This window comes from Eptatretus burgeri, chromosome 15 (assembly GCF_056783735.1).
Source record: "Eptatretus burgeri isolate ZD-2024b chromosome 15, Ebu_testis_v1, whole genome shotgun sequence".
In the NCBI taxonomy this organism is placed as follows: domain Eukaryota; kingdom Metazoa; phylum Chordata; class Myxini; order Myxiniformes; family Myxinidae; genus Eptatretus; species Eptatretus burgeri.
The window spans coordinates 48,511,240-48,583,328 of NC_140975.1; positions in this window are offsets into that span (position 1 = coordinate 48,511,240).

The window sequence follows — 72,089 nt, forward strand, 5'->3', positions numbered from 1 at the left end:
TATAGGCTATTTCCATTAGCGGCGATATTATGATGTCACCTTTTTTCTGGGAAGAATTTCCAAAATCGGAGATGGTTACTGCCTGCGCGTGGGCTTTCTGCATATACATGCCAAGTTTCACGAAGATCCGATGAAAACTCTGGGTTGTGAAACAAAAAATGTCAAAAATAGGAATGACGTCATAAAAATTAATATGACATCATAATGATGTATCATATGTGTGGTAATTCATCTCTGCTAATGCCCTGTTCGATTCCCACAAACAGAATTCAAAAAGCTTGCCTAGTTTCGGAGATAATTTTTTAGGCGATTTCCATTAGCGGAGATATTTTGACGTCATAACTTTTTTTTCTCGGAGGAATTTTCAAAATCGGAGATGGTTACTGTCTGCGCAGAGTATTTTTACATATACATGCCAAGTTTCAGGAAGTTTCGATGAAAACTGGAGGCTGTAAAACAAAAAAGTTCACAACAACAACGTGAGTAAGACTTAGAGATCCTCCACGAGGATCTAAAAAAAATTCTCCTTGAAACCATACCACATTTTACTAAATTGTAGCTCAAACGAATTGCAGCACATTGTAATCACAGATGCGCGTGGCACATTGGATAAAGTTAATTGCAGCATTAATGGATGAAATAATAATATTTGCAAATGAGCATTTTGTTGTCAATTAGCCCATAAATGTTCCTTCAAGAAAAAAAGTCCTTCACAGACTCATACCTGAAAGCACCAGCCGAAGACATTCCATCACACTTTCCATCTCGAGATAAACCATCTGTGCCGCAGGGTGTCCAATTTACTTCAACGGAACCCTGTTGGCAAACTTACAAACCAGAGCATTTGTATTTCCTTATGTAATATTGTGGAGTATATTGCTTTGTGACAATGCTATGTTCGGCATTGTGGAAGTTTAGTGTTCACTAATAGTTCACAGTGAGGCGAACTTGAAGTTGCTCAACAGCCGCTTTGTGTCCGCAACCTCTCAAAATGAGCTTTGTAGTAACCTTAAGGAATCAAGTTCCTCCGTCAGCAATCTCCTGGTTCTGCATAATTTGAACCTAATATTTTCATCAATAGTCTTCTTTACTTAGACTTAGTTCATCCCATGCTGAGGAGCATATTGAGCAGTCCATTGTCACTAAAATTGTCGATCGCTTTCCAGACATCATATGTCTTCCCACGCCACTCCCATTAGATCCAGATCTTGTTCGACCGTATGTTTTCATGAGTGACGTGGTTTCCATCGACATCTTATCACAGTTTGTCGCTGAATTCTTGAATCATCCATTCTGAACAGATGTCCAATCTAGTGAAGATGGTGCTCACATATTGTAACAATGATTGATTTTGTATTTGTTCTTTTGTACACTTCAGTATTTGTTCTTCTATCCAGAGAGGTCATATGTAATATTTTGTGCAGGCAACGTTGATGAAAGGCATTCAGTGTTCTTGTCATGATTTTTGTCAGTTGCCAGGTTTTGTTCCCACATAAAAGTATAGACAGTACAATAGATTCATACAATGGAATTTTAATATTGTGAGATATTAATTTAATCGAGAAATGTGATTTAAATGCAGTCGATAGAAGACAAGTATATAATCTAACAAATACTTAAACTGTGAGCAGGATATCTCAAAAAGTTATGGACGGGTTCGGACGAAACTTGGTGGACGGGTTGGATGTGTGACAAGGACAAATCTATTCGTTCCTGGTGAAGATCCTGATCAGGATACGAGAATTTTTTTTTTAATTTCTGAAGTTATTCTTCATCATTGAGAGACGGGTCCAAAAAAACAATATATAGCAAGAAATTTCAAACCGTTGTGGATGGGTTATGACAAAACTAGGTGGGTGTATGAGTGGGATAGGTGACCAGAACAACCCAATTAGATTTTGATTAATGTCCAGATGCATATCCGGCCTATCAGTGGGATACAAAACGTAAACTGTTCAGCGTGGTGGAGGTATACGCTATACTGAGTGCCATTCTAGTTTTTTCCATATTTTGTTGGGATTTCCAAAGGTGCTTCAACATTTCTAAATTCATACATTGATTGATTTTTTTTCAATTCTTCCACAACTAGTGATTAGGCTATCTAATTGTGGTGAATGAATCAATTTTTTCAATACGATTTTACTCCAGATCAATCGTTTGTGGTGTTGCAATTTTATTTTATCACCATTCATGATCAGGCCACATTGTTTCATCCACGGTATGAGACAAAATTGTGGAGCACTTCACGTGTCTGTGCACAATCATGTCCAACAATACGATGCTGGCCAAATAAATAAAAAGCAGAATTCACAAGGCTTGTATTTCATTTGGGTACCTCTGCAAACATCTTTGGAATGACAATGGCATCAAGGTATCTGCTGATGATGGAGTCCACTGCATTATCCTTCATGTTTCTGAAACCTGGATCCTCTACTGCAGGGAGATTAACATTCTGAGTGCAGTTCAGATGCAACATATATTTTCAGTCTTGGGAATTCCTGGAAGGATAGATTCACCAGTGAGGAAGTGCTTCAGCATGCGGGAATGCCAGGTATCAAATCAATCGTCATCAAATTTCAACTTCGCTGGTCAGGGCATCTCGTGAGGGTGAATTATAACAAACCAACTAAATCGATTATTTAGAGTCAGCTGTCAACTGGCTCAAAAAGACAAGATGAACAGACTCGGATTTAAAGGCACTGACAAAAAAAAACCTTGCATGAATCAACCTAAAAGTGTAACCTTTTGTTTGTGACAGATATCCATTAAGAACTTGTGTTGAAAGTGGAATTCTCAAACGGATCGGATGGAGAATGTATAATTGAAATACGAATGGCACAAGCTCAAACAGCAACAGAGTCTGTCGTCATCAGGAGTGATGGAGGAGTGACAGGCTCCTATATAGTGAACGAAAGCATTTTGCAAAATTAACTGACTTATTTATGACGATTTATTTTTTCAACACCGATAAAGCACTTTAATAATTTTTACTTTTTGTATGGCCAGATTTTTTTTTGATATTCTGCGAAAGGTAGCCAATCCAATTTTCCTTCACATAAAACATGGGTACAGCAGTGACCAACGACTAAGGGCACCGCGAGCCAATAATTTTGGTGGGATGTGGATTCAAACCTGATTTAGGTAGTGATATTAAGAACTTGCATTCTAATCTTTTTGAAACTGATATGAGGAAACTTTTTGAAATTGAAACTCTGGAGAATTATAATGTTTCTTTCAAACTGTTAAAAATGCAGTGGGCTCAGCAATAACTTTCAAGGAGGGTGCTCTGTCTGCCCGACCTGGTCTGTTGAACACACATATATTCACAATGAGGCTTGGAACCCTCACAGTCCATCATCCTGTCAGTCAGAGAGGCTTCTGGTGCGGAAGTTCAGGATATTGACCATAAATTTAGGAATGAGGAGGTTTATGGGGAAGTGAGGGTGCATCTTGCCCCACCTTACTCTACCTGTCAGGTCAGGCCAGATTCGATCTGTGACTTGCTACGGGTACCATGTAAACCTGTACTAACCTGTTTTATGGTCAGGTTGTCTGCCCCATGGTCAGATTAAACCGTCTCCCCCACCAGGTTTCCTGGTGTGGAGGGTGTATAATATAGACACCCAGCAGGATAAAAAACAAAACCTGTCAAAGGGTGGAGGGAGGAGCTCCTTGTGAGTCAACGGCCATCCATATCTAGTGCCCAACTGTGTCTGCGGACATCCTCCTGCAGTTGGGGTTTTTTTTTTAGGAGGTCGGTGGCAGGATTTACACTCCGGCCATCGTAAAACCCTTCACTCCGCAAAACACAAAAACGCAAAGAAAATTGAAAACCCACTCCGTGGGATTACCTCACGTGCAGCTGCCCTCTGCAAAGCAGCTCACCGGATGACGGGATTGGAGCAAACACTTTGGGACCCCCAATCTTTGATAGGAGGAAAACCACGGGGTAACCTTCCTCTAGGTCAGATTGTGGTGGTGTGTGTCAGGGTGGTGCCGAGGTGTCATCCACCAGACGGCGGTCTCCTTGGGTTAACCTGAGGCGGTCCCTTCGGGTGGGTGCCTGGAATGTCCTATCCCTAAGAGAGGATGATCACCTGTCTCTGTTATCATCTGAGCTCAAGCGTTTGGACATCGGGATTGCAGCTCTCTCTGAGGTTCGGAGACCGGATTGCGGCGAGATAATGGTGGGTGGTTACACCTACTATTAGTCTGGTTGCTCTGATGGTTACCGTGCCCAAGGAGATGCTGAAGCTGTGCCCAATAAGGTGACTCCAGTGATAATTGAGGTAACACCGGTCAACGAGCGTATTATGAGACAAAGGATACGTCACTCCTTGGGGTGTCATTTCCCTGGACTTTGTCTATGCTCCGACTGAGGCGAGTCATCTCACTCTGAAGGATGCATTCTACGCCACACTCGATTCTGTGGTTGATCAGTGCCCCAGGCGAGATACACTTCTCATCTTGAGGGATTTCAATGCATCGACTGGAACTGATGGGGATGGTTATGAGGTGTGTGTTGGTCCCCATGGGTCAGGAACTATGAACCAGAATAGCACCAAATTCCTTGACTTTGCAAGAAGTAATGGACTTAGGATGGCCGGTTCATGGTTTTAGTTCCCACAAGCTCATCGCTGGACTTGGTATTCTAACGCTGTTGGGGTGGCAAAGGATATTCACCATGTGCTCGTTTATGGTCACTGGAGGATGATCCAGAATTGCAGGGTCTACCAGAGTACTCAGTTCCTCAATACCGACCACAGGGTTGTTATAGCAACACTGAAGTTGCAGCTTAAATCCAGGAGAATGGTACCATCCCAGCCGAGGCTGGGTGTTGGCAAGCTCAAGGATGAGTGGGTAGCTGAGGAGTTTGTGAACAGGCTGAGTGGGGATTTGGGGCATCTGGGTGCTTTGGGGGATCCTGAAGAGTTGTGGAGTGCCTTCAAGACCACAATCCTTGATGTTGCCGGTGCATGTCTTGGAATTCACCGAAGGGCATAGAAGAATTTTGTCTCTCAAGGGACACTGGATACCATTGACCAGAGTTGTGGAGCCAGGCTTAACGGCAGAGCTGAGCTGTTCAGGGCATTGAGGTGTAAAACTGTTCGTTCAATTAGGGTGGACAAGGAGGCCTATGTCCGAGGAACTTGTGAAGGTTAGAGCATCACCTGTGGTCAAGTGATTCTTGTCCTGCATTGCGGGAAATCAGGCATTGCGTTCCTCCAAGCCCGTCCCTCGGTGTGCTGCATTGAGAGCGGAGGGTGGTGAGCTCTTGACATAGGAGTCTAGAATGAAGGCCCACTGGGCTGGTTACTTTGAGCGGCTATACCAGCTGTTGAGTTGGGTGTCAGGGGTGTGACTATCCCAATTGCTGACCCTCCAATCAATTGTGATCCACTTTCGTTTGTGGAAGCACAGGCTGCGGTGAACCAGTTGAAATGGGGTAAAGCTCTTGGGATATTTGGCATTCATGCTGAACTTCTCAAGGCTGGTGGAAATGCTGTACTCATGTCATTGCATGCAATTTGGTGCTCTGCCTCGAACACAGGCATCATCCCAACTGACTTGAAGATGGGCCTTGTCCCTTTCTGGAAAGGTAAGGGTGATCATCAGGACTGCAACAACTGCTGAGGGGTGATGCTGCTCTCAGTGCCGGGAAGGTGTTTGTCCGGATAATTCTTGATAAGGTTCGCCACCATCTGCTTGAGCACCAGCACCCAGACCAGTCAGGCTTTACACCAACGAGGTCAACAATCAACCGTATCCTTGCCCTTCGGGTCCTCACAACAATGTTAAAAGTAAATAAAGATGGAACGTTATATTCACAATCACTTCCCTGGAATTCATAAGGCTTACTCTCCTCACTACAATTCAGGAACTGGTGTTTGTGTGTTTGTTTGTTTGTCACGCTACTCCTACAGTTGTGGGCCGATTCCATCCATACTTGCTGCATCGGATCAGCACGACCCCAGTTAATGTACAGGGGTGTTTTTATCTTTGCCGTTGGTTTTGGGATGAGGGGGACGCAAATTCTCGATATCAATGTGTATCGTGTAGCGCCACGTACAGGTGGGCGAGGGTATTACAAGAGAATCCACCATTTACAGTCCAGTATTCCTGTCTCTACATTTTCCAGTGCAGTGAGGTGTTTTGAATTATAAATAGTACGTATGTTTTCACTTCATGCACGTGACTTCATGGGTTATTTTTGTTGTTGTTGTTGTTGCGTATACAGAGCTGTCAGTTGCCTACACACCACCCAAATCAAAGTATGCGTCAGAAGAACGTGTTGCATCCTTGGAACAAGATTGCCCATCAGGTGGGTGCTCGGATAGTTCAGAGAATTACCTTATTTAATCGAGTAGGAGATGATACCATAATTCAGTTACATGTAAATGCCACTCAGGCTCTCATACCCTTGTCAAATTGACATCCTAATACAACCACCTAAGGTTGGTAGTCGTGCCAATTGTGCCCATCATTTCAAACTCGTAATTTGAGCGGAATACCAGCACACAATGGCCTGTCTTTTTCAAAACGTACACAGATATTGTACACAGTGAGAGTTAATTTATCTACTCGTGCCTGTGCAGTTGCTCCACATTATTTATTTGATGTATCAATTTACTCTCTTAACTACTAGATAATTGAATACTGCTGCCTTCAACGTTTTTGATTCCTGTTTTAATTGCTGGAGGAACTACAGCAGTAGAACAGCTGCACCTCAGTCCTAATGCAATATCTGCAGATGTAGTTTTCATTGAATCATGCTCAAAAAAGTATTTGTTAGATTATATACTTGTCTTCTATCGACTGCATTTAAATCACATTTCTTGATTAAATTAATATCTCACAACATTAATTATATATTTAACTTCATATCCCATTCATATCAGCAAGCGGAGAATTTGGTCAGAATACCGGGAATTTTTATCGGTCGTTGACGTTAAGGAAGTCGGATTCCTTCATATTTTGGGGATTGATGAGATATATATGTAGTGAGTAATTTCTCCTCGGAGGGGTTTGTTGAATGCTTTCCCAAAATGTTTGTGAAGAAGGTCACATTGCTTTTGTCAGGAGTTAGGTACAATATCCAGACCTGGATTCTTAAAAATTGCCACTTTTGTTAATCTGCTGTCTCTGTAACTGCCTTCCAGAGGTCGTTCTTTCCCACTCTTCCCTCTAGGCTAGGGCTTCAAGCAGGCAATGCACCGCCACCTCATGACCAGTGTGACCACTCCTCATTTTCATAAATGCCAAGGTGAGCCAATGAAAAAAGCCAAGAATTCACAAGGTTTCGGAAAAGCGATGATAATAGAAAACCTATACGCCAAGAAAACCTATAGAAAACCAAGACGCCAAGGTGAACAACGAATAGCCAAGATCTTGTGAAAAAAGCCAAGGAGTGGTCACACTGCTCATGTCATCCCCCATCCCTGGCCCATGATCGTTATTACCCCATTAACCCTTTAACTTGCTGGTTTCAGAGGTTCCTCCACTTCTCTTTATCTCTCATTGTATATTGTTATGGTTTTGGGGGTAGATGGAATGATTTAATAAGGAAGTCGAGCATTATGTAGAGTTGCTTGGTCCATGGACGAGTAGAAGCATCTCAATGGAATCAAGTTAGGGAACCTGTGAGCTCAAGTGTTCCGTGTTATCACACGAGGGGTGGTGCGGTGTTAATTCGCTTATGGAGTAAAAATATGTCCCCCAGTACATGATTGCCCTCTGTGATTTTCCCTATGTTTTTTATATTTCAAGCCAGGCCGGAAAGCTGTGAAACACATCCCTGAAACGACAATAAACAGGAAAAGCCCTGCCTTCCCGAGTTTGGGGGATGAGCAGGCCACATCCCAGAGGCGGGGGATATAGGGAGCATTATAAAGGGGGTAGGAGGTTCCTACTGCATGTGATGGAGAGAGGGGAGTGATCGAAGGTGCAGGAGAGGCTGGCACATTGCACAGGGGGATTGCGAAATGCTCCTGTCTGGTTCGGCAGAAAACACACACACACACACACACACACACACACACACACACACACACACACACACACACACACACACACACACACACACACACACACACACACACACACACACACACACACACACACACACACACACACACACACACACACACACACACACACACACACACGAGGTCGGTGTGAGGACTGCACGAGGCAGTTGGCACCTCTGAAAAGAAGGTTGGGGAAGTTGGAGCCTTTGTGTGGAAAGCTGCTGGAGAAGCATGATTTGTGTGCGTGTGCACGTGTTGGTGGAACTCCTCCATTCCGGGTTCGACGGGGATCAGCTCTGGCCCAAGCTGAGTACCAGTGTACTTCAAAAGGTGGTGGGGGGTGGCGGTGGTTCTTTTCATGTTGTCACCCTTTGTCTGTATTTGGTTCCGTGCTCGAGGCCTCGACCGTCGGAGTTATTTATTTATTATTGGTATTATTTCCTTTCACGTTATTGTCTTTGTAAATATTCGTGTATGTTCCTTAAATGTATTCCTTTTGAAGAAACTATTTGTGTAATTGTCGTGGGTTCGCGGATTAAACCCCCTTGTGTTGTCCTGGTGCAGTGCCCCTGTATATCCGTTCCATTCTCCACAATCCTCCTTCCGTCCGCCATTCTGAGTACTCCTTCGCCATCCGCTATTGCCCTCTGCCATGCCCTTCCAGCTCGTGATGAAATCTCTGTTGATCAACGTGTCCGCCTCCTAGTAATAAGGAACCGCTCGGCCATTCAGGGAGGTTGGCAGTGTTAACCGCCTGGCAGCCACACATTTGGGGGGGGGGGGTTAACTTTGGCCAGCCACCCCCACGACAATATATTCCCTTGCTGGTTGTGGCCAATTGTTGCTTCACCATCCCACTGTAAATTTAACCTTGCTCTTTCATGAGCCTCACTTTTGTTTCGGAAGCTCCACCCCCAAGTTCTCGTTGGAATATTTATAGTTTTGTTTTCGCTTTCATTTGCTTCTTATCCTTCAAAAATGGACCTAACAGAGGCCAGATGGAATATTTCCTTGTGAGGCAGAGGGATAGATGTAGCAATCTGGATTGTAAAGTGATTCCCAGGGAGGCAGTAGTGAGGAAGCAATGGTTATCAGTGTTATATGGGAAGCTGATCAAGAGTAGGAGACGTCATTGAAGAGTGAAGTAAACATCAGGGTGTGGAAGCTACAGGGTGTAAATCTGGTCAAATTCAAGGAGGCGATTGCTAACACGAGGATAGGTTAAGCAAAAGATGAGGGAATGGAGGGGAAGTGGAGGAACATGATGGAGGCCATGTTGGTCGCAGCAACTGTGGTGTGTGTTAAATTAAAGGAGGGAGGACCAAAAAGGAGAAGCAATGATGGTGGAACCTTGAGGTTCAGGAGGAAATCTTTAATTTTTACACATAGACAAGAGAAATTTTTGAAAGGGAACGGTAAGTTGGATTCTGGGGTTTGGATGTGCAGAAAGCATAAGCATATGAGTGTTACAAGGTGGGTAGTGCATTGGTGTCTGTATTGGTGTCTGAAAGAATGGTATGGATGATTGAGGTGATGTATGAGGGGAGTGTGTGTGTGGTGGGGGTCAAAGTCATCAGTCAAATCGAGGAATGGTTACTCTCCTAGTTGTTTCGATAAAGGTTGCTTTGCGTCATCTGGTTGTGTTGGTGATGGACATGTTGAGTGTGGTAGTGATGGAGTAGTAAGAAGAGGGTCATCTTTGGAAATGTTTGTAGATTTTCCAGTGGGAATGTTACACTCTGAGTCGGGGCTTCAGGATGCATGTTTGCATTTTTATGTTTGCATGACATAAAAATCTGAAAAGTGGGGGACTAGGGATAGATACTGTAAATGTGGACAATTTGGAGGTAATGTTGAGAAATGGGAGAAATTATGTGGTTATTTGGGGGCAGGCAATGAGTTAAAATGGGTGGAAACATTCAAGTGCCTCGGTTTGACTTTGGAGGAAGGTGACATTTTTAGCGGGGAGAGAGATGAAGATGGAGATGGAGATAGAGTAGGTGCAGAAGGGTTTCAGTGGTGACACATGATTGAAAGATTCTGGTTAGCAGCGGTCGACAACCTATGGCTCTGGAGCTGCATGCGGCTCTAAAAGGATTTATGTGCAGCTCCTAACCCTAATCGATTGACCCTCAATTTTTTTTCTCAATCAATTTTCAGAAAAAAATTTGTGAGTGTTGTGAAAAGATAAAATAATACTTGAGAACTTCGGCAATGATAAATAGGAGAAACAGGAAAATACATGCGATTACCGACGAATTCTGTGAGCACAACTTACACATTGTTCCCCTCGCATCGTTCGCTAGGGTGATTTCGGACATCTTGTTGGCAGAAGCACAGCTTCAACCTGTTGTGCCGGCTCAACCTCCAGCCTCAGTTTAGATTTCAAACCCCCCTTCCAAAATGCCAGCGATGCCCTGATCTTCGCTGGGCAGGTAAGCGAGAATCCCAATAATGAACAACTTATACCTAAACTAGAAGGGCACTCAGTAGAGCGCATACCTCTTCCACGCAATGCCTGATCCACAAGAACATATCGGGCCCAATACATTTTTGAAATATCATCAGGGCCGGATTTAGACATGTGTTGGCCCCTGGGCAGCCTTCAGTAGTGGAGGCCCACCCTACCTTAGAATACTAAAAAGGTGACGACATATTTACAGTCATCCAGAAAGTATATTTTTCAAGAACAAAGAATCTGAATAAAAATGTACATCTATAAACATCATGATTAATCTATATACATGTAAGAATCTAGTTCCTATGTTTCAAGTATAAAGAATCTGAATCAGCTAGCACATGATCAATCTATAGGATTATAAGAATCTGCGAAGTTCCTATGTTTCAAGCATAAATAATTTGAATAAGCAAGCAGGCACATCTTTAAACATCATGATCAAACTATAAGAATCTACGAAGTTGGAAGTTCCCATGTTTCAAGTATAAATAATCTGAATCGTGTAGTGAATAAGCAAGCCGGTCAATCATGATCAATCATAGAATCTACAATCTAGTACAGTACCTAACACCTATATTTACAGACCACTGATGAGACCACCAGGCACTTTACGAGACTTGACCCTTGTTAAGTCTTGGATCAATTTGTCGAAGTCAATCTCTCTGAGAATGTCACATTCAATGCTCATCAAGGCCAGGTGACTGAGCCCATCATGACACATTGTAGTATGTAGTCTGTTCTTGATGAACTTCAATTTACTGAATGAACGTTCTCCAAAACAGTTTGTGACCATGAGCACCAAGTACATCCGTAGCATTATCTCGACATTTGGAAATGTATCCGCAACTTCCTTGTCCATCAACAGTTTGTAAAGCAAATGTTCTCTCCCTATCTTATCATCTTCCTATTCCAGGAAATGAGTGAGGAAGGCTGCAAACTGCACAAGTTCAACACCAAGTGTTTGATCCACATCATCCTTGTACTCAGCAACCAATTTTTCTGCAGCTGCTTCGATTTCATCGCAGTCCAATGATTCCAGTTTACGCAAGAAACCGAAAAGAGAACAGGTGTTCCCATAGGCTTCCAATCGTTGCTCCAATGAACTCAGAAACTGATCATTTACTGGAAGAAAATTCTGAACTCGAAATTTTTCAGACAGTGAGAGTGTAGCCTCTTCTGATCGTCCATAATCCAATGGATTGAGGTGCACATTTCGTTGACGATTGCGTGTCTGCACATAATTATCAGTTCCAGACATCTCCTTTCCCTTCTCCTCATAAACATGAAAGCATTCTCGTTTTTCACATACAAAACATTTCAAGGACTTCAACATTGCTACTGCTGTGTTCAGATCAAGTTTTGGATCTTGCAACATGTGACTTGTGGCATTAACTCTGTCAAGAATGTCATGCCAAAAAACAGCATCGATGCCAGTCTCCAGGTTGCACATCCTGTCGTGGAGACCGTTTGTCTCAGAACATGCTTTGGACATCTCATTTTCATCTCTTGCTATTTTGGCAAGTGCTTCACAGATTGGGTGATATCCTTGGACGAGTGCTTTTACTGCATCGGATCAACAGGACCATCGTGTTGTCGAAACCCTCCTTTGGCACAGATACAGGACCAGATTCTCCAGTCTTCAGTGAGTCTGTAAGAATTTCATAACGCTGTGTGGAAGCTGTGAAGAACACATAAATTGCCTCGAGGAAGTCAAAAAATGCCACAGCTGCTTGACAACATTCACCTGCTGCTTGTCCAACTAGGTTAAGTGAATGTTCAGCACAGGGTATCCAATCTGCATGATGGTTTTCAGCTGCCACTTTAGCTTGAAGACCATTGTATCTTCTACTCATTGCTGAGGCGTTATCATATGATTACCCATGACAATTCTGAATGTCAATGTCATGGTCTGCAAGGAATTTCATCAATCCTTCAAACATTTCTTGAGCCTTGTGTCCTTGATTTGGCAAGAACTTCACAAATCTCTCAAATGGTGTATCAGGCTCCATGTATCTGAAGATCAGAGTTAGTTGATCAATATGACCTTCATCAGCTGTGGAATCAAGAGAAACTGAATAGTATTTTGACAGTTTTATGCGTGAAATGATTTAATTCAGAACTTTATTGCCCATTAGTCTGACAAGTTCTTCGCAGATGGTGGAAGACAAATAGTTTGTATGACCACTGCCACGATTTGCATGATTCTGGATGTGTTGCTTGAGGAAATCATCATATTCAGCCAAAAGCTCAAGTATTCCGAAGTAGTTTCCATTATGAGGAGATCCAAATGATTCATTATCTCCATGAAGAGCGAGGCCTCGTTCACATGCAAATTTAAGTACACTGACCAGTCGCTTTAGAACACTGCGCCAATATTGCTCAATTCGATATGCTTCTTGTGCAAGTTCAGAGTCTACACGTCCAGCTTTCTTTGCACGACTTGCTGCTGACAAAACTGCTTGAATGTGGTCTTTTGATTGCTCATGGACACCAAGTCGATCACTAGTGTGTTTCCAGTTGCAGAATCCATCATGTGTGAATTGGGATCTTGCAACACCCATTAGCTTGCAAAAGAAGCGGTAGACTCGACCATTTGCTGGTGAAAAACAAAGCCAAGAACGTATTACAACTTCCCAATTTCGATTTCGTCGCTCAAACATAGCTGGTGTACATTTCCGAACGACATTGTTTGCACCTTTTTGTATTGCTGATTTAGCCTCCAAAGACTTGACATCAATGTGGTGGAGATCCTCAGCACCTTTCACAGCCCAATAGTCAATAAATGATTTTGTCATATGCTCTGGCCATAAGCTGATGTCATCAACCTGTTTATTCGTATGAGATTCTGGAAGCACTTGCTTTGAAGCAGTGTCCGTCTTCTCGACATTCTGGTCATTTTCTACCGTAGACAGGCCGGATGAAGATGAGGCTGGTGTCTCTGCAGCAGGTGCCTGCTCTGGTTGTATTGAATTTGAAGGTGAAGCACTGTCTGCTTCTGAAGCTGATGGACGAGTGAACTCTGAAGAATTCAGTCATTCGACGTGTTTTTGCAAGTTCTTGAGCTTCTCTTTCAGTACGTTCCTTGGATACTTTCCTCTTTGCAGCACCACTTGCAAAATGTCGCAGACCTTTGTGCCTGCCCATTCCACTCATTCCTGCAAGAAAATTTGTTTATTTTATTTGCAAAAATTTAAATATTTGTGTTTAATAGTCATAAATAGTGTAACAAAGTCCAACACAATAAACTAAAATTTAAAAATTGTAGATAATACTTTTAAATTCAAAAAGAAAAAATTGTTTTAATCATTAACTATTCTTATAATCTTATAAAATAAACTAGGCTGTAAAAGCTTCCTTACCAGTTGCAAAAGTTTCAAATTCAAATATAAATTAACTTAAACAGTCTTAAACTTTTCCAATTTGTTTTTCCAACCAGACACGCCAACAAACTCGCAAGGTTTACCGTTTACCTGAGAAATCTTTCAAATAAAAGTTTCAATTAATTCGTCGCCATTTGGAATACGAATGGTTTAGTTACCAGACTCCCACGTCTCCTTGCATCCCCGCCCTATACCCCCGGGACAAAATTAATAAAACAATTCCCCACCGGCCACCCCCAGGATTTGATTTTCTGCATTGTCCCTGGGGTTGCCCGGGGGGGGGGGGGGTTACACGAAGAATTGATTCATGCATTAAAAATGGCGATCTGATCATCTAAACATCTATAACAGTTTGCTTACAATATTTAAGAATATTTATATCGTATTGAAACGAGTTGTTTACGTCAAAATTGATGATGCTACAAAGACAAATTTGAATGTTCCCAATGTAAATGTTATTAATCTCAGTCTCACGTAAGATATCTGTTCCATAAGATATAAGTGAGCACGCGTGAAGCGCATGCGTGTCCACTATTTCTGTCCACTATTTCTCGCCATGATGTGAGTTGAATATTCCTCAACAGTTTTGCAGGGCAAAGTGCAAACGGCTAAGGCCGGGTTAAACAAATGTAAGCTAACTATTGCTTGCTCTGGTTGTATTGAATTAAATATTGAATAACCTTAAAAATGCAAGGACCATAAATGTTACCTGAAAAATTCGAGGGTAATAATCGTAAAGAGACGTGCAAAGTCCCATACTCCCATAGAAGTCAACTGACTTCGATATACAATTGAGAATAAGATAAGATGAATATCTTATATCTGTTCCACTAACTATCAACTATCATTCAGGCACTCACAAATACATTTTTCCTTACAATTTGTTTTTTTTTCATGAAATATGTGGAGGCCCCCTGGTTGCAGAGGCCCCTGGGCAACTGCCCAGCTTGCCCATGCCTAAATCTGGCCCTGACACAAGGGATGCACACAGCTGAACTACAATGTCGATCTCACCCACAGAGGTCTTATAATAAACCTAGCGGACCAATGAGGCTCGGAAAGTGAAGCCAATGGAAGTGCTCCCACGGCCATATTGGCATGCCGATCATTCTGTAAACAAACTACAGGAAGAGTTGAAACTTGGCTTGAAGGACTTGATGTACCCACCTTTGTTTCGGTGAAGGATCTTGAATCATGGACAAAGTTGTGAAGTTGTGTTGTTCTCAGAGTTTTGTTCCGAGGGCTCTTTTCAGGAACATCATCGAGCCCCAGACAGCCTCCAACTGTAGTTCGTTTGTGGTAATTTTTCCAGAGATGGTTTGTAGGATCTTTGTGAGGTTCTTCTTTATCATTCCCGTTGCTCCAATTATCACTGGTACAATTTTGGTGCACTTCACCTCCAGGATATTTTCACTTCAGTATTATTTAGACCAAAATCACTGGGTACTGAAACCTCAATAAGCAATGCCATCTTTTCCTTTTTGGATATGAGTACTATGTCTGGTCGCAGTGCTTTCTTTTGTATGTTCACGTTGGATGGATCATCAGATTGTACGAGAGCATTATGTCCTTGTTTTCAATGATTGCTTTTGGTTCATGTCTCCATGAGTTTTGTGAAACTGGGATATTGAAATTTCTGAAGATGTGTCAGTGGATTGCTCGACATATCTTGTTGTGCCTTTGTGAGTACAGCTGTTCTGTCACGAGTATTTTTTACATTCCGATAGGAGATAACTCGTGCATGGTTTCTACTTTGCAAAACCAACATTTGTCCGATTGACTAAGTCTTGCCATCTTTTTTAAAGCCGTTGGTGAAGTGTCCTTGGTCTTGGGAATTTATTATGATTTGTTCTACGCCCCAATTGAACGAACTTCTTATTAGCCATTCCAATGATCCTGATTTATCTACCCCCAATCTGTCCAACTCTTTTTATACCCCGTCCCTCCGCCAAGATCGGAGAAGGGGAACATTAAAACGAGCTCCGTCCGACTGACTGACCGACGGTTAACGGTTAAGGTGGCTTGTTTAAAATCTCAGGCTCCTGATTTCAAGACCCTGTCGTGCTGTTAACATAACACCAGGAAGGTTGACTCAGCCTGTCATCCTTCTGAGGTCAGCAAAATGAGTACCAGTTGTCTGGGAAGAATGAGCCATTCGAGTACAGTATTCTTCATCAGAGTGGTGACCTCTTCAGGATTGTGTCTCGGCAGCTCTACGTGTCTGAAGACATGAAAGGAGTGATTTTTCTTCTTCTATTATGAGGAGGCTTTTGAGGACACCAATGAATAAATTTTACCTTCCTTTTAAGCCATTTTTTTCGTCATTTAGTTCGAGTACAAAGCTGATGCAGACGGCCTTTGAATTTTGAGTTGCTTTCCAGTTTTTTTTAACAAGGAAATTATTGCACAGGAGGAGGCTATTCGGCCCATGATGCCTGTGCCACACCAACACCAGATTTAATAAACCCATCAATACCCCTTCGCTTCATGTGCAGCCTTTTATCTGCTACACTGGTACTCATTTCACCAACCTTAGAAGGATGACAGGCTGAGTCAACCTCCTGGTGTTAATTTAGCAGCCAACAGGGCTTGAACTCAGGACCCTATGATCCCAAGCCACCACCCTAACCACAAAGCCAACACCAGGTTAGTTTCTGTTTTTTTGCTTGTTTTTGTATTACTATGTTTTTAATTATATTCATGTCTTTTTTTTCTTATTTTTGGTTTATAGCTCCTTTCTTGTATTGTTCTGCTTGTCCCGTTCCCATTATTTATAGTTCTCCTTTTAAGGTTCTGTTTTCATGGTCGTTTTATTTCTGTAAGGAAGGTCTTTTTCACTAACTCTTTACGAGTGCACTATTATGCAGTTTTTTTTTGGTTTAGTGCGATGTTAATGCCTGTAAATCCACAATATAAATGTAACAAAGTGTTTTTTATGTTTGTGACTGTGTAATGTTTGTTGAGATGACATGTTTATCCTAAAAGTTGAGTGGAGTAAAAAGGTGATATTGCAGTTTGACTTGAAGCGAGTGTATGGTAAGATCGTGAGATTTTGTGGAATTCCCTGATCTGGAACCATATAGTAATTACAAGTAGTTTGTAGAGAGCAGCCTTTGTTGTGAATGTTCTTGCTTTGAGTATATATCATTGGTAATGTGGAATGCGAAGCGGAGGGGAGGGAATAAAAGCCAACTTTGTATGCAGCATCACGCTGGTGTTTTTCATGTATTGCTTGTGCTTCATCCTTTAAATACAGTTGAGATTTAACTACGTTCACCTGTGAATTGGACGTTGATTGATTGAAGGATTTTGGGTTTTGTGATGGTCATACCTTTTGCTTACAGTGGCCTTTTAATGTTACCCTGTCTTTCTTGTACTGTGCTTTGGCAAAACTTACAATATTGATAATAATTAAGCGGACAATTTACAACAAGATAATTTACAACAATATTCTCGTACATGCATTTACTGATCTTGTTCAAACTTGGCACACAGATAACGAATGATGGCTTACATAAGTGCATCTTTTTTTTCGACATTAGATCCAAGATGGCTGACTGGCGACTATTTTAGTTGTAAAAAAAAAACGTGATTTTGAACACGTCTTCAACCATTTCTCGGACATGCATTTACCGATCTTGTACAAATGTGGCACACAGATAATGAATAATGGCTTACATATGCTTGTCATTTTTTTCGAGATCAGATCCAATATGGCTGACTGGTGGCCATTTTGTTACATAAATGTGTCCCCAACTACTTCTCAGACATGCATGGTCTGATTTTGTTCAAACTTGGCACAAGCACAGTACATGATGGCATACACGTGCCCCTCACTTTATTTTGCGATCAGATCAAAGATTGCTGACTGGTAGACTGGCAGCCATTATAGTTGTACATATATATGGGCTGGCCCTTTAACTCCATACAGCAAAAATACTAAAACAATGGGGGCTATGACATTTTATATATTTTTACTTGCTTATTTTAGTTTTTGGACAGTTCTTTTTCTAGTCTAGTATTCCTCATCCACATCTTCCCAATTTTCCCTTCCATTTCTCTGATTGAGAGTTTGTGGCAGTATCAATCCTGTTCAGGAACCTGTGTCTTCCTCTCTTTGCTTTCATTCTTCCCGATTTTGTCCTTCATTCCTCCAAGTCTCCCTCCTTTTTGTCCCACTACCCTGATGTTAGTGTGTCCCCCCCCTCTTTCTACTATATATATGTATATATATATATATATATATATATATATATATATATATATATATATATATATATATATATATATATTGCAAAAATTTGCTTCTCTTTCCATGAGGATGAGCCCTCAAAAGACCTCCACCGAACTACAGAACCTATCAAGGGACAAATGGCGTGAGCAGCCCTGGAAGAGGAGCCGATGTGTTCTTTTCAGAAAGCAGCTCGTGTTGTTTTCCAATGAGGATATGTTTCCTGAGAGGCTTATAAAATCATCTCTTCTTCAGTGGCAATGTATACCATGTGGCTCTGTAGTTATATGGAGATATATTGAGGCTCTTGTGTGGAAAGATTATGCAGTGCAACTTTCCTTCCAAGTGTCAATGAAAACAATCAATAGTGGATATGGTGGCAATTTGTATTCTGTTGGTGACCATTTGCTTCTAATCGCTTCATCGACTTGCTCCTCCATTATTTTTGTTCCTGTTACATAAATGTTTCTTTCATTATCTTGCCAAAGCTTCGTTTTTGCAAGATCTGTTACTTGGTAAGTTTTTTTTATCTTGCCAAAACTTCGTTTTTGCAAGATCTGTTACTTGGTAAGTTTTTTTTTGTTTGTTTGTCTGTAATCATTGGATTTTTCACCTTTATATCACTCTGTAGAGCACAATTCTCATCGGAAACTCTTGTGGGTACACATATCGTAGTATTATTACAATACCCTTCAGCACACATAAAAGTCAAGGACAAGGTCAAAGGTCAAGGTCACTTTGCAGTAAATCATCATTACAAATCATGGAGGTCGACGAAACCCTTATTTTTTGAGTAATTTTAATCGAATCATCTCCAAACTTTATGGGAATGTAGTATATGGTCTGGCGCTCAGCTGATTAGTTTTTGGTGGCGATTGGCCTTGACCTTCGTGGTTAGCGCCTGAGGTCAAACATATTTGACCCCAAGGTCAAATTTTCAAGTTTTAGGAACCACATCGTGTGGTACCTCAAATTGAACACCTCGATGCGTGCTTTCTAGATATGTCAAGCTTGAGACATTATGACGTCATTTGGTGACGTTATGAGGCAAACGCATATTTTTCATGGTTACTCTGCAGAACGATTCTCATCGGAATCTCTCGTAGGTAGATATTACTCAAGGAGTCGCTCCTGGTGGATAGCAGCTCTGTTCACCTCAGTGTGACCTTAAATAAGTCACACGTGGTCACCTTTTGGCAAGATACGGGTCACCCTGCGGGTGACATTGGTTTATATAATTTTAGGTTTTTGTTCTGATCTGATGTTTATATGAGCAATATTTCTTGAAATAGCTGCTCCAATGGGTTTGTACTGTCATTTCTGCTTTATATGTACCTTTGTGGCAAGCCAAGGGTCACAGTCCCAGAGGAAAATGAAAAATGTGCATTTTGTGCCATAAGCAATTGTTTTGTATTTTTGTTTGTTTTTGTTCACTTTTGTGATCCCAGGCAATCATTGATTTTTAAAATTCAAATTATCTCACATATACACCGACAAACAAAGTCAAGACGATAAACTGACTTGCTCTTTCAGAGTTCCAGGAAGTGATCAACATTGGCCAGATAAATAATTATCTGACCCAATTAATATGGCATTCTTGTTGCTGAGGTCATTCTGACCCAATAATTATCTGATCATTCAGGCTTTACACCAAAAAGGTCAACGATTGACCGTATCCTTGCTCTTCGGGTCCTCATCAAATGGAGACGAGAGTTTCGGCAGGGGCTGCTTACAGCTTATGTTGATCTCTGTCAAGCGTTTGATTCAGTGAATTGGGATGCCCTCTGGAGGATTCTTGGTCTTCGTGGGGTGCCACCAAAACTGATCTATCTGATTTCGGAACTCTACTCTGGTACTGAGAGTGCTGTGAGATGTGGTGGTACCATCTCTGACTTATTTCCAGTTGTTACTGGAGTTCGGCAAGGGTGTGTACTTGCCCCCACACTTTTCAGCACTTGTATGGACTGGATTTTAGGGAGGATGTCGGAGAGATCAAGCTGCGGTGCATCGTTTGGGAATGTCAAGATCTCTGACCTTGATTTCGCAGATGATGCAGTCATCTTTGCGGAGACTATAGATATCCTTTTGGGGGCCCTTTGGGTGCTGAATGAGGAGTCGGAGCCACTGGGATTACGAGTTTCCTGGTCAAAACTAAGATCCAGGCTTTCAATGACATCTTGGATGCTGCTGTCCTGTCTGTGCCTGTTTGTGGTGAGGATGTTGAGATCGTGGTGAGATTCACTTACCTTGGCAGTGATATTCATGTCTCTGCTGGCTGTGAGTCAGAGGTCAATAGACGTCTGGGTCGGCCTGAGGAGTCATGGATTCACTGGATAATGGGGTGTGGCTGTGCCGGTAACTGTGCGGGAGGACAAAAGTCTGAGTCTTCAGGTCCTTGTTGCTTCCAGTCTTGCTCTATGGATACGAGACTTGGACTCTGACCAAGGATCTGAGACGGAGACTTAATTCCTTTGGTACCAGGTCTCTTCGGAGAATCCTTGGCTTTCGCTGGTCGGACTTTGTGTCCAACGAGCGGTTGCTGAGAGAGACTCAAATGAGATTTGTTACCTGCATAGTCCATTAGCGTCAGGTGCGGCTGTATGGACATGTGGCTCGTTTTCCTGATGCTGATCCTGCTCACCAGATTCTCAGTGAGGGAGTCTCGTGAGTGGAGGAGGCTAATGGGCCAACCACGTGCCTTGTGGGTTCAGCAGATTGATCGGCATCTCAAGGAGATGGGGATGGGCCAGGCGTCTGCCTGGGGGATGGCCAGACGGAGGCCCCTGGAGTACCGGCGGAAAGCGAACGCAGCGACGCGCTGCTCTGGAGCATGCTCCCATACCTGACCCTGACCTTGTTGCTGACAAATCAGTTTGACATGGTTCGGGATATCTTTTACCATTTGTGAATGTTGTGGATATTATCATAAATGTTGGGATTGATTTTTGCTTTGTATTAATTATAAATGAGAATATAGCGAGTTAGAGGGGGTTCAATTAACAGTAATTAGAATGGTTCAAGGGTTGGCAAGTCTTAAGGAGAGGTAAGAAAAGACTGGGTTGCTTTCATTCGGATGTGATAGAAGTGGTTAATATCTTGACAAGAATAATTTATTGTATCCAGTGACATAAATCCGTTTCAAAAAGTGTGAGGAATGATATTGAAATTTTGTGGGTGGAATGATATTGTAAATCTTCCACGTCCCCACCCATTCCTGGGTATTACGTTACAGTTACGGAATTTTTACTTACCTAATTTATTTTTACTTGCATACTTTTTACTTATGTAATTAACAACCTGTTGTTCGAAAAATTGCTTAAGTTACGTAATTTTTGATTGGCACCCAACCAGTAAACTGATCTTCAATATCACTATTACTGTGACTTGTGCCAAAAAGGCCCATTGGCCACTGCAAGAAAAAAGCCCTCAAACATCTGGAAAATAGACAGACCGTCCATGGTATGCGTTTTCGGTATGCAGCACACAGTTGCACGTATTCTCTTTGTAAATTCAGATATGCAATTTTCTAATGACAGCTGTTATGGTGCTTCGAGAAGTTTTAATATTGTTTTTTTTTAAGGAATTATTTGTAATTTGTCCATTTCTTTTTCACTGCATGGAAAATTCTTGGGAGGGAGGTGGGGAGGGATGGTCCTATGGGGAAAAAGTGGAGGTGGGGGATTTACGCATGTATTCTCACCCCTCACCCCCCTCCCGCCAGGATTTATTCGTGATTGTATCCATTTGTGGAGAATGAGCGAGGAAGCACAGCTTGAAGATGAAGATAAGCTAATGTACAAATGATAAAGGGTCCGTTTTATACTCAGACGGTAGTAGTTACATGGAATATTTCATGGAATATTACACGAAGGTTAGTTGCGGAAGGTAAAGGCAGTTGATCATTAAAAATGAATAAATACATTGAGTAGGTGAGAATACAAGGAAAGAGATGGTGAGGCTCACCAGGCAGGTGCATGTGCTGGGCTATTTTTTCTGTACCTCTCCTTAGCCCAATTATTGTGCTGTCACTTCAGGCAGATATCTAAAGGAAAACAGCCATGGAATCCACCCACACAGGCAGATTTAAAGAGATCTCTCCAAAGACAATGACCCCCCAATGAGAAGGATGCAAGCTCAACATTTTATGAGTAAGTCTTGGACATGTCTTTCTGCTTTCATGTGGTATTAGTAAGAAAGAAAATTCAGCATTTTAATGCAGACCTTCCAGGTAACATAATACTGTTTGACAACACACAAAGAGAGTGAGGTATATGCCATAATTGCGTAACTTAATACATTCAAAATGATGTCATCATTTACATCAAATTTGATCGACCGATCGACGATTGGAAAGATGGAAAAAAAACAAAAAACATTAAACAAACTGAATTCAGCAATGTCCTAAGAAAGATCTCTCAGAGCACAACTCTAAAATAAATGTCGACAAACAAACTCAGCAGCACCAGTTTTAGACTCATTTCTGCTTTCAGACTTCATCAGCATGATAAAATCAGCTTAGAATGGAAAGCTTTATAAGTACCCTGTATATTGCTTGACACCACAACATTGAAGAAGCAAACTGAAGTGGGTTGCTTCTTTAGCATTACCTGTTGATTGGATTTTTTTTTTTTGCTAATCAGTGCAAATTTTGTCTGACAGGGCACAATAGCTTTTTGTGTTGGTGGAATGGCCAATGACATTATCGCTCAGCCGAAGGGATCTACACCAAGCGAGATGCCAAAACAATGCCACCAATATGCCACTGAAAATTCCGAGATGCCACTGAGTACCGAACAATAATTAAATCATGTACAGTGGAGGCCACCACGACTGCATGCAGAAGATGCAAACAAGCAAGAGATTCACAAATGTGAGCTTTCGACACAGAAAGCATCAGAAAAACAAAATTGAGGTATAATTCAAAATTTTTTTTAGCAACAAACTAAGCATAATCCAGGTGGTTGTTTGTACATTTTTGCCGAGTTGTATTTGTTAGTACATACATGAATAGTTGTTACAATATTATGAAGACTAATTAATGCTTGTCATTAATGCTCTTGTCTGCAGGTAAATGATTGAAAGGTGTTATACATAGTTAATATTTATCTGTCAAGGAGCAAGGTCATACGATGTACTGTAGTATTGTGGAGTTAGAGCCATACTATACCATAGAGTTATGCCTCCACTATACCATAGAGTTATAGCTCCACTGCACCACAAAATACGAACTTACTTTAAAAACACAGTAAATATGCAGTTACTGTGTTGTTAAAGTAAGTTATGCTAGACGAGGAATTTGGGGACTTGTGGCATAACTAAGGGGCCTTTTGGGAATTGGTTTGGGGTGGGGGGGGGGGTAATTTTGCCCCAGTTTCACAAATATTCGGGACTGTATTTAATGTTTGATAACTTGTTATGTTTGTTCATTCAAATTAAGATATTTTGAAGACAAACTCAGTCCTTGGTGGCATTGAGAAATGGGAGCTTACTCAAAAGGAAAAATGACTTTGCTGCATCACATTATTATGGCCATAAGTGTTGCTTCTGCCACACACTTTGCTTCAGGCAACGTGATCATCTGTAAAGAATTATATAGGATTGGATTAATTTCTGATTAAATTTGATTACACTACACTTCGGAGAAGATGTAGTCATTTCGAGAATCTATTAAGCTGTAACTGTCATACCTGCAATCATGAAAATGTAAAAAAAAAACATGGATTTTGTTCGAACCGTCACACCTTTCAGCTGATTCTGTGTCAGTCCTCTGTTCAGTTATTGTTTTATAAAACAATGCTCTTGTTATGATACTGTCACGTTTATGGGGTTGCCGATGTGGACCCGCCATGCTTAAGCAACGCGCTTTGCGAATGGCCAAATTAAAGGGAATCACGCTCGAGCGGACAGCATAACTTCCTGTGGTTGAGATCTGCATCCGATCAATTAAAATGAATCTCTTCAACAAACTTATATCTCCCCCAAGGGTTAATCAAACCAGGCCAAAATGGTTTATATGCACGCGTAAGGAGGCAGTAACCAGGTGACACATTCTTAAGAAATATCAATCATAATATAATGGGCGTAAGTCTGGAACTTCTAACACACTTTTCTCCGAACATATTCTGTTCAAACTTCCGAAATATTCACATTATGTGTTCCATGTATTTATGCAGGTGATAGCAGATTCAAATAATCGAATATAGATAGAATTTTCAAAGAGGGAATCGATGATGTCACAATCAGCAGCGTTCGGTGGCAAACCGAGGCCGGATCCCAGACGACGTGCTTTACTTAACTAAGTCCATGAGTTCAGGATGTTTGTTCATTCAGCATTTACGACTTTTATCCTGCCATGTTGTTAATCTGTTGATGGAGGTAATATAGAAATGATGAATATGTCAAATTGTTCATGTTACTCATCCGGCACTATGTGTCAAGGCCAACAATCTAAAGTGACTGGTCTCAAATGCTACCATGGCCACCCAGACACGCCACCAATATGAACTGAGCTGTTGAATACAGCACAACACATCCAAAGAAACGACCGTAACCGAGTATTGTGATCCGTCCTGTCCCCATCCGATTTTTCCAATTTTTTCCCTCCTCGTCGTAGACGGGTATCTGCTGGTTCATTGAAAAGAGACAGGAGAATACAAACGGAGAATCCAGACATTAAAGGCAGAGATAAATAAAGGATAGAAATAAATAAATGAATAGAGATAAATTAAAGGCACACTCAGTAAACCAAAATTAACTCAATTAATTAAAAATAAACTACAAGGGCACTCAGTGGAGCGTATACCTCCGCCACGTAATGCCTGACCCACGAGAACATATCGAGCCCAATACATTTTTGAAATATCGTGCTACGTATCGTTTTTTGAGAGTGGTGGGCTTGGGATCCTCGAGTCCTGAGTTCAAATCCTGCTTGGCTGTTGAACTAATAACAGATGGGGTTGACTCAGCCTGTCATCCATCCGAGGTCGGCAAAATGAGTGCCGGCATGTTGGTATCCAGTGTCGGAGTGGCAGCCCGTCCAGGATTGTGCCAATTAGCCAAGGAGACTGATTAGGCAGCACCAATGCTCTGCACAGAGTATGGTCCCAATCTCTCCTCCTCAAAAAAAGTCCTGGCGAGGGATTGCAATCTCTGATTGCTCTTTTTCTTGTTTTTAAATGCATAAGGATGAATGATGTCAATTTCAGTAGATCTATATGTGGACAAACACACTCTCAGGAACAGGCACGGAATTTTTTAATAATTGGGTCATAATTTTATAATTATAGGTCATAATTGACAATCAAGATTTCAAAGTAACTTGTGGTTATTGAAACCTGACATGTGCCAAATTGGGGAGGGGGGGGGAGCAGGGTTCACTCCCACCCCTACTTTATTCCACTCATGTTTAATGTAATCTCTTTATTCTATGGGCCCAACAACATACTTCAAAGGTTTGGTGTCACGATCAGTTAAAGCAGTTAAATAGATCACCCTTCCCTCTATTCCAAATCCCCCTTTAAATATATAAATCTACGAAAGCTAATAACTTCATTTTTTCACCATAAATCCCCATTATGCAAGGCACGTTTGGTAGCACTGCAACCCATAGGGCTGACATGAATAGCCGAACCCCTAAAATTACTATCCCCTTACCCCCTTATTTCACTCCCCGTTGTCTCTCATTATTTGTGCTATTTTGTTGCTCCCATTACAAAGATCCTCCCTACATCCTGCCCCCAGCCTTACTCATAACCCCCCCCCACACACACACACACACACACACACACACACACACACACACACACACACACACACCCGACATTCCCCATGAGGCCTCCATTATGTCTGCTGAGTTTGGTAGCCCTACAATTTTCCATTCTCAAGATGTACAAGATATAAGGGAATGGACAGCCAGACAAACAAGAAAATGGAGTGTGGCAGTCAGGGCACCTTTTTGTTTGTGTCAGCTTTGTCTGATGGACTCGTTATCAAATGCGTACCAAAAATGTTATGTTTCTATTAGACCTCGTTGTTGCACTGTGTCCAAGGCTGGTTGGCACGCTAGTTAAGTACGTCGACTTTGCAGTGCATCTCAAATCACGGGTGGTACAGACAAACACCCTCAGAAATGGGCATGGCTAACATGAACAAAATCCACATTCATGGTTTCAAATGAATTTATGGTTAATTATGTAGACACAGAAATGTTCTGGTTAAATTAGATATTTTTGTCGACTGCGCCTAAGGTTGCCAGACAGGCGAGTTAAGCCCGTGGCCTGAGGTGCACTGCAAATGTTGCGGATGTTATCTTGAAGCACAATTTGCTGTGGCCGCATATGATGTACAGAATGTACGCATCCTTCGCTGTTATGATTAATTTAGACAACTTTGTTCCAATTTCATTTTTCTAAATAACTATGGATAACTTTAAACTGCAGAGTGTCACCGGTGTATAGAGATTACATTAAATATGAAAATGTATGATTTATGTTAAAGTATATCTATACACTCACTGACACACAGACCAATTACAATAATCTCTCCCATCCTTTCTGGAATGGCCGATGAAACCCCAAAAGAGCAAGAGGCTTGCAGTCCTACAGGCTTGAAGCTCAAAAATGGTAGATATAACTCATCAAGGCTAGTATAAATGGTTAAAAATGAATGTCACGTTGTGAGTTTATGATTCTACAAATATCTGAAAGAAAGAAAAATTTGTTTTTCAAGCCTGCTAGTAGCCAACATCACATTCAGAGGAGCACATCAATTCAGCTCTTTTATAAAAGCGACGCACGACACGACTGAAATCGGAAACTGGCTTTCAGGTCATCAAGTTCGATGGTGGAAACATTACCGTCAGAAAATAGGTCGAAGTGAAAAATGTTTAAATTTCACTTCCCTAAAACAGTTGACTCTCCCTCGTTATCACACACGGTGTTATTTATCAGCAGAGCATGTTACACATGGACTGTCTGTATTAATGAAAAGACAAAGCAAGGATTGCTCCAAAATTGGTTGCATATTGTGAGATGTATTCTAATTTATCGACATCTCCTTGGCTTTTTACATGACAGGCAGCCTATGTAATGAAAAAGTGATTTAACTGAGTTGACACAAGGTGGGGAAGTATCTGCCCTGGGTGATTCATCACGACAGGTTTGCTTGGTGAGACTGGCCTATAGTGTGGCACGTTTATTGATGTAATACAAGAGGCCTTTATCCAGGGAAAGTTAAACTCGTATTTAATTGTTCCTCGCTGCTCCAAAGGGGGTTTGGATGAACGCTGGCTTTGAAGAGGCTTTTGCTTAGCTTTATCTAATCGATGAAAAGAACATAGTGTCCTGCTTCCAGTTATCTCTTGGCCAGTGCTTCAATAATGAACTGCCTGCTGATCGGAGCATTGCAGCTCTTCGTGTGAACTCATGCTGTTGTTTCTTGTCTGGACAGTGCGTGATATGAAATGTAATACACCATTGATGTGCATTACAATGGTGCATCGGGCCCAGGTTCATCATATTGTGTGTCGGAAAATTGATGGTAATCTTTCCGGCCCACCAAGAGTTAACTCGTGAGTTTAGTTTTTTTTTGTCATGACATAAAATATTTTCTTTCATAGCATGTATGATTAGTATGCATCAACTGTGAAAGTTCTATTGGAAAGTAATGGTGTGAGAGGAGGTTTTACAATCTAGCATGCGTATCTACATGACTTAATTACTCAAGAAGGGAAACATAACTCATTAAGGTTGCAGCATTTGAAGACCTGACACTAAAGGTTTGAGCTCCACAATACTTTCTTCATTCTTAAGGCTTTAAGTTGCTAAAATGCTGAGTCCTCCAGTCTTTTGTAATTGGCACACCTCGATCTATGCTCTGTCGATTAAATCCATTGTTCTACCTGTCCGCCAATGCAGATAGACACCATAACCTTCACCAGCAAGACTAGTTCTCCATGCTAATAACTCCTTTCCCTTTACTTCTGTTTAAAGTGTTGTTACATTGGAGCGGGTTCGTATTGGCTCGTATGTCAAGTTAGCGCAGTCTGTGTGTTCGTGTAGGTTATAACATTTTATGTAACCATGGACGCGTTAATAGTGAAGTGGTCCTGTTGTTATGTGTGCCGTCAGCGGCAAACACAACTAAAAAAAATGCTGAGTCCTGGGGGTGGATAAATTGCGAAAACGAAAAGAAGGAATAACTATAGGAGGGGAAAAATGGATTATGGAGTGCGGGAGGAGTGGGAATAAAAGGGGGAAATAATTGCTTGGAGACGAGAGTAAGGGGAGGTAAGGGAAGAGGGAAGTATGGGGTGGGAGCCACGTGAAGATGTCAATTTCCCCCCACCCCTCCACATGTGAAATGTGTTGTCTTACAGCTTTCTCTGACCTGGCCTCACCCAGTTCAACATCAGGAAACGGAAGGGACAAGACACCTTTATCATCTAAATTAGACATTGTCGACCCTCAGGGTGGTACCTAGGACACCTTATCCAAGCCACACATACAAACCCAAAAGCCAAAGTTCATCGTCAAAGAAAAACATATCCTCGCAAACATTACCAGAATGCAAGGCCATAACATAAATATTATCTGTTCTGGAACCACTGGCCTTACAAGACGACTGCCTTTTTTTATGGTTAAAAATATATAATCGAGCATTATAACAAAACTGAGGATGTGCACCTCAGCCCTACAGCCAAAGTACATAATCCAACAAAGCTTGTCAAACAAGTGTACGCATGTCCTTCAGCCCCAAGTACATGGTCAAACGAACACGTTCATCCCAGCCCACGGGGCCAGAATGCATGGTCATACACGAACTGGAAACCACTCCTTTGATATCCATTGGATTCCCTTCAAGCGTTGAGCTGGCAAGTCATCCCAGAAGGATTATATCCAATTGTACCTCTTCACTGGAATGGTGACTGTGAAACGACGAGCCACACCAGCACTTGCTGTAAGGGTCCTGACCAACAGGGAGCACCCGCCATGCAATGACCCTGTTTAGAGATCCATAACACAGTGAACCATGATTTTTTTAAGCTCATGTGGAACGTAGTTAGTCTGTCCGTCCATCCACAAATACTTGCAACTTCTTCTCTGAAACTATACATACGATTGAGATGAAACTTGACCACAACCTTCATCACCCTATATGTATCAAAGCTTGTTCATGGCATGAAAAAAAATCGGACCCTAAGGGGGTCTATGGGGGTTGCCCCCAAAATAGGTTTTTGCTTTCCTCTCAGAAACTACACATGCAATTCCGATGAAACTTGACCACAACCTTCATCACCCGTGATGTTCCAAAGTTTGTTCATGCAATTTAAAATATTGACGTAGAAGGGGATTTACGGGGGGCTGGGGGGGGAGTGGTTTCCCCCCAAAATAGGTATTTGTTTAACATTGGTTCATTGGTTGGGACATTTTGCTGAATCTGTCCCATGTTGACTTCCTCCTCAGTATCATTATTCAACCAGATGAGTGCCCAGGGGTATTGCCCCTATGTTTTGAATTGTTGTGAGGAAATACTCTTTATATCTTACTCGGGCGACTGATTCATGACAGGGAAGATGTGACCCAACAGTTTGTGGAGTAAAATCTTTGACTTTATCCTCGTGTTTCAAACATGTTTTTTTTTATACATGATCGAGGGTTGTGCAAAGGCTAGGACACAAAACAGAGCAGAACACAACATAACAAAGGGAACACCAGGAGAAAGGGAAAACACCAATAGCAGAGCAGAGGGAGAAGGCTGACAGAGACATGCAAAGAAGGGATGATGAGGATGACAGGTGCTGTCAACCCCACCTGGTGTTAATTCAACGGAGGAAAGGGGCTCAAACTCAAGAACCTAAGATATTAAGCCAGCCACCTTATCTGTTAAACCAACACCAGACTCGTCACTACAGTAACCGTGAATTGAGCATCGCACCCTGAAAACAGACATACATGCCCACTACTGACTAGTAATGCAAGTGTGCATGTTCTCATGTCCTCGCTTCCTCAACTCAACTCCCAAATGTTTTTCTTGAAAATAATATACCCTACTCCGTAAGTTTAGAAAGCTTTCTAAACTGCTTTAAAGAGCTCGAGTAAAATTCACTTCAATATTTTCATAATCACTTGCAACGTGCCAAATTTAGCGCCTTCCTACGCATGATCACACATGATCACACATGTTCTGTTTCTGCTCAGGGTTATTTACAATTATGACCCTCAGTTCGATGGAAAGAATGGAAACAACTGTATTCAATTGAAATATATTCTTTCTGAGAACTCTTTCATTGCTGCATAGAAGGATGATCAATCATCCCAGTAACTTCACCTGCACAGGTCTTCGAGACAGCAGAGTGTCTATGTATACTCCTTTCTCACAGGTGCAATGCTCGCAGTGAATGCAACACCGACGCAGCAAGCATGAGCAAGGTGCACATGCCAGTGCAAATAAGGAGACCGATCCCACAAACGGTAGTATTAGTGGGGGCCCATTCGAAAAATGGATCTAAAATTGGCATTGCCAAGTACCAACCTTTGCAAAGGATTCCCAAGGAACAGTCAATGTCATAGTGCAGTGCAATCTTCTTCCGATTGAATATCTTAAAGCAAGCTCTGAATTCCATAAGCCATTTACTTTAAAGCCTAAGCACAACCATTAGCCACCTTAAATCACAATTTCAAATGTACACAACTATCGGCATCCAAGCTCATCTTGCCAACATGCTTGCTCCAAGAAGATAATGCAAACCGCAGCACTTGTGTTTCAGCAGAATAACAATAATAATTTTTTTTTAATTCGCAAAATTTGTTTTTTGTTATAGTAATAGAGGGATATGTTAGCAAAATAAGAATTTATTTTATGTACAGTCCAGTCATCTAATCCTCGTGTTGGAACCTGTACATATATTGGTGGTGGTGGAGGACTTCAATCTGCTCTTTGCCAAAACAATGGAGGTGCTCCAGGCAAGTTGTTCAACCAATCTTGAACAGGTCATATGGTGCAGAAATTTTTCTGCTGAGCAGTCATGGGAATCAAACCTACAAAAGTGAAGGCAATTAAATAAAGTTCTACCCACTCCACTCGTTAGTAGTTATTATCAGTGTTTTCTCCAAAGCCATGAGTAAACAAACAAATGGACACAGCATCTGGAATTTGAAACTGGTATCCCAGCATCTCAAGCGATATGTTCAAAAGACATCACCAAACTGGGAAATCCCACCTTTCATATATTTTCGAGACTTTTACTTTGCAATGATGAACCTAAAATTGAGCTTAAATATTCATAGGGTAGTTCATTCTGCTCTCTGCCTGCCATTATGCTGGGTGGTTTTCCATTGCCTTGCAATCAGTCAGGGAAGGAGTTTGTAATATGGGCAAGGTGCTGGACAAAGCTTGCCTAGTCTTCATGAAAGACACCATCGATTATTTAACATTCACCAACCAATGTGAGCAGATGGGACACCCACCTTAACATTCGTCCTCAGTGCACTTTGTGACGTAACAGCCTGCATGCAAAGCACCAATCCAACAGTAAATAGGTCGGGAATCGAATCCAGATTACACAGATCAAATGTAAGGGTGATACCTCCGCACCATCCTGTTAGACATTTGTGGGATGCTGTGTCATGAAAATTAATTACCTCCGCCACCGAAGGAGGGTGAAGGTTATGGTTTCACTCCTGTCTGTGTTTCTGTTTGTTTGTCTGTGAACAGGATATCTCACAAAGCTGTGGGCGGATTCGGGTTAAACTTGGTGGACAGGTTGGGTGTGTGACAAGGACGAAACTATTAGATTATGGATGAAGATCCGGATCCAGACCTGGATTCAAGAATTTTAAAGTGATTCTTCAGCATTGAGTGATAGGGATAAAACCTATATATCGCACAATATCTTAAATAAAGGTTATTGACGGATTTGGATGAAACTTGGTGGGCTGGTTGGGTGTGTAAAAAGGACAAATCAATTCGATTTTGGCGAAGATCTGAATCCGCATCCAGATACGAGAATTATTTAATTTTTAAAGTGATTCATCACCATTGAGCGATGTGGCCAAAGATGATACATAGCATGATATGTCAAAAAGTTGTGTACGAGTTATGACAAAAATAGGTGGATGACTGAGTAGGTTACAAGAACAAGCCGATTCAATTTTGGTTCAGGTCTGGATATCGATCTGGCCTATCACTAGGATACAAAACGTAAACTGTTCAGCCTGGTGGAGATACGTGCTCTACCGAGTGCTGTTCTAGTTTGGATATAAATCATTGCTATTCCACAAACCACTGATGATTAACCATTTGCCATAGTGACATTACCTTTATCTGAGTCATTTATATTTGACAAACAGATTTAAATGACCAACTTAATAAATAGACTTGTCACACCAGACTCGGTGCTGTCTGGGAGGTTGGTAGGTCAAACCCTGGCCGACTCATACCAAAGACTTTAAAAGTGGTACCTGCTGCTTGCTTGATGCTCAGCCTTTAAAAAGAATAGGGCATGGACAAACAACCATATGTTGGCAACAATTGCGTGGGCTTAATGGGCTGACTGGCCTCCTCCTTTGTTGAAGTTCCTTGTAAGGGAAGTCATAGCTTCCCAAAACTACCCTAATGAGGGAGGTTTCATGGAAAGAAAAGAAAAAAAACAAATCAACAGCCCCTACACATCATTGATGCACATGGCTAGAATAACTACTCACTTAAAAGGTTGAATTCAAATTGAAAAATCTCTTAAAAGGAATATCATCAATCCAGGCAAAGATTTCCGTAGGCCAGTTCAGTGAACCGGCACAAAACACTCTGAGCAGCAGTTATGACCAGACGTTATGTAAATGCACTGACTGATTTTATAAGCAGACAATATTTGGTTTGCTGTTTCCAATCGTGGTCTCCAGAAACTTCTTTCAGAGTTACAGATGAAATAAAAGAATGATGGAAATTACGTAAAAGAAACAAATCAAAGTTGCAGCGGTACAGTGTAAATCTGCCAAAGATAAATCATCATCCAAAATTACAGGAAGATGTCTGAGAAATATAGCCCCTAATGAAACCTTTATGAAAGATCTACATCCACACAGGATCAACAAGCGCAATCCCTGTCGACAACCTATGATGATCATTTATAACGGCAGCTGCAGTGGTCTCTTAAGGGTAAGGACTTTGGACTAGGATCGCAGAGGTTATGGGTGAAAAGCCAGCTAAAGGAAACAGAATTAACAAGAAAAGTAGCAATCAGAGATTGCAGACCCTCACCAGAAATGCTTTTGGTGGTGTATTTTGTGTGACGTTTGTGTATTGGTGTGTTACGCAATAAATAAGAGACATAATTAGAATTGTCACTTTATAACTGATCGCAGTGATGACCGGGTTCGACGACATCCCGCTTTGATGCAACCCTGCTTGGATCGGACACCTGACCCTGACCCATGACGTTAATTTATTATTATTATTATTATTCATTATTCAATGAGATAAAAATAAATTCAATTCAAATCAAATGGAAGACCGAATAGGTACAGTCCTGCATTGGATGAATCAGAAGGAACCCAAACAAGCAAAAGGCAAGGATAAAGTCATCAGAAGGAACCTGGATAGGATTCGCATTTCAGCTGATCATCCTCTAGACCCAAACCCATACAGGAACAGCCAAGTGAGCCTTATTTAAAAAAAAAACATCAAAAAGAGCCCAGATCAAATAATTCTGGCTGCCAGACCATGCATCCGATCAAGTAGAAATTTAAAACATGAATTCCCACAACAACTAGATCATAAATGTGAGGTTTCACGTCGATTGATTAAGTGGTTCCAGAAAAAAACATTATTTAATATTTTCTTCAATCCAATATGGCTGCCAAACCATATGACCTATCAATTGTTCCTTAAAAAACTTGTACACCCATGGCTTGGGGAACATTTGCGTGAGGTTTCCCCTTGATTTGTCCAGCTGTTCTGGAGAAGAATATTTTTAATAGGTTTTAGGGTAAATCCAATCTGGCTGCCAAACTATGCGAGCTATGGAACCTTTTGTTCCTCATGGATAGGCAGTCATATGTGTATAGTTCACCTCGATCTGTTGAACCACTTCAGAGAAAAAGATTTTTGAAGGTTTAAAAAAAAAAAAATAAGATGGCTACCGAATCACGTGACCGATGACATCATCAATTTTTTTCTGTGGACCATTTTATCCTGAGATGACCCTCATCCCTAGATGATCCTCAAAAATTTTCATACTGATCACATGTGGCGTTTTACATATACAATTATGACATCATACCGAAAGCGCCTATGGCATCATAAGATAATCACACTCATTGCCCATGAGGAGTACTTGCCATGTGCCAAGTTTCAATTTTTTCCTTGGTGCAGTTTCAGAGATACAGTGGTCCAAAGTTTTTTCCGTTTTTCCAACATGGCTGCTACAATGAGTGATCTATGACGTCATAATTATGATTATAATATTCCACCTGAGGAGGCGCACATATGGTGAAAATTTCGTCTCAATCTGACAAGCGCTTATGGAGAAAAACACAAAAGTTATGGGCAGACAAACAAACAAACACACATACAAACAAACAAGCAGAACCAAACGCAATACCGTCTCCTAAGGCGAGGGTAATTATGATGTCCTGAGGAAGGCACCGATGATGTCATCAAAAAAAAATCACACTTAATCCCCATGAGGAGTACTTGATATGTGCCAAGTTTCAATTTTTTCCTTGGTGCGGTTTCAGAGATATAGAGGTCCAAAGTTTTTCCAATATGACTGCCACACCACGTGACCTATGACGTCATTATTATCATTAAAACATTCTAAACTAGAACGGGCACTCAGTAGAGCACATACCTTCGCCAACGCTACATTTTGCCCCCCCCACCCCCCTCAGAAACCGTTGATTGTGAGGGTATTTAATCCCATACCACATCTGCCATCTCATATGTGTTATGATGGCTTAAAAACATTAAATTTCCTGTGTCATATATCACATATATCACAAGATTGGGCATTAAATTCACAACAATTTGGCATTGGTTGCATGCAAATTGGATAAAAATCAACCGCACTATGGCAAAATGACGATTTTGACCTTTTCATGACCTCGACCTTTGTACTCTTAATTTTGTAATCGGTATTAGAGTGTGCGGAACAGAACCGTCAACATTTTGGTGTTGGTTTCATGCAAATCGGAAAAGAATTGACCGTGTTATGACAAAAACCGCACATTTTGCAATGTCGTGACCCCCCCGACCTTTGACTCCCAACCGCTAATAAGGGTTATTACGTCATTGTGTCATGTCACATATCACAAGATGGGGCATTGAATTCTGAACATTTTGGCATTAGTTGCATGCAAATTGGATACAAATTTACCGCGCTATGGTTAAGAGACAATTTTGACATTTTCATGACCTTGACCTTTGACCCGATCGCTCCCAAAATCTAATCAAATGGTCCTCTGATAATAACCAATCATCCCACCAAATTTGCTGCGATTCAGTTCAATACTTTTGGAGTTATGCGAATAACAAACAAAGAAACACACATATTCACAAATAAATAAATACACAGCGATCAAAACATAACCTTCGCAACAAAGTTTGCGAAGGTAATGAGTCGTCGCAACGATGGTGAAAATTTTGTCTCAATCTGACGAGCGTTTGCAGAGAAAAACATGAAAGTTCTGTGCAGACAAACAAACAAACGGACAGGCAGACAAAAAACAAACGGAACCAAACGCAATACCCTCTCCTTCGGCGAGGGTAATTATGACGTCATAACGAAGGCACCTATGATGTCATCAAAATATCACTTATTCCCCATGAGGAGTACTTGCCGTGTGCCAAGTTTCAATTTTTTCCTTTGACTGGTTTCAGAGATACAGAGGTCCAAAGTTTTCCATTTTTTTCCAATAGGCTGTCACACCGCATGACCTATGATGCTATAATTATCATTATAACATTCTACATGAGTACCAATGATGAAAATTTCGTCTTAATTGCCAAGCAGTTACGGAGAAAAACACGAAAGTTCTGTGCGGACAAACAAACACAGACAAACAAACGGACAGGCAGACAGACAAACAAACAAACAAGCAAACGGATCCAAACGCAACATCCTCTCTTTTGGCGAGGGTAATTGTAATTGCACTAAGAACATTCCTCTGTCAGGCTGACTGGTTTACGTTTTGTGTCCCACTGATAGGCTGGATCTGGATTCGAACCTGAACTAAAATTTAATCAGCTTGTTCTTGTCATCATCTCATCCACCAAGTTTCATCCAAATCCATCCATAACTTTTTGAGATGTCGTGCTATATATCGTTTTTGCCCCATCACTCAAGGGTGAAAAATCACTTAAAAAATTATCGGGTCTTGATCCAGATTCTGATCTTCACCATAAATGAATCAATTCTTCCTTGTTAGACTTGGGTTCCGGTTCCGGGTTTGGAGCGTCGCGAGGTCTCCTTCGGGGCTCTCTGCTGACGATCTCAAAGTGAAGTTTCCGGTCGTTATCTGTCCCGTTTTAACTGTTTATTTTTCTCACCTACATGTTACTGTGTTCCGAGTTCGGTTTTGTTTCAAAAATCGTGCTATTTTGTGAGATTTTGTCGACGTTGTCTTACCGGGTGCTTGAGGCCTAGGCTTGAGGCCTATCGGTTCCCCTCGGTGTACGATCGTGTTTATTTGTTTTTTTCTCCCCATTACCTTCAATTTCTATCTTCCCCACTTTCCTAACGTCCCCCATCTCTCCCAATTAATCACTCTATTTCTTATCTTAAATCATAAAAAATAACAAACAAAAAAAAAACACTACCTTTCTCCTGATTCTGCTTCTTCTTCTTCTTCTTCTTCTTCTTCTTCTTCTTCTTCTTCATCGCTTCTTCTTCTTCCTCTTCTTCTTCCTCCTCTTCTTCTTCCTCCTCTTCTTCCTCAATTTTTTCTACAACACTTCCATGACCCAATCTGTTGAAAACTCTCTCTGTCAGGTCTGAATGTCTGGTGTCCTTATTGATTGGCCACATATTGTCCATATTTAAACATTTGATTCATTTAAACATTCAGTAATTGCATTAGTCAGGTGTCTGGATTCAAACCATTGTCCTGGCTGCTTCAAATTGTGTTTCCAAGCTTTTGCCCTCATTTTACAGTTTGCTTTACGATGTGTTAAAATGTATTATCAACAAGCCAGCCATGGCCTTGCCAGAGAGCAGCGTCTGCAGGCTGTTATGGATTCCAGTGTGGAGTGGCAACAACTCTTGTCGAACTACAAAGGGGTTTTGGTTCTGTTTATGAACATGTGCCTACGCTGTGATGGCCAATTCACCCGAGGGCCGTAGGGAGGGGTGGAAAGGCCACTTGCCAAATTGTTTCTTGCTTTGCCTTGCTTTTCTATGCCTAGGAATAGGTTTTATTTATGAAAGTCTTGTAGTGTGACTTTTAGTGTGGTACAGGGTCTGACTGCTGTGGTTGGTCCCTGTGCCACCTCTGCTTGCAAGTGCTGTGCAACTTCAATAAACCGTATATTCGAGAATCTTCTGTTGACTCCCCTCAATTCTTGGCCAGGATTGGTGAGGGCCTTCATCACATCTGGCACCCCAGATGGGACACTGTCAGGTCCTGAACGCCGCGATCCGGAAAGATCTCCTTTGAGCGTAGCTGACGCCGTGATCCGGAGAGATCTCCGTTGAATGCAGCCTCAGGGTCTGCATGGGTTACGAACTGGTAACGGTAAACGAGGAAAGTCGAATGCGGTTTGTTGGAGGAGCATAGGGGCTATTAGGCCGGATTGAGGAGACCGGTTTGGGTCAGAGGACAAGGAACGTCCGAGTGAGACAGGTGGAACAGGTCAGAGTCCTGTAAGTGCAGGTTAGAGTCCTGGGATAGTTGGGAGGGTCCAAAGTCCTTCAGAGGAAAGAAAAGCTTTAAGGCAATTGAGAAGAGCGGGACTTTGATCCTGCATGATAAAAGGAGACAAGACTAAAGCTTTAGGCTAGTGACAAGTTAAGAACATAAAATGGGGAATAACTCTCCAAGGAACATAGAGTTACCCAAAGGAACAAAGATAAAGGGAGTACAGGGCTGTATAACATGGACAGCGAGAAGGCAGGATCCCTTCTCGCTGACCGGGTCCTTAGATCCAAAGATATCACACACCATCAGCACAGTGTTGATGGAGGGCAGAGTGGGATGCCCGAGACAGAATGAAAAACATTGGAGAGCGTTAGCAGCTTGGCTCACGGAGTCACAAGCTGAGACAGGACATAAGCGAATAGGTTCAGGTAAACGAGCTAGGAGGTGAATACAATGTGAGTGGAAAGGTTGCGTTTTGTGTTAGACGCAAGTTGAGTGTTCCAACCTGGAAATTGTATGTGTGGAACAACTTGTATGTTTGTATAGAGTTAATGATTGGTTGTCATCGTAGATCATGAAGACTTTGGAGGAGGTGAAATGCACACACCAAATCCGGAGGAAAAACGATGATGAAAACTGCATGGGTTGTTAATTCATTGTGCTGGGCGAATGTCATTGAGAGTGTTTTTTTACCGAATTGTCTGTGTCTGTGTCTGTGTGTGAACTCGATAGGGAATTAAATAATTAAAACCACTTCAGCAGACAGTTTGGAGATTATGTGTGAGAATTCCCTGCAGTACTCATGCTGTGGTTATATTAAGCTGTTGTAGTCAAATGGACCAAGGCTCGGGTTTTCTCATTGTTCGATAAACTCTGTATGCTGTTTTGGCTTTGAACACTGTACGTTGCATACGTGATAAATGGATGGTCTCCTCGGAGCATCATTTGAATACCTGTTATAATGATAATGATAAAATGATGATGTATGCATGATTATCTTAGGGTAACTAGGACGGACATAGGATTGATATGCACGGAAAAATATATCACATACAACATTAATAATAATAATAATAATAATAATAATGCACTCCATGCACTGCTCTCACTCCCCCACACCCCCAGGAATACTTCTGGCTATGGCTTCCCCTCGACTCCCACCTCATGTTTATATGTGTACTGTACCGTCCACCTAACAGTGATGACTCCATCTACACCTCACTATCCGAAAACATGGACCATCTTCTATCTTCTCATCCAAACTCTCTCTTCCTCAAATGTGGCGACTTCAATTGTCATCATGCCAGTTGGCGAGGTGTGGGTACCTCTCTCACCTGTTATGGCACCTCAGCAAAAGCTTTCTGCGACTCATTGAGACTGACTCAATCGGTCAACTTCCCTACCCGGATCTCAACCAATGGTACTCCATCTCTTCTGGATCTGATTTTGACAAATTTCCCTGACAATATCTGTTGAACTTTCTCCGCTCCAATCGGTTCTTCTGACCACGTCCTTGTCAAAGTGGACATCTCTCTAGCTGTTTTCAGAGAACCACCTCACCGCCGTCGAGTCTGGCATTTCACTCAAGCTGACTGGCAGGGTCTCCAAGCAGCCATCAAACTTATAGACTGGTCTCCCAGCGCTACTTTCTTCAACATCAACTCATCCTGGGAATTATTTCAAAGAAACTTGCTCTCCCTCATGCACAGATTTATCCCCTCTCGTCTTCAGTTGTCCTACCCTTCCTCCCGCCCTTGGTTCACTGAAACTTGTGGTGAGGCAGTTGTCCTGAAACAACTTGCCTTTGACTCATGGAAAGCAAACCCAACTGAGGGCAATCTCAGTTCCTTTCATAAAGCTCGGAACAAGTGTGTGTGTACCCTCAGGAGAGCGAGAAAACAACATCTTTCTAATCTGAAGTCTGAACTCTCAAACCTCTCTCCCTCCTCAAAATCCTGGTGGCGTCTAATCAAATCTGTTTCTGGTGTTTGTTCCCCCTCTATCCCCTCCCTCACCTCAAATGGACGCACTGCTGATACCACATGTGAAAAAGCTGAATGCCTAAACTCGGTGTTTGCAGCTACATCTTGTGTCCAAAACCCATCATTTTCTCCACCCACTTTACCCAGTCGCACCCAACTGTCCCGAGACTCTGTGTCCTTTTCTCCTCACAAGGTGGAGAGCTTGCTGTCAAACCTCGACTCAGATTCTGCAACCGGTCCAGACGGCATCAGCCGACGTGTCCTCAAGGCCTGCTCTTCTGCTCTTGCTCACGCTCACTCTGTTCTATTCACCCTCTCATTTGCTCAAGGTCATCTACCATCTGCTTAGAAATCTGCAAACATCACTGCCCTGCATAAAAAATGTGCAAAAACAGATCCCTGCAACTACAGACCAATTAGCCTTCTCCCAATCATCAGCAAGGTTATGGAATCCATCATCGCTTCAGACATGAAATCCTTCCTCTTCTCCAATTGTTTGATTTCCGATCATCAATTTGGTTTCAGACCAGGTCACTACCCTAGATATGCTGCTTCTGCTCTCCCATCAATCGATGGAGGTCCTCAATGCCAGACAGAAAATCCGAGCCGTATCCCTGGACATATCACGTGCTTTTGACACAGTCTGGCGCCCTGCACTACTCACCAAACTCTCTTCCTATGGTATCCAAGGCCATCTCCACTCATGGCTCGCAGACTTCCTCTCCTGTCGCAGTCACCGTGTGGCCCTAAATGGAGTTCTTTCATCCCCTCTTCCTGTCCAGGCTGGAGTTCCTCAAGGTAGCGTTCTGGGCCCTATTCTTTTTCTGGTTTTCATCGATGATCTCTCCGATTCTCTGGAAAATCCTCTTTATCTCTTTGCTGATGACTCCACCCTCTGCCGTACCATCGGTCATCCCTCAGACCGGCAAGCAGCAGCTTCTTCGCTTACTGCAGATCTGGATAAAATCACAAACTGGTCCAACACGTGGAACATGTCTTTCAATCCGGACAAATCTCACACTCTCACCATGTCTCTCCGAAAGGACCGTTGAGAACCCCCCCCCCATCCACTTTCTCAACAATCCTCTGCAAGAAGTCCTTTCTTTCAAGCTTCTGGGTCTCACTATCTGCCATGACCTTTCCTGGGAAAGCCACATTTCAAACCTCGCCTCCAAAGCCAGTTGCCGACTGGGAATCCTCTGTCGTGCAAAGTCCTTCCTCGGCCCTCCTGAGCTCCTGACCACTTACAAAGCTTTCGTCCTCAGTCTGATGGAGTACCACTCTCCCCTCTGGGCTGGTGCTCCTGCCTCCCACCTTTCTCGGCTTCGCGCTGTAGAAACCAAGGCATTTCGGATCAGTGGCATCTCCCGCAATGAGGCTGAGTCTTTGGGCCTTTCACTCTCTCACCGCAGGCTGGTCGGTGGTCTTTCTGTCTTCGACAGTCTCCTCTCCAGCCTTGCCCCCCCCTGCTCTCTCTGCACTCATCGAGGTGTTCACTCATCACTTATCGAGGTGTTCAATTTTGACATTTTGAACTTTGAACACTCATCGAGGTGTTCAAAGCACTCATCGAGGTGTTCAATTTGAGGTACTACACGATATGTTTCCTAAAACTTGAAAATTTGACCTTGGGGTCAAATATGTTTGACCTCAGGCGCTAACCATGAAGGTCAAGGCCAATCGCCACCAAAAATTAATCAGCTGAGCGCCAGACCATGAACTATATTCCCATGAAGTTTTAAGACGATCTGATCAAAATTACTCAAAAAATAAGGGTTTCGTCGACTCCCCCGATTTGCGACAAAGTGACCTTGACCTTTGACCTTGACCTTGAAAATTTTATGCCCTGAAAGGGACCACTATAGGCCTCTGATTCGCGAAGTTACAAAAATTTCCAATGATAACTGTGCTCTGCAGAATTTTTTATACGTGATTACAGACAAACAAAAACAAACAAACAAACAAAAAAAAAACATACAAGATGACTAACATATCTTGCAAAAACTTCGTTTTGGCAAGATAATGAAAAATCACTCATTGAGCAACACTCGCCAAACAGAATTAAGTTGAGCTGCACGCGGTTGAGACAATTGGATGAAAATTGAGGATTTTAGAAATTCTGGCCCATGTTAACCTCAAAAATAGCTGTTAGAATTCAGAGACCTGACATGCAAATCCTCTTCAAATTTCAAGTCAATCGGATGGAAATTGACAATCTTATAAATGTGGCTAATGTTGACCTTTTGGTGTATGTTAACATTTTGTCCTATATTGACCTCAAAAATAATAGGTGGTTGAATTCAGGGACCTGACATGCAAATCCTCTTCAAATTTCAAGTTAATCGGATTCAAATTGACGATTTTAGAAATTTGACAAAGTTGGTGACCTTTGGCCTATGTTCACCTTTTGACCTCAAAAACAAGAGTTCTTGCGTATGACAAACTCTACCATGTGGTGACGTTTCGTGAATATCGGTTTATAATTGTGACCTTTAGGCGATTGACGTAAAAACAAACAGACAGCCGACAGAATAACGCACACGACCAACTAATATACTTGAAAAATCCTTGATTTTCGCAAGTAACAAACAAACAAACAGACAGACAGACAGACAGGGGTGAAAACATAACCTCCATCCACCTTTGTTGGTAGAAGTAATAGTTTGGATTCTAATGTTCAATAAGTTTCATGAGGATTCCCACGTCATTATTTCGTCGGCAAAAACCCAGCTGACTCACAAACGACCAGCAATTCAGGATAATCTGCCTGCCCCATCAACTCTGCTCCAAATGTGAAGCTGGTACAGTCATTGTGGTTGTTATAGGAGATTCCTTCCCATGTTATAGAAGATTATTCTGAATGACAATGGTTCCCATCTCCTATACTTGGCTGCTGTGTCGTCATCATGAAACTACGTCATTATGTGTTGAATTTAAATAAGAAATGAATTGACGAATAATCTTGTGCACGTTGCTGATGTACATCAGGTGAACGAAGTCTTGAAAATAAACTAGGGTTCAACAAAAAACATTTCAAAACACATGTCATGATGCACAACACCTTAAGTTTCAAAACAAATACAAACCTGGATCACTTTGTAGCAAGAAAAGACATGAGGTTCATAAATAGTCACCAAAACAAAAACACGTTGTTTGTAACAATATGCAAATTAATTGAATAATGTCCTGCAATCTTATCATATTCATCAATCAGAGTTGGTGATGCTGCACATATGTGGCAGGCTCCTACATCTCGCAATCATGCCTTGCTTTGAAACCACTTTTAATCCAGTTATTTGCTTATTATGTAAATTTGTTGTTTCAATGAACAAGAGTTTCTCAAAGACTAAATAATCCTTTTGGTTGATTACCCTGCACACAAGCAATTGGTTCACTTTGTCTGTCTGTCTACAGGCGTCAGTCAATGATCGACAGACTACTTAATTTGAATTGAATTTTGTATTTTGAACATTGTAGAACACCAATCGGAACACGTTCGTTGGCTCTGAATTTGTCCAAATGTAAGCAATGTCATCCTGAGCACGTGTGAGCACAGAAGAGTGAGGCCATTTTTTTGTTTTACTCTGTCTGTCTGTCTGTCTGTCTGTCTGTCTGTCTGTCTGGCAGTAAAACAGAATTAAGAATCATTCCAAACAGGAAACTTTTTTTTAGGGACGTCATGAAGGACACAAACAACAGGCATGAATGACTAATTTAACGTGCTCAAAAAGGTGGTGTAAAAGAGGGTGCATCAACTGCATAAAACTTCCGAAAAATGTTTGTTCTATTTTTCGACTTTAACTTTTAAAACCATGATTTTATGTCAATTGAATTTTGCAGTGCCTACGGAATTCATCCCCTTAAAAAAAATTCACCTTGTGTTGCCTTATAGCCTGGAATGAAATTGCATTAAATCAGACTTTTTCCACCTTTATTTACACAACGTAACCCACAACTTCCAAGTGAAAAACAATTTCTGCAAATTTCAGAAAATTAATTAAAAATACAAAACGAGAATATCTTGGTTGGATAAGTGTCCACCCCCCCCCCCGATAATCAGGTCAGGTATGGGAGCATGTGCCAGAACAGCGCGTCGCTGCGTCCACTTTCCACCGTTACTCCAGGGGCCTCCGTCAGGCCATCCCCCAGGCAGATGCCAGGCCCATCCCGATGTCCTTGAGATGCTGATCAATCTGCTGCAACCACGCGGCACATGGTCGGCCCATTGGCCTCCTCCACTCATAAGACTCCCTCGCTGAGAGAATCTGGTGAGCAGGATCAGTGTTAGCAAAACGAGCCACATGTCCATACAGCCGCAACTGACGCTCACGGACTATGCAGGTAACAAATCTCATCTGAGTCTCTCTCAGCAACCGCTCGTTGGACACAAAGTCCGACCAGCGGTAGCCAAGGAATCTCCGAAGAGACCTGGTACCAAAGGAATTAAGTCTCCGTCTCAGATCCTTGGTCAGAGTCCAAGTCTCGCATCCATAGAGCAAGACTGGAAGCACCAAGGACCTGAAGACTCGGACTTTCGTCCTCCCGCAAAGGTACGGGCAGCGCCACACCCCATGATCCAGTGAATCCATGACTCCCCAGGCCCGACCCAGACATCTATGGACCTCTGACTCACAGCCAGCACAGATATGAATATCACGGCCAAGGTAAGTGAATCTCTCCACGACCTCAACATCCTCACCACAAACAGGCACAGACAGAACAGCAGCATCCAAGATGTCATTGAAAGCCTGGATCTTTGTTTTGACCAGAGAAACCCATAATCCCAGCGGCTCCGACTCCTCATTCAGCACCCCCGAGGGCCCCCAAAAGGATAGCTAAAGTCTCCGCACAGATGACTGCATCATCTTGACATTCCCAAACGATGCACCGCAGCTTGATCTCTCCGACATCTTCCCTAGAATCCAGTCCATACAAGTGCTGAAAAATGTGGGGTCCAGTACACACCCCTGACAAACTCCAGTAACAACTGGAAATAAGTCAGAGATGGTACCACCACATTTCACAGCACTCTCAGTACCAGAGTAGAGTTCAGACATCAGATGGATCAGTTTTGGTACCACCCCACGAAGACCAAGAATCCTCCAGAGGGCATCCCGATTCACTGAATCGAACGCTTTACAGAGATCAACATCGGCTGCAAGCAGCCCCTGCTGAATCTCACGTCTGCATTCGGTGAGGGGCCGAAGAGCAAGGATACGGTCAATCGTTGACATCTTTGGTTTAAAGCCTGACTGCTCTGGACACTGGTGCTCAAGCAGATGGTGGCGAACCCTATCAATAATTATATCCGAGCAAAGACCTTGCCCAGCACTGAGAGCAGCGTCACCCCTCAGTAGTTGTTGCAATCTTGGAGATCACCCTTCCCTTTGCAGAGAGGGACAACAAGGCCCCTCTTTCAATCAGTTGGGATGATGCCTGTGTTCCAGTCAGAGCACAAAACTGCATGCAATGACACGAGTGCAGCATTTCCACCAGCCTTGAGAAGTTCAGCATGGATGCCACAGATCCCTGGAGCTTTATCCCGTTTAAACCAGTTCACCGCAGCCTGCCTTTCCACAAGCGAAGGTGGACCACAGTTGATTCGAGGGTCAGCAACAGGGATTGTAACACCCTTGACATCCAACTCGACAGCTGGTGGATCAGCCTGGTACAAGCGCTCAAAGTAACCAGCCCAGCGGGCCTTCAATTCAGACTCCTCTGTCAAGAGCCTACCACTCTCTGCTCTTACTGCAGTGCTCCGAGGGATGGGCTTGGATGAACGCAATGCGTGAATTCCCCTGTAAGCGGGACGAGAATCACCTGTCCACAGGTGATGCTCTACCCCCTAACATATTCCTCACACATGGGCCTCCTTGTCCACCCTTAGTGCATGTACAGTTTCTGCCTCAGCTCCTTTAACAGCTCAGCTCTGCCATTCAGCCTGGCCCTGCGACTCTGCTCATTGGTATCCAGTGTCCCTTGAGAGACAAAATTATTCTTTGCCCTGCGGTGAGTTCCAAGACATCCACTGGCAACATCAAGGATGGTGGTCTTGAAAGCACTCCACAACTCTTCAGGACCCCCCAAAGCACCCAGACCCCCCCCCCAAATGTCCACTCAGGCTGTTCGCAAACTCCTCAGCTACCCTCTCATCCTTGAGCTTGCCAACATCCAGCCTAGGCTGGGATGGTACCATTCTCCAGGATTTAAGGTGCAGCTTTAGAGTTGCTACAACAAGCCTGTGGTCAGTATTGAGGAACTGAGCACTCCGGTAGACCTTGCAGTTCTGGATCATCCTCCAGTAACCATCAACGAGGACATGGTCAATCTCCTTTGCCACACCGCCAGTGTTGGAATACCAAGTCCAGCGATGAGCTTGTGGGCGCTGAAACCATGAACCAGCCACCCTAAGTCCATGAATTCTTGCAAAGTCAAGTAACTTAGTGCTATTCTGGTTCATAGTTACTGACCCATGGGGACCAACACACACCTCATAACCATCCCTATCATTCCAGTCGATGCATTGAAATCCCCCAAGCCTAGAAGTGTATCTCGTCTGGGGTACTGATCAACCACAGACTCGAGCGTGGCATAGAATGCGTCCTTCACAGTGAGATCACTCGCCTCAGTCGGAGCATAGACAGAGACCAGGGAAATGACACCCAAGGAGTGACGAATTCTTAGTCTCATAATAGGCTCGTTAACCAGTGTTACCTCAATTATCATTGGGGTCAGCTTATTGGACACAGCTACAGCAACTCCTTGGCTATGGTAACCATCAGAGCGACCAGACCCATAGTAGGTGTAACCACCCACCATTATCAAGCTGCAATCCGGTCTCCAAACCTCAGAGAGTGCTGCAATACCGATGTCCAAACGCTTGAGTTCAGATGATAACAGAGACAGGTTATCATCCTCTCATAGGGATAGGAAATTCCAGGTACCCACCCGAAGGGACCGCCGTCTGGTGGACGTTTTCATGATTTTCCGAATGTTTGCTGATTTTCAAGCAGGTGGCAGATGACCTTAAGCAAATGAGAGGGTGAATAGAACAGAGTGAGCGTGAGCAATTGCAGAGGAGCAGGTTTTTAGGACACGTGGGCTGATGCCGTCTGGACCGGTTGCAGATTCTGAGTCGAGGTTTGACAGCAAGATCTTCATTTTCTCAGAAGAAATTGACATAGAGTCTAGGGACTGTTGGGTGCGATTTAGATGATTTCGATGCAAACACCAAGTTTAGGCATTCAGCCTTTTCACGTGCGGTGTCAGCAGTGTGTCCATTTGAGGTCAGGGAGGGGATGGAGGGGGAACATACACCAGAAACAGATTTTATTAGATGCCACCAGGATTTGGAGGAGGGAGACAGGTTGATAGTTCAGACTTGAGATTAGAAAGATGTTGTTTTCTCGCTCTCCTGATGGGGAGACACACACTTGTTCTGAGCTTTATGGAAGGAACTGAGATTACCCCCAGTTGGGTTTGCTTTGCATGAGGAAATGTGAGTTGTTTCCGGACAACTGCCTCGCCACAAGCTTCAGCGAACCATGGGCGGGAGGAAGGGTAGGACAACTGAAGACGAGAGGGGATAAATCTGTGCATGAGGGAGAGCAAGTTTCTTTGAAAGAATTCCCAGGATGAGTTGATGTTGGAGAAAGTAGAGATTTGAGACCAGTCTGGAAGTTTGATGGCTGCTTGGAGACCCTGCCAGTCGGCCTGAGTGAAATGCCAGACTCGACGGTGCTGAGGTGGTTCTCTAATAACAGCCAGAGAGATGTCCACTTTGACAAACATATGGTCAGAAGAACTGATTGGAGCGGAGGAAGAACAGCAGATATTTTCAAGGAAATCTGTCAAAATCTGATCCAGAAAAGAGATGGAATACCGTTGGTTGAGATCCGGGTCGGGAAGTTGGCCGATTGAGTCAGTCCCAAGGAGTCGCAGAATTCTTTTGCTCAAGTTGTTCTGCACATCAACAACCAATTCGATTAATCGGGACACAATTTCAGCTTCATGGGATTTCAGAACCTTGATCCATGGATGTTATTTCTGATTGCAGCAACGGGAGTTGCTGGGCCGGCCTCATCTACACCAAACGTTGCACTCTGAGCATCACTCAACCAACGTTCGACAATTCTCTTTAGTTCCTTCATGCCATCAAACCTCGCACCATCAGCCATCTGCCCAATGTGAGAATACTTCTCGGCTTCTATAATTTTATGATAGCCTACCTAGCATTTTAGACTTGATTGTTTTCTTATGCTTACCGTTTCTTTCTAATGTAGTGGAAAATGAATTTATCAACTACTGGGCATCGAGCTTGTATCCTTCATTATACCAAACCTCAGAAACCTGAGCAATGAAATGTGAAAATGCAGCACATGTCGAGGTACAAATTGCAGCAGAGGCTTGGGATGGAGAGGTTGAGATTGATGCAATAGGAGAGGAGATGGATGAAGAGTGTGCCAGCACAGTCCACTGAATCTGTCGAGGTTGCTGTCGCTGTGGAAGTGCAGAAGGGTTCATGGTTCACTCGAACAACCTTGCAAAGTGGTAGTAGATGCATCAGTTTCCTGTTCTTTTTGCTGGATCACCAAAAAAGTCTGTAATTCGCTTTGATATCTCGGCTGTAACCTCACTGAACATGATCTCAATGCAAGATGGCGTTGTGGTAGCCCCACTCTCTCGAGCAGAACAGCCACAGCACCACCTCTGCTCAAACATTGCAATTTCAGCACACAGGTATTGTGCAGGTAGGGTTCTATCCGAGTGAATTAGCGTCAAAACTTCTTAGAATTTATTTCCTTTCTCACGATAACACTTCCCTACCTCTCTTTACACTAATATAATTTCCTTAAGCACTTATCTTCCTTTTAGTAGCAATAATTATGGGCTATAACATGAATGCACAAGAATGTTTCAATAGAGTAAATAGAATGCACTTCAACACTTCGCTTCCACACACTCCTCGCGACCGCCTTGCTGTGTTGGAGAGCCTAAAGGAAGCGATGCTCTGAAGTCATCATCCCAGGTGTGCGCCAGCGAATATGTGTTGTTTTGTAGCGAGACACGTGTTTATTTCATATTCGACCATCGAAAGTTCTGAGCAAATGTTCATGAGCCTTGTCGACTTCTTGTTTTGAATTCATTGTTGAAAACGGAGTTGACAGAAGTTGACCAAAAGTTCATAATGTCAGGATTTGACTCCATGAATCAAATCTTTGGTGTGAAAACTTTTACCTTGTGTTAAAGCAATTTTAAAATGTGAAAGCGCGATTGGAAAAAAAACACACATTTGATGCGATATTAAAAGATTAACTTGACGCCTCTCATCCATGTCAGCTTCTGACATGGTTATATCGAGGTTGCTGTCGAGTTGATTCGTTACACGATCACAAATATTTAATCCCAATATGGGGCCGTTCAAAAATTATGTAACGCTATTTTTAGGGAGGCGCGTATGGGCTTGTTTAAAACTTACTAATAATTATTATTTGACATATGATTATATTTTTCAGGGTCCCTCATCGTGATTAACACTCGACCCAAACAAAGCCAAACAAAGCCAATCTGGCATAACGAACCCGGACAGCAGTCTAAAATCAGCAGAGGCCTACAGGCCGAATGTGTTCGGCCCACCAGAAAACCAAGATTGTGGCCATTTCATTTTGTCTGGGTGCCATGGTGGGTGGAGTCAAGCGACCAATGTGGGTGTGTCCAGCAGCTGTCTGACCAATGGGTGCACATTTCCAAAATTGACCCCCAACAAGAACCAGAAACAGAACTAGAACCAGAACAAGAACTAGAACTATAACAAGAACAAGAACAAGAACAAGAACAAGAGCAAGAACAAGAGCAAGAACTAGAACTAGACCAAGAACAAGAATGTGGTTATAACTTCGTAGTAACTCCAATATATATTCCAAATATGTGCAGTGAGATGACAAACTTCTCCATCGTTTTATAAGAAGAAAGTCAATGTGTGTCCATGTCCACAGTTTACACCCTTTCTTCAAGAGATACCTCATCTAAATTAATCAACAGACATCTCAATGTTTCTCTGATAATGAGGAGTTCACTGGCTGCCATGAACCCAATAAAAGTCTTTAATATTGTTTCATTCACAATGCAGAAATTGTCAATTTCCGAATGCTCCTGTGTCATGTCTGTCAGTGATGCCGCCGCAGCCGTGACTTCACCGGTGGCTAGGATGGTCCAACAACAAAACATCATTTGAACACCAGGTGAAATGTCATTGAACAATCAGTATACACTATTGCGGGTCTATTCATGTCACAAAATCAAACCAGCGACCCTGGGATTTCTGTGAAGACTACATTTATTGGGTGCGACTCCAAAGCACCCCATTCTGTGGTTGCTATAGTGACTAATGCACATCGTCGCTCAGCTCAACACACCGGGGTAAACCCTCACTGTAAAATGTCTTTGTCCATCCCAGCAAAATATTTCAAATCAGAGTTAAAACCTAATCCCTTATAGCTATATCTGCTGTATAAGCCCAGTGTTGGCTTCACGGTTAAGGTTGCTTTCTAAAGATATGAGGGTCTTGAGTTTGGGCCCCTGTTGTGCTGTTAAATAATGTCAGGTGGGTTGACTCAGCCTGTTATCCTTCTGAGGTCAGCAAAATGAGTACTAGCTTACTGACAACAAGGGGTACTGCATCAGTGGCATAGTTGTGCTTCCAGCAATGATGCAACCAGCAACTGCAGGCTACATATGAATATTTTATTTATCTGCTGTATGAAGTCCAGGAGGATGATACAGAGATAACTCACTTTCATTTTTTCCCCCTCGAGGATCTGGGATCCTGGAAAATGAAGGTGAAGGAGGCAATGAACGAACATTGTGTAGTGGGGCAAGTATTTGACAAAAATGAAGGAGAGAAGGATGGAAACACTCGGGCTGTCAGGGTGGCAGAGAAGTACACACACTCACCTCTGGGGTATCTAGCCTGGGTTCGAATCTAGCAGGGTGATTCATCAATGTGTGTGCTGGCCTTTGGATGGACGCCAAGTGTGCATCCCGTCTGCCAGCATGCCTTGGTGGATGTTAAAGATCCCATGGTGTCCTTCGCAAAGAGTCGACGAGCTATTGCCGGCACCATGGCCAAATTTCAAATTCCTGCCCTAACTCTTCGAATGTCAGGCCAGGTCAGCCAGTTTATGAAAGATTTGGGGCAAGCTTCCCCCAACCGACTCCACAAGAATGTGGGAATAATTTTGCCCATTAACGAAGAAAAGAAGTAGGGTGGAAACACTACAACTTGCAAGTAAGAGGGTTGGGTTAAGAAGAGTTTATGGGGGTAATAAAAAATATGGATAAAGATGGGACATGAGATGGCAATGTACCACCTGCCTGAAGCCCTGGAGGGAAGAGTGAGATCGAGAACACAGCCTCTGGAAGGAAGTTCCACGTTTGAGAGAAGCAAGGAACCAAAGAGTTGAGGTGGCAGTCAGCCTGGGTCTTGGAAGTTTAACGAGAAGGGTATTACTGGAAGAATGTGTAGGCCGACATCTTTGACTTATTGGTGTGTGTCATTCACAGGGACCTGAGCCACAGGTGAGGTGGTGATAAAAAAAACCCCCCAAAAAACAGGTCACTGACCTGCCTGCGATTTGAAAGCAGCAGACATTGTGTTTTAGCCTCATCATTGGAGATTCCAATAATGCTAAGAGCTTGAGATTCAACATATCCCAGGAGAAACAGATGTGATGCTGGGGCACCACCCCATAGGGGATAGCAGTACTCCATCGAGCTTTGGACAAATGACTTATAAACTGAGTAGTTCTGATTTTTCAAGGAAAGACTTGAAGTGATGGAGAATGCTCAGTTTGTGGCGGGTTTTATAGGTCAGCTTTGCTATATGGTCAGTCCAGGAAAGGTCATAGCTGATAGTGAGGCCTAGATTCGACACGACTATAAACTGTCAGATTGTTGTTTCTCAGATAGGTGCTACAAAGTGTAAAGTTCCTCAGGTGGACATAAAACTGGGTGTCTGGTCTGCTGGGATTAGTTGGTGGACTTAAATGTCTCATGGTGTCTCTTGATGAAGAGAAGTCGATTTATCACTATAGCCCTACGAAGAAATGACAAATTTCAGTTAAAATGTACATAGCAAGTGGTTTGGTCTTTTCAAATATTCCTTGACAGCAAGTGACCTTGCTCGCTCTTTGTGAGAGTGGTTGCTGTGTGGGCAGTCAGCTCCCACTTTAAAAACAAATTCGAGCACTCAGGTGTATTTGCACGTCATTTGAGAAAGGCCATCTTCAGCTCTAAAAGACAACCATTATTATCCGCTGGGTCGCATTAAAAACAAGAAAATGAGCAATCAGAGATTGCAGCCCCTCGCCAGGGCTTCTTTTGTGTGGTATTTGTGCAATTTTGTGTGGTGTATTTTGTATGGCGTTTGTGTACTGGTGTGTACGTAATTAATAAAATACATAATTAGAACTGTCACTTCATAACTGCTGGCAGTGATGACCGGGTACCCAGACGTCCCACTTTGATGCAACCCCGCATTGATCAGACACCTGACACTGACCCGTGACGTTTTTAAAAAAAATTATTATTCGATTGAATTTAGAATGGGATTAAAATAAATTCAATTCAAATCAAATGGAAGACCAAGTAAGTACAGTACTGGATTGGAGTCATCAGAAGAAACCCAAACAAGCAAAAATCAAGGATGAAGTCCATCAGGAGGAACCTGGATAGAATTCATATTGCAAGTGCTACTCCTCTACCCTGAAACCCATCCAGGCACAGCCAAGTGAGCCTTATTCAAAAAAAAAAATAAAACCCACATCAAAAAATTTAATAATTCTGGCTGCCAGACCATGTGTCCGATCAAGTTGAAATTTGAAACTTGTATTCCGCATCAATAAAGATCATAAATGTGAAGTTTCATCTCGATTGATTAAGCGGTTCCAGAGAAAACATTATTGAATATTTTCTTAAATCCAATATGGTTGCAAAACCATTTGACTTCGCAATTGTTTCTTAATTTTGTACATGCGTGGTTAAGGTTTCCCTCGATCTGTCCAGCAGTTCTGGAGAAGATTTTTTATGTGTTTTGGGATAAATCCAATATGGCTGCCAAACTATGTTGATCTATGATGTCATATGTGTGAAACTTTTGTTCCTCATGGATAGACAATCATATGTGTAAAGTTTCACCTCGATCTGTTTAGCCATTTCAAGGAATAAGATTTTGAAGGTTTAAAAAAGCAAACAAAATGGCTGCCGAATCATGTGACCGATGACTTCATCAGAAAATATTTTGTTGATCATTTTATCCTGAAATGACCCTCAAAATTTTTCTAAGTTTTCTCAAAACATTCTACATGAGTAGTTGCACCTATAATGAAAATTTCGTCTCAATCTGACAAGTGGTTGAGGAGAAAAACAAGAAAGTTCTTTGCTGACAAACAAACAAACAAATAAACTAGAAGAAGACGTCATGCAGAGCACGATACTTGCAAAATCCATAAAATAAATTTGACCTCAAAAATAATTGGTGGTTGAATTCAATGACAAAATATGCAACTCCTCTTCAAATTTCAAGTCAATCGGATGAAATTTGAGGATTGTAGAAATCTCACCGAAGTTGTTGACCTTTGGCCTTTTGACCTCAAAAACAATAGTCTCCTTTCTTATGACAAACTCTAACATGTGGTGAAGTTTCGTTAAGATCGGTTTAAAATTGTGACCTGTAGGCGACAAACAGACAGACAAACAGACAGACAAACAGACAGACAGAATAACAAAATCGACTAACCAATATACTTGAAAAATCGAAGATTTTGCAAGTCACAAACAAACAAACAGACAGACAGACAGACAAACTAGCAGACCCAAACGCAATACCCTGTCCTTCCGTGAAGGTAATTATGATGTCATAACGAAGGCACCTATGACGTCATAAAAATCACACTTATTCCCCATGGGGAGTACTTGCCATGTGCCAGGTTTCAACTTTTTCCTTGGTGCAGTTTCAGAGATACAGAGGTCCAAAGTTTTCTGTTTTTCTTACATGGCTGCCACACCACATGACCTATGACGTCATAATTATCATTAAAACATTCTACATGAGTTGTCGCATCAATGGTGAAAAGTTTGTCTCAATCTGACAAGCAGTTGCAGAGAGAAACACAAAAGTTCTGTGTGGACAAACAAAGACAGACAGACAAACGGACAGACAGACAGAGACAGACAGACAGACGGACAAACAAACGGACCCAAATGCAATACCCTCGCTGAAGGAGAGGGTAAAAATGCACTTACTATATTTATTCCATCATAATCGATGAATGAAATCTGCATTTTGATTTGAAAGATCAAGTTAGTTGAATAACAAATCGATCTTTCCGGAATGTTTTAAATATTTCCAGACTAAATAAATGCAAAAACCTCACCTCTTTTCAATATACTACCTCCAATAGTTTTGAGGAAAGAGAAAATAATTAATTACAATGACCAAATGTTTCAGTAATTGCGTTTTGCAGGATTTGGTGGTGTCATGGTTAGCGTGTCTGCTCCGAGTCTGGGAGGTTGGTGGGTCAAACCCTGGCCAAGTCATACCAAAGACTTTTAAAATGGTATGTGCTGCTTCCTTGCTTAATGCTCAGCATTTAAAAGGTTAACAGCATGGACAATCCCCATCAGTGAGCATCCATGGGGAGGAGGAAATACCCTGCTGAGTGTGGTGAGAAAGGTGACACTATTGTTGTAACGTCACCTCGTACCCACAGTACCCTGGGAAGTGGAGGCACTTCCCCCAAGCTAAGTGGCTGTGTTGTGTGTTTATCTCATCAGTATGTCCATGTGTGCGTGAGTGGCAGCTTCATGATGAGCCTTAGATCTTGTGTGCAAAATTTTTTTTTAAAGCATTATTTCAACAACCTTGTTAATTATGAAATTTTGTTTAAAAAAAAAGAAAGAAGTGTGTTCCATTTAATGGATTCTGTCAGGTGCTTCAACGATGAGACCAAATGTCTGTGTGATGTTGAACCTTACAATTCACCTCTGGTTCATTAACACAGGGAACCATTGTTCATGCCACCTGTGCCCACTGTTCAGCAGTATCACCGTGAATCCATTGTCCTGAAAGATCTCTAAACTGCTTTCAAAGAGCTCCATCAAAATTCCCTTCAATCCTATGTATGTCCTAAATATAGTGATTTTCCTACATATTATTCGCAGACGATCGCAGTCGTTCAGTTTCTGCTCAGATTTATTTACTTCTAAGGTGCTTGGGTTTGAGTGAAAGGGTGGAAGGCATAACGAAAAGGAAATGAAAGTTGGAGTACAGATCAGTTGGCAGTGTGCTTTCTGATCGTGTTTAATCTCGTACTGCTTTCTGATGTCATAAAATGGTCATTAGGATGCACTGCAGCAAGCATGTTGATGCCTTTGTGGTCATAATGATTCATTGAGTAGATGAACTGGATGTGAATAGCACTTGAGCAATAAACAGTAGATCCACAGGTTGATATGATGCAGAGGTAGAGCTGTCCGGTCTGAGTTTGAGTCCAGACCAGACTATAAACTGGGGAATTAGTGCTTACATAGGCAGAGCATTCAATCATCAAGTGTGAGCAGTCTTCGGACATAAATCTGGACGTCTAGTTTTCCAGCATTAGTGGATATTGAAGATCCACGTGGACTTTGGTGAAGAGTGTGCCACTTATTGCCAGAAACAAATTTCGAATTCCTGCCATGATTACTGCTGAAAATGAAAAGGAAAACCACCGAGTGTAGTATTTGCCAGGGGACAACTTTGGCAGCACTGAACCTGCCTTGAGATAGAGCACCATGGAGATGTGCATAGCCCTTAATGCTGGGTTGCTTGTGTTGAATGAACAATTTTACTGTTACTCTTAATCATATATACAGAAATGTATATATCTATATCTAAATCTATCAAGTCAGGTCAGGTATGGGAGCAGGCACCAGAGCAGCACGTTGCTGTGTCCACTTTCCACCGGTACTCCAGGGGCCTCCGTCTGGCCATCCCCCAGGCAGATGCCAGGCCCATCCCCATCTCATTGAGATGATGGTCAACCTGTTGCAACCATGAGGCACGTGGTCAGGTCAGAGATCGAGACATTCCCAAACGATGCACCGCAACTTGATCTCGCCGACATCCTCCCTAAAATCCAGTCCATACAAGTGCTGGAAAGTGTGGGGGGCAGTACACACCCCTGACGAACTCCAGTAACAACTGGAAATAAGTCAGAGATGGTACCACCACATCTCACAGCATTCTCAGTACCAGAGTTCAGACATCAGATCGATCAGTTTTGGTGGCACCTCACGAAGATCAAGAATCCTCCAGAGGGCATTCCTGAATTGAATCAAACGCCTTACAGATATAAACACAAGCTGCAAGCAGCCCCTGCCGAAACTCTCATCTGCGTTATGTGAGGACCTGAAGAGCAAGGATACGCTCAATCGTTGACCTCTTTGGTGTAAAGCCTAACTGCTCTGGACGCTGGTGCTCAAACTGATGGTGGTGAACCCTTACACAAATTATCCGAGCAAAGACCTTGCCCGGAACTGAGAGCAGCGTCACCCCTCAGTAGTTGTTGCAGTCTTGGCGAACACCCTTCCCTTTCCAGAGAGGGACAACAAGGCCCCTCTTCCAATCAGTTGGGATGATTCCTGTGTTCCAGGCAGAGCACAGAACTGCATGCAACGACATGAGTACAGCATTTCCACCAGCCTTGAGAAGTTCAGCATCGATGCCACAGATCCCTGGAGCTTTTCCCCATTTCAACTGGTTCACCACATCCTGTGTGGCTGCAAACAAAGGTGGACCACAGTTGATTGGAGGGTCAGCAATTGGGATTGTAACACCCTTGGCATCCAACTCGCCGGCTGGTGGATCAGCTTGGTAAAGCCGCTCAAAGTAACCGGCCCAGCGGGCCTTCACTTCAGACTCCTCTGTCAAGAGCCTACCACTCTCTGCTCTAACTGCAGTGCTCCGAGGGATGGGCTTGGATGAATGCAATGCGCGAATTCCCCTGTAAGCGGGACGAGAATCAGCTGTCCACAGGTGATGCCCTCACAGATTCCTCGCACATAGGCCTCCTTGTCCACCCTCAGTGCACGTACAGTTTTACGCCTCAGCTCCCTGAACAGCTTAGCTCTGCCATTCAACCTGGCCCTGCGACTCTGGTCAAAGGTAGCCAGTGTCCCTTGAGAGACAAAATTCTTCTTTGCCCTGCGGTGAGTTCCAAGACATCCACCGGCAACATCAAGGACGGTGGTGTTGAAGGCGCTCCACAGCTCTTCAGGACCCCCCAAAGCACCCAAACCCCCCAAGTGTCCACTCAGCCTGTTCGCAAACTCCTTAGCTACTCTCTCATCCCTGAGCTTGCCAACACCCAGCCGAGGCTGGGATGGTACCATTCTCCAGGATTTAAGGTGCAGCTTTAGAGTTGCTACAACAAGCCTGTGGTCAGTATTGAGGAACTGAGCACTCTGGTAGACCCTGCAGTTCTGGATCATCCTCCAACGACCGTCAATGAGGACATGGTCAATCTCCTTTGCTCCACCGCCAGCGTTGGAATACCAAGTCCAGCGATGAGTTTGTGGGCGCTGAAACCATGAACCAGCCACCCTCAGTCCATGACTTCTTGCAAAGTCAAGGAACTTAGTGCTATTCTGGTTCATAGTTCCTGACCCATGGGGACCAACACACACCTCATAACCATCCCTTTCAGTTCCAGTCGATGCATTGAAATCCCCCAAGACTAGAAGTGTATCTCGTCTGGGGCACTGATCAACCACAGACTCGAGCGTGGCGTAGAATGTGTCCTTCACGGTGAGATCACTCACCTCAGTCGGAGCATAAACAGAGACCAGGGAAATGACACCTAAGGAGTGACGAATCCTTAATCTCATAATACGCTCGTTGACCAGTGTTACCTCAATTATCATTGGGGTCAGCTTATTGGACACAGCTACAGCAACTCCTTGGGTATGGTAACCATCAGAGCGACCAGACCAATAGTAGGTGTAACCACCCACCATTATCTCTCCGCAATCCGGTCTCCAAACCTCAGAGAGAGCTGCAATCCCGATGTCCAAACGCTTGAGCTCAGATGATAACAGAGACAGGTGTTCATCCTCTCTTAGGGATAGGACATTCCAGGCACCCACCCGAAGGGACCGCCTCAGGTTAACCCAAGGAGACCGCCGTCTGGTGGACGATACCTCAGCACCACTCCGACACACTGTCCCGCAATCTGACCCAGGGATGTTACGCCGTGGTTTCCCTCCTTTCATGAAAGATTGGGGGTCCCGAAGGCTTTGCCCCAATCCCGTCATCCGGTGCGCTGCCCTGCGAAGGGAAGCTGCACAGGAGGTACTCCCACGGAGTGGGTTTTCAGATTTTTTTTCGTTTTTGTGTTTTGCGGAATGAAGGGTTTTATGGTGGCCGGAGTGCAAATCCTGCCTCCAACCTCCGAATAAAAAAGTAACCCAACTGCAGGAGGACGTCCGCAGACACAGTTGGGCACTAGATATGGATGGCCATTGGCTCACAAGGAGCTCCTCAGCCCATTGATCATGATCATATTGCATCATCATGATCATATTGAATTATGATCATATTGAATTTCTTTGCTCAAAAACATCTTGGCTTATTATCATACACAATGGTGACACAAGACACGGTTTTGTGCTTTGAAGGGTAATTTTGAGATGACGAAGATAATTTTTTTTTCCTGGGATCATTATTCATAAGTTCCAGACTTTTCTACTCAACCTTCACTTCCTGTTGGTCTGGTGGTGTGCCAAAACGGAGATCGAACTACCGTGGATTCAGGGAACTCCCGGGTATTTACGCCATCTTCCAAACCAAATGGTGAAAAACTTCAAGTTTGAACAGAGGTGGATTTATAAAAACAGACTGAGGCCAATACCATTGAAGTTAACTTTGATTTTCAGAAGGCAAGATTGGTTTTGTGGACAATTGGTCCATCAAAGGTGCTTGAAGGTTGCTGCCGACACACCTCGACTCTGTGGTACAAAGAATGTACATCACACAATAATCTTCAAATTAAACGGCTGATCCGCATCTGACAATTCATGAAGCAAAATGAAATAGCAACTTTAGATTAGCTGCCAGTGGTGCTGTAATCAACCACCATGTTTTGTCAATAATAAAATCAGCGACATTGTGGATACTATTTTGAAAAAAACGAATGAATAAAAGAACAATCTGTAGTTATTGTTTTAAAAGGAGAATTATAAAAGAGAGGTTCATTTAACAGCACATTGTAGAGGAAAAGCAATCCTGGTCAACCACAAAAACCTGACAAGCATTTAAAATACTGCAATGAAATGGGGAAAGCATTGACAGATCTATCCGTTTGACATTCGTTAAAACAATCTTGATGAATTGTTTCATCTTCCAGCTTGGTGAACAATAAGAAATGTAGTGGGCTGCCAGACCAAAAATGGATGGACCATATCAGAACTGCTCAACTGAAGCAACACAGAAGGTCATTGCTCCAACTAATCGTATCTACCAAGCCTTAACCACTTTCCTCCAAGGGAAAGCTTAGAATCTCCAGGCGGAGGCAATGTTTTCTCCTCCAAAATAACTTCACTAAGCTCCTCTGTATTTTCATCAGAAAATGTGAAGGAGGAGGTGTTTCTGTCACTCTGCACCACAGCAGGGATGCTGCCAAGTTGTTTTTCACTCATGTTTTTCACCCTCCCAATTTCTTGCTTGCACCGTCACATCACCAATTAAACTCCAAGGTACTTTATGCCGTCAAAAGATTAGTTAAGTGTCCAATTAACAGAGTCTGAATAGGCTCTTAAATATCAGTTCAAGCAACCCACCAATTTATGTGTCTCAGCTTGTTTTTCTGTGCTACCACATATACATCATCTGCGTAAGCAGAGACTTTCGCAGATTCTTTCGGTGGGTTTCCAAAGCCGGATAGGATATTCCACAATCTCATGAAAAATGCCCCGACGGTAAAACAATTAACATAATGCACTTGACAAAGGGCATTCCTGATGAATATCCTTTCCGACTTTTGCAAATTATGTCAGTTCAGTTTTCTCAAAAATTTAAGAAAATCCCATCATATCCCATGGAAAAAAATTGCCATCAAAAATTTAAGAAAATCCTTCGGATCATTGGCATCTCCCACGATGAGGCTGAGTCTTTGGGCCTCTCACTCTCTCACCGCAGGCTGGTCGGTGGTCTTTCTGTCTTCTACCGTCTCCTCTCCAGCCTCGCCCCCCCTGCTCTCTCTGTGATTTGTCCCCACCACATTTTCGCAGGACGCTCAAGGTCTGCCAACAACCCCCTTCTGGTAAAACTACCAAAATCACGAATCACTGCTCACCTTCACTCTTTCAATCCTCTTTTTTCCCACCTTTGGAATAAACTCCCTCACTTAATTCAATCCCATTCTTCCCTCCAGGCCTTCAAAATAGCTGTTCACCACCACCTCTTATCATCCCCCATCCAAATCCTCGATCTTTTCTACCCCCGATAATCCACCCAAGCCCACCTCCTTCAAATTCCCTGCTGTTCACCACCACCTTTTATCACCCCCCATCCAAGTCCTCGATCTTTTCTACCCCCGATAATCCACCCAAGCCCACCTCCTTCAAATTCCCTGCTTTCTTTCCTGAAAGTCCCTGTAATGTCCATCTTCTATTCCCCATGTTCCCCGTCCCTACCCCTTCCACAAATCTCCTCATGTCTCTGTTCCCCACTGTTTTGTCCTTCCCACTCCCGCCCCTCTTGTCTCATGCCCCCCTTGCTGTGCGTTGTGTGTTCGCTCTAATACGAGCCTCGACAAGGTATACAAAAAAAAATAAAATCATATAACATTTTAAGAGGAATAAACTGCGAACCTCAACCAAATCAGTCTAAAACCTTGACTGACACAACCCAAAGTTTTCTCTTGTTCCAACATCATCTGACCAAGATTATCATTGTCGACTTCACACACATCCCCAAAAATCTAAACTTAAAAATATATCATGCATTTGTCATTGGGGATACAATGAGACTGTATATGTTAAATCAGTAACTCTAAAAAGAGAGCAATTCGTCGAGCTTAGACTTTGTCATGTATCTTATATAATTGGAGGGTAAAAGAGCGATTCGATGCCAAGTTGTAATAAGCGGAGGGTCTCCTTTTGACGGAGTAAATTAACTGCCATTATTACTGCTCAATGGCAGTTGACACACACAAAACTTTCTAGAAAGACTGCCAAAAGCTCTTGGCCTTAAAAGGGCCGAAACCTTTCTGAGATTCCACATGTGGGCCATCCAATCCTGGAAATTTTCTGGATGACAGAGAGGCAAGGGAGTTTTTCAGCTTTTCCCAGGAGGGGGTGGGGCCAAGACCATCCTTTCGGGTATAGCTCAACACTGATGTGGAAAACACCAATGTTCGCTGGATGTGGAAAACTGTACTACATCATTGTCAACAGTGCTTGTCATTAACAAATTTGAAAATAAATCATAAACCACTCTCTTCATTTCATCTTGTGATGCCATAATATCCCCAGTTGGAAATTTCAAAATTCCAATCGGCCTTTGATGATCGATATTTATCGAAATCAAAGAAAATTTACTCGTGTGTTTCGTTTCTATATATATATATATATATATATATATATATATATATATATATATATATATATATATATATATATATATATATATATATATATATATATATATATATATATATATATATATATGTGATGCATGTGCAATCGCACCGTTGCACCTTTTTGTGTTGCATCAGCCAGATCATTTGGAAATGACTTTTTTTTCCAGCAGTAACTGATTTTTCTGATGAGTGAAGGAACTTCCTTCTGATTGCAAAATCATTATTTCCTTTTCTAACAACTACCTTTCCATTGTAACATGCATGGATGACAATGATGAACTTGGTGGCAACCCCCCCCCCCCCTGCAATCTGTACTTTTATACAGTCCCACCCTAAACTGAGGTTATTAAACTTTCTCTTTCTATCATTAAAGGCTTCCCAAGTTATTTTGAAAGCCTCACAAAAATCAGTGTTGTCCAACAAATTAACATTTTACATCCAGTACAAGCTGCCCTGTTGTTGTAAAAGAAGTTTGAATTAAGTTGTTCTGAGCAGTTGATACACTTCGGCCCTGGTTAACGTCAGGGTTCTGCTCCTGGGAAGTGCAACTTGAAGTGAATCGACTTTAAGCAAATCCTTTTTCTCATAGGAACCCATATTTAAAGGCTACTTACTTTCCTTGGGACGTAAATGGAATATTTTCGATCATGAAAGACAATGCAAGTTGATATACCATGGTGGTCCAAAAAATAGAACCCACCTTTTGTCTAATATTTTCCCTCTTACTAACGATAACCTCTTATTTTTTCAGGTGATTGAAGAAAAATGAACCACAAGACAGATTACAAAAGTTCTTCCCTTTTTAAAGATGTCATGGACAATATTAAGCAAAAGATTTAAACTCTGTGGAGAGTTTTCTCAAAACAGACTTCTACAAGAAGGCTCAAATCGAGTTTAAACATGAGTTTGGAACTTCCAATGTGCCCTGCAAGTCACAGATAATTGCCTGAGTCAGAATGTTCAGACGAAAAGGCACCGTCGCAAATCCCAATCGTGAAAGTGCTGGAGGACCAACACACGCAGAATGTCCTCAAGATGTGAGGTCTCCTGAGAACATTGATTTTGTTCCTGATCCAGTGGGCATAAGCCCTAAGAAATCTCCCAGGCATCGGAGACAAGAGATGGAATTTCATGTGAATCAGTGAGAAGAATTATCATCCACAATGTGAAACTGTATCCATGCAGAATTCAGATTAAACACAAACTGACTGCAGCCGATATGCAGAAAAGAGTGACAATGTGTCAGTGATTTTCGGACAGGATTGATCAAAGGCCTAACTTCCTTGACAATGTCTGGTTTTCTGATGAGGCCCATTTCCTTCTATATGGGCATGTCAACTCCAAGAATTGTGTGTGTATTTTCATTACAATACATAATAGCCTGTCAATTATGTGTGGAAACACTTTGCATTAAATGGTGTTGCTATGAAATATTGGGCAGCAACAATAGCATATATGCTATTATTTTTGCCCATTATAAATAGCATTATATGATGTATATGTACAGCAGTATGTACGGTTTGTCCGTGCCAGCTGTACACAGGAAGTCCACCACCATCCTCACATTTAGTACCACATAGAATCATAGCACTTATTGGCTCGCAAACTGGCTAGCTCCATCATAGCTATTGGTTTTTTAGAACACTTAATGAATAGCAAGCAGATACGACGAAGGTTATTAGACCTAGGTAATATTACCTATTTAGGTGTGATTGGCACATCCAGTGGCACATCCACAATGTTGATTGGCAGGCATGGTCCCACCCACTCTGATTTCCTATCCTCTTACAATGCATAGAGATAGAGTTTTGCTTACTTTTCATGGAATCCTGCCAAGTTATGAAAAATTAAAGGAGTCAAGGACCTTTCCACTATAAAATGCAATAGATTAGTATTTAAACCAAGTCCCGAGCTGAAACAAATTTTGAGTTTGGCTCTCTAAATAAAAGAAGAAGAAGCATACGAAGCCTCCTTTTACTGCTGGTGGTAATGACTCGATACCAAGACATCCCGCTATGATGCAACCCTGCTTCGATCAGACAGACACTTGACCCTGACCCAAGACGTTTATTATTATTATTATTATTATTATTATTATTATTATTATTATTATTCAATTCAACTCAGAATGGGATTGAACTCTTTTTTTAAATTCAAATCAAATGGATAACCAAATACTGCATTGGAGTAACCAGAAGGAACTCAAATAAGCAAAAAGCAAAAATGGAGGCAGTCATCAGGAGGAACCTGGATAAGATTCGGGTTTCAGCTGCAACTCCTCTACCCTCAAAACCATCCAGGCACAGCCAAGTGAGTCTTATAAAAAAAAAAAAATCTAAACAAACATAGAGTCAAAGGATTAAAACAATTCTGGATGCCAGACCATGTGGCCAATCAGGTTGAAATTTTAAACTTATATTCTCCATGACAACTACATCATAACTGCGAAGTTTCACATTGATTGAAGACGCGGTTCAATAGCGAGAATTTCAAAATATTTTTGTTCAATCTCACATGGGTGCCAGATCATGTGACCTATCAGTTATTCATGAAAACCCTGGTATCCCGAAGGATTGGGGAAGATGTGTAAGGTTTCCTCTTGATCTGTCCAGAATTTCTGGAGAAGAAGGTTTTTAAATGTTTATTCTTCAAAAAATCAAGGCTGCTCGACCATGTGACCTTTTACGATAAAAATTACACCCTACATTCTCCAAGGCTAGTAGATTATGTGGATGAAGTTTCGGATCAATCCAGTAAGCCATCTGGAGAAGCTTTTGAAAAGTTGTTATTGTCAATCCAATATGGCTGCTGTACCACATGACCAATGATTACATAACTTCACATTCTGCCTCTAATTTCGTAGGGGTCACGTTTCTGAAGTTTCGTGTTAATCGGATAAGGTATGTTTTTCTATCCAAGATGGCTGCCAAACATGATTTATGATGTCATCATTTTTACACTACAGTATATTCAGCAACGGTGCGAGATGATATTTGTGAAGTTTTACATCGATTGATGAAGCTGTTCAAGAGACTGAATTTTTTCAATATTTACCTTCAATTCAATATGGCTGCCAAACCATGTGACCTATCAATTATTCATGACACCCTGGTATCCCCAAGGTGTGGGGAACATGTGTGTGAAGTTTCCCCTCGATCTGTCCAGCCGTTTTGGGGGGAATTTTTAAAGGTTTTGAGGTTAATCCAAAATGGCTGCCAAACCATGTTCCCACCGTGTGTTGCCATTTTGACTGCTGGTTGCATCATTGGTTAGGGGCGCAGCTATGCCGCTGATGCAGTGCCCCTATTACCACTATACTGGTGCTCATTTTGCCGACCTTGGAAGGATGACAGGCTGAGTCAACCCCCCGGTGTTAATTCAGTGGCCAACGGGGCTCAAACTCAGGAGCCTAGGATCTCAAGCCATCACCCAAACTGCTAAGCCAACACCAGGCTTGCCAAACCATGTGACCTATCAATTATTCTTGAACACCCTGGTATCCCTAAGGCTTTGGGAACATGTGAGTAAACTTTCGCCTAAATCTGTTTATCCGTTTTGGATAAGATATTTGAAGGTTTAAACAAAAAAAAAAATGGCTGAACCGCATGACCTATGATGTCATCAATTTTTCTTTGTTGGCCAATAATTTATCCCTAGATGACCCTCAAAATGTTCATACTGATCTGATACAGCGTTCTACGTGTCAAATTTGGACCGGGATATCACTTCACCGATGACGTCATATTAATCATTCTTATTCCCCACGTGGAATACTTGCCATATGCCAAGTTTGAATTTTTTCCTTGGTGTGGTTTCTGAGATACAGTCTAAAGTTTTTCCTTTTTTCTAACATGGCTACCACACCAGGTGACCTATGATGTCATAATCATTATTAATCAATTATTTATACATGAGTAGTCACTCCAATGGTGAAAATTTCGTGTAAATCCGACAAGCGGCTGCAGAGAAAATGAATTTAAAAGGGAATAAACAGAAGAAAAAAAAAATATAGGTTGCCAGCCTGAAAGGCTTGGGACCCTAATTACAAAATGGCTATTTTGGTTCGGTCAATTATGCATTTTAACGATGTTGTCCATAAGTTTCATTCATGATATTGGATGTGAAATCCTCCACAGACGGCTGGTAGGAACCATATCAGTTTAAAAGTTTGTATCTTGGTTGATTTTTTGGGGTATTTGTGTTGCATTAAACCTATATGGAGTGTCCGGGTCATCCCTACATTCAACAGGAAGTCCACCGACTTCCTGTTGAAGCATAATTAACATGCTCACTCACCAGAGGTGGTTGTGAATCTTAATTGCATCTAGTTTGGTGGCGTTATGGGAAGGAAGGGGCAGATTCGTCTGCTTCTTCATCTGCAGATGAAACTGGATGTTTAGATTATTTTGGCTTCTCTTGGACCTTGATTAATTTATCCAAAGACTATTGGACTGACATGCTTTAATTCTGCTGATGAAGGTCTTTGTAACCGCGAATGGCATCAGCCACTCACCGAGAAAATGGGAACTACGGTCTCCTCTCAGATCATCCTCGATGATAATCGCCATTACTTCTTCGATAAGCTGAAAAGCCTCTCAAATTTTCTTAGTCGTTAACATCTTCTGGGGCAGTGTTTCATGGCAACATCTTGGTTTCCTACTTGATCAAGGGTCTGTTTGCCATGATATTCCAACAGAATCACCGAGCCAGTAGATGTGTCACACTGATCAGTGCCGTGCTTCCTTTCCACGAATGGAGACGAATCACTGGACACTGACATGGTTTTTTCCTGGGTGCTAATCACTCGAACCCAATGTCTCCCTTAACGGACATGAATAACCGAATTAGTGATCAAGACTCAAATTCAAGACACTCAATGTTGCATTGCCATGTAAAAGGGACAGGTCAGAATCAGTTGTCTTGTAAAATGTGACTCTGAGGCAGTGTATGTAATTTATAGATAGGGTAGACAGAGTAAGGTTGTAAAATGTCTGGCATTCTGTAAGGTGAGATCAGGCGAGGAATTGTAAATTTCATGGCACATATAAGCTGCTTGGTTGGACCGTCACAATCTATATGGCCAATGTGTGCAAGTCATGGTAGCGAAATAGGCTGTGGAGCCTGGAAGAAGACTGGAAGACTTATTTTTATTGAGGCCACCCCATGGGCGGGATGGCCCAGAGTATGAACATCTCTCAAAGAGTGGATAGCCAATCACTGGCCCCATGGCAGAAATCAAGCAGTCACGGAGGCCAGAGGACTGGGGGTGATGGAGAAGCTCTGGATATGGTACTGAGAGTCACGGGGGCTGGAGCTGGACACGCACACAGAGTTGGAGCTGGACACGCACACAGAGTTGGACCTGAACCTTAAGGATTAAGCATCTTTCAACTTTCCTCTGCTCGGCTGTCATCTTCTTCTTCTTCTTCTGCCATCTTCTACTGCATCTTCTTCTCCTGCTGTCTTCCACACATCATTTGTGCGATACTGCCAATCCCAAGCAGCACTTTGCCCTTTGTGCCAGCGACCTCAACATATCATGCACTGCATGCCATCCATGACCTCACTTGACCCATTGTTCCTCATGTGAATCGGTGTTGTTGGTGCCTCAGCGGGGTATATTTATTATTCATTATAAATAAGGATGCATGTCCACATTTTTCCCTGTTTGTGTCTTTCTGTTTTGATTGGACTGTCCACCCTTTCCTCCATATTCTTTATCAAGAAATTTTTGAAAAGGTAAAAAACGTGTTCGATCCATCTGCCTCCTGGATGTCAGGTCAGGTCAGGTATGGGAGCATGTGCCAGAACAGTGCGTCGCTGCGTCCACTTTCCACCGGTACTCCAGGGGCCTCCATCTGGCCATCCCCAAGGCAGATGTCAAGCCCATCCCCATCTCCTTGAGATGCCGGTCAACCTGCTGCAACCATGAGGCACGTGGTCGGCCCATTGGCCTCCTCCACTCACGAGACTCCCTCGCTGAGAGAATCTGGTGAGCAGGATCAGCGTCAGGAAAACGAGCCACATGTCCATACAGCTTCAAGTGACGCTCACGGACTATGCAGGTAACAAATCTCATCCGAGTCTCTCTCAGCAACTGCTCGTTGGACACAAAATCCGACCAGCGATAGCCAAGGATTCTCCGAAGAGACCTGGTACCAAAGGAATTAAGTCTCCATCTCAGATCCTTGTTCAGAGTCCAAGTCTCACATCCATAGAGCAAGACTGGAAGCACCAAGGACCTGAAGACTCGAACTTTCGTCCTCCCGCTCAGGTACCGGCAGTGCCACACCCCATGATCCAGTGAATCCATGACTCCCCAGGCCCGACCCAGACGTCTATTGACCTCTGACTCACAGCCAGCAGAGACATGAATATCACTGCCAAGGTAAGTGAATCTCTCCACGACCTCAACATCCTCACCACAAACAGACACAGACAGGACAGCAGCATCTAAGATGTCATTGAAAGCCTGGATCTTAGTTTTGACCCAAGAAACCCATAATCCCAGCAGCCCCGACTCCTCATTCAGCACCTCGATGGCCCCCAAAAGGATATCTAAAGTTTCCGCAAAGACGACTGCATCATCTGCGAAATTAAGGTCCGAGATCTTGACATTCCCAAACGATGCACCGCAGCTTGATCTCTCCGACATCCTCCCTAGAATCCAGTCCATACAGGTGCTGAAAAGTGTGGGGGGCAGTACACACCCCTGACGAACTCCAGTAACAACTGGAAAGAAGTCAGAGATGGTACCACCACATTTCACAGCACTCTCAGTACCAGAATAGAGTTCAGACATCAGATCGATCAGTTTTGGTGGCACTCCTGTATGTGTTTCCACCAATTTTGGCTAATTTGGGCAATGTTGGGGAACGGTAAAGAATAGATTACCTTCGCTGAACACAGTCGTGACAGACAATTTTGGAAATCCACAGAGGCATTCATAAGAACTTTGTTGAGGCAAAACATATTATTGAGCTTCATATGCAACAATATTTTTGTTTGAGAGCTTGTTTATTGCCATTAATATAATTAACAAATGCTAATGCCTTTGGTTTTGCAATCACTTCTGTATGTGTGTCTGTCTATCTGTCTGTCCAGAGCATAACTCTTTTACCATTTGAGCTTTTGTCATGTGAGTAAACGCCGTTTACGTGAGCTATCAGGGTTGAGGCCTCCAGAGACTGTTTTGAGGCCTTCAGAGGCTGTTTTGAGGCCTTTAGAGGCAGTTCAAACATTGTGATTTTAATGGAAATATTTAGTTTGGTTTTGATTTTTTTTTTGTTGCAACAAACCACGATTGGCATGGTTGATTTAATCACAAACCTGAGGATATTTTCCCTTTTTCGAGGTGGCCTGTGTGAAGCTTCAAAATGCCACTGAAACGAAGGTCCAACATCTCTAAAAATACAGCAAAAGCCAAAGCTGTAAGTGATAGAAGGGATAGGGAGACAGACGAGAGAGAGAGAGAGAGACAGACGAGAGAGAGAGAGAGAGAGAGAGATAAAGAGAGAGAGAGAGAGAGAGAGAGAGAGAGAGAGAGAGAGAGAGAGAGAGAGAGAGAGAGAGAGAGAGAGAGAGAGAGAGAGAGAGAGAGAGAGAGAGAGAGAGAGAGAGAGAGAGAGAGAGAGAGAGAGAGAGAGAGAGAGAAAGAGAGAGAGAAAGAGAGAGAGAAAGAGAGAGAGAGAGAGAGAGATAAAGAGAGAGAGAGAGAGAGAGATAAAGAGAGAGAGAGAGAGAGAGATAAAGAGAGAGAGAGAGAGAGATAAAGAGAGAGAGAGAGAGAGAGATAAAGAGAGAGATAAAGAGATAAAGAGAGAGATAAAGAGATAAAGAGAGAGATAAAGAGATAAAGAGATAAAGAGATAAAGAGATAAAGAGATAAAGAGATAAAGAGATAAAGAGATAAAGAGATAAAGAGATCAAGAGATAAAGAGATAAAGAGATAAAGAGAGAGAGAGAGAGAGAGAGAGAGAGAGAGAGAGAGAGAGAGAGAGAGAGAGAGAGAGAGAGAGAGAGAGAGAGAGAGAGAGAGAGAGAGATATATAGAGATATAGAGATATAGATAGATATTGAGATTGGAGACAAACAAGGCAGCATGTAAGATCAGCTGCAGCCACACAGCTTGCTTTTGATTGTAAAAAAGCAGCATTTAACCATTATCCAAGCCAAGAATATGTGGAGAACACTTTTCTATTAATAGGAGTCACGGAAAGCCAATGTCTACATTGCAATGCATTGAAATATGAAGGAGAATCTCCAAGCATGTGTGGCTCCAATGGAAGGGTGATATTGCCTCCATTCCATGAACCATCCAAACCCTTAATATCATTACTGAAGGGAGATTCTCCAAGATCAAAGCACTTCCTTGTTAATATTCGAAAATATAATTCCTGTTTTCAAATGACATCATTTGGATGCTCCAAAGATGCCACTCCAAGTGGTTGGATATCTTCTTTCAAAATCCAAGGCCAAGTCACCATCGCATTGGATCCCTCCTTCCACTGGAGAATGAAGAAGCAAAATTTGTTCAAATGTACTTTATGGGAAATGAAGAGGAGGAATGTGCTCAAATATGCAGAATAACACCTGGTGCAAATGAAGATAATATGTCACGGCAGCATCTGCTGCATGAGAAAAATTCCTTGATAAAGGTGTTCAATTTTGCTCTTGAGAAAATGCCAACTTAATGACCTGTACAGATTGTCATCAATGCTGACAAGAGACCAGCTAGCTGGAGAGCCAGAAAATTCAATGCCCCAACAACAAATTAAGTTGCTATCCTGTTGGTCAATCAGGAATATGAAAAGAGAGATATGGTGCTGAAGAGGAGGGACAGCAACACATCAAGAATAGCTGAAACCCACAAATCCGATGATGAACTGCAATATCCTCTCATGTTTTGGATGGAGATGATGGTTATTACTTCCACATTTCTGAAATGTATCCAAACACAGGAACGCATCGCCAAAACAAGAAAGTCAGTGCTGCTCACTTCTATGCTTTCAGACTAATGAAGCACCCACATAGCTCTAATCACTTGCTCCAATTTCAAGATATCCTTCATCAATACATGGTTGACATGTATGCTAAGGTTGAATCTGAACGGTTGCTTTTAATCAGACTGATTCAAAAGAAACTAAGAGTATATGATTACACTCATCTAAAATATGCTGTCTTGAGTGATGGCCATGTCACAGATGTTGGAGAATTAGTTATGGCTTGTAGCAAGGTATTATGCACACATTTTAGACACGGGGGACCAAAAAATGAAAGTCATTGTATGATTAAGTTTTGCATATCATTTGTTAGCCAACATCATGGGGATTCAGGATCTATTTGGGCAGAGCTTAATTCTTCCTCTTACTATTGCTCTGACAGGGTCAAAGTTGGTTATCAATTATCTGTATCAAAGAACCACTCATATCATTCTAAAATTGGTCTGATGGCTTAGATATGTATTATACACTAATTGGAAACCACATATATGGAGAATATTTGGTTTACCTGATATTTGACCTTGAGCAAAGAGGTCAAGGTCATATGAAATTAACAAATTGATCAAATTGATCAGTGTTCATTCAGGTCATAGATATATATGCACATAAACTTAACCATAGAAATACATGCTGTGATGAACCAAACTAACATCTTCAGATTAAAAGTTCAGATTTCTTTAAAACGTTACGTACTTCCTAATGACCTTTGATGTTCTGTATACTGAACACAAACTGGCCTTTGGTATTGATTTTTATATCATAGGGCCACCTTGGTAAACTTATTCTATGGTTATAAAATCAAGCTTGTAGCTACCAGTAATTTTGTTGCAGCTTGGTCAATGCAATTTGTTACGTACTTCCTAACATTTTGACCCAATCATGGAAGTGAACTTAAAAACTGGTATGTAGTAATGATCCATGTTGAAACTTTCGATTTTAAATCATGACTTTATGCAGAAGTAAATTGCTATTTAAGATGTTCTATCAGATGCATTTCAAATTTCTGGAATAAGATTTTTTAAGCTTCACTATGACTGGGGGAAATTTTGCAAAATCTGAGATTTTACACATTTGAAGGTGCCAAGATATGCAGAAGGTCATAAGAAATGTACTGTTTTGAGCAATTGTTCTATTCTTATCTTATGTATAATGATATATATATATATATATATATATATATATATATATATATATATATATATATATATCAAACAAGAAAATGCATTTTCAACCATTTTGGACAACATATACAATCATACATGTAACCCATTTCTAAAAAATGAGCTATAAAAATGGAAAAAATAGCCTGTGTTTGGATAAAATACATGCTTTGTAAGCAATTATGTCCATAGGACCCATAGCAAGGTATGCATTCTCTGAAAGCACAGACACTTGGGCATTATATAACATTAAGAATGTTTATCTTATTAAAACTGGGTTCAATTTCTAAGCTTTTTCCTCATTTAGGACCACAGTGTACAC